Source organism: Bidens hawaiensis, unplaced genomic scaffold (assembly GCF_021521415.1).
Source record: "Bidens hawaiensis isolate Kalapana, Puna unplaced genomic scaffold, B.hawaiensis_p1.1 tig00036348_1, whole genome shotgun sequence".
Lineage (NCBI taxonomy): Eukaryota > Viridiplantae > Streptophyta > Magnoliopsida > Asterales > Asteraceae > Bidens > Bidens hawaiensis.
Window position 1 is genome coordinate 44,734 of NW_027496338.1, and position 72,089 is coordinate 116,822.

The window sequence follows — 72,089 nt, forward strand, 5'->3', positions numbered from 1 at the left end:
AAATCGCATCTAACAAAGCTGAATGTCTCCCGAAAATGTATAGTTATAAATTTAAGATGAATAGTTCATCTACGAGAACCAGATCACTTACGGCCAGTAGTATTTACATCATTCGTGAGTGTGGCTAACGATAATTGTACGAGTTTTCAAGGTAAAATTATAAAAGTGCGCCCAACCAAATTGAAATTATGGTTCTACAAAACGTTCCATTTCGGTTTCTCACTTTTTGTTTTTCGTACGTTTCAGTTCGATCACGGGTTGATTTTTTGTGTTACGTTTAAGCTTAAAATGTTTAAGCCCGAAATAAGTTACTCAAATAAATGATCTCTCGGGCCTTGGCCCAAAAATAATGAATTTCCATAATAACTACTACAACAAATACTTTCAGTGCGGCTTGTTTTGAAGCATACATAAACTCGGTGTTGTAAAAATTCCGTCTTTATGGCGATTGATCATTGATTAGACTATATGGTATGGATGCCATTTTGATTCTTGCTTTACAGTGCCACGTTAGCGTCACATCCAGGGACGGCCCTCGGGGGTGGCTTGGTGGTCGACGGCCACAAGCCCGACACCTCGTTAGGCCAGAATTTTTTTTTTTGAAAAAAACTATATGTATTTTTATTAAAAACAATATGTATATATAATGTTTAAACACAATTACATAACCACTAGCTTGGTCTGGTGACATATAGGTATTACTTACAACCAAGAGGAAGAGGTTGTGGGTTCTAACCTCACTTGAGACATGTTTAATTCTTCTTTTATTCAAAAGTTTTTTACACAACCCAAATTATAACCAACCAAAGCCCATATAAAAATTAAACCGTTTAAACCCAACAAAATACTCCTTTTACTTAAGGTCCAAAAATTTTTTTGCCTTCGGCCCAAAAGTTTTTTTGCTTTCTCGAAGCCGGCCCTGGTCACATCATACCCTACTTTATTTCATTTTCTTCTACAATATCATGGAAATTGACACCAATTTACCAATTCATCACTTTCCAAATAAAATAATAATATTTCTACTACTAATAAAATAATAATATTTATATTACTAAAATTAATTTAATATAACTAAAATTAAAAATAAATCACATTTATCAGTTAAACACAATGTCTTTCATAACCGAATTTTAGTGGTTAATGGTTGAAACTAATAACCGGATATAAGCCCAATTCTGAAAAAAAAAGAAGCCCAATTATGAAAAAAAAAAAACAAAAAAAAAGGTTTAATCATCATCCCCTTCATAAACGCAGCCATCATCTATTCATCTCCATACCTGTTTATTTGAAAAAAAATAATAACCTAATATTATATACTGCCCGTCCCTATATTCTTCTTCCTCTATTATTTTTCTAAAAATTTCAACAAAAAACTATTGAATAATTGTGTAAGACTGCAAGGAAGAATCCTAGCGACATTTTGGGGTGGTGAATTTTCCATAAAATTCTCATCGCCGGGCGGCACCAACTAGCCCGGGGCGGTGTTTGCCGCCGGCACCGGTCGCCAGGCCAGCTCCTTAGCGGCAATCCGGCATCAATACCTGATAGCCTTAATCCTGATCAAATGTGGATTAATCCTGGTTGATCCCGATTAGTCCTGATAAATACCGATTAATCGTCAATCTCCACCCAATTGCCAGACTAGCGACTAGCGATTTTTACAAAACCGTATAAGCTGAACCGAACAAAACCGTAATTTACGATTTTCAGTTAAAAGAAAACTCAACCGTTCCATTATTACGACAACGACAACAACAACAGTAATTTTCTCGCTACGTCTATTCCATTTCATCCGGTGAACCCTTACTTAATTCCAGCTTCCGTGAACACTCGTTCGAATGCACGACAATGCAATGAGTTAAAACTTGTTCAATTTAATGATCTAATTAGTAAACACTACCTACTCATCCAACATCTCACCATCACCCTAGTGAATCCCATCTAATTACATACAACTCTTACTGAACTTTCCCAACCAATGCCTTTATAACTGGCAGTTACGCGACAGTGATTGACACTGATCAAAAAATAGCCTATAGTAAACGAAAGTTCTAATATATATCTCAGGTCTAACGATAAATGAGTGTACCAATACTAAACTGGAACCCTGAAACTAAATGTTTGAGGCATGAATTAAACATGGGCCATTGATTCCTTACCACTCCACCGCACGCTCGTTGTTATGGTTTTCTCCATACGTTTATTCCATTTCATTTCGTTCTGTCACCATATCTTTCCGTTACAATTTCCGTTAAATCAGTTTATATCACATCATATCACACCTCATATATCAACTGGTCCCACCACCATTAGTCAGTTACACCTACACACCAAAGCAGTTAGTCAGTCAGTTAGTTACTAACCGTTTACACGTAACTCGAAACCGAACGCCATGGAAGGTCAAGGATCAACGTCAACACCGGGCGGCTGCTCCGGTGACGATAACAACAACAACAACAGCAATAGCAACAACCACCAGCTCGGTGGCAGTCCCGGTGACGACAACAACAACAGCAACAGCCGCCAGCTCTGCGACAGCGGCGGCGGCGGCGGCAGGAGGCCTGCACGTAAGTCATCTCGCCGGCCACGTAGGACTATCGTTCCGGATCCACGGTTTGTAGTCGCACCGCCGCCTCGTGTCGATTATGAGAGCGCTTACTTTCACTCGTACGCGCACGTTGGAACTCATGAAGACATGATCAAGGTACCTACTCTTATTATTATTATTATTATGTTATTGTTGTGGTTTATTGTAAGTTAGTGTATCTAGAATGTGTAACAATGTGTGTAATAATAATAATGAGTAGAAGTATATGTTCTAGTAAGAGTATCAAAATATTATTGGTGTACAGTGAGTAGAAGTTTTTTCTGTGATTTATCTGCCTGCATTATTGATTTCTTTTATGATTAATCGGTGTTCTTTCTGTTGCTTCACATAGCGGTCAAAGTTCGTGTTTTGGGTTCATAAAATTTCTGCTATGTGGAGGATTTGTGATTTTAGATAACAGCTTGTTGTCACTGAAATCATGATGAATGTATTGGTGCAATTTAGTGTCCTGTAAAAATAAAAAAATGTATGCATCTAACAGTTAAGGATCCTTGTAACGGCTCTTTATTCTGCCAAGTATAACCTCAACTGTTAGATAATTTGTATTACATGTTCATAGTTTTGTTGTCATTATAATAATGAATGTAATTAGGATGTGTAACCATGTATGCACTATCAAATTATCAATAATAAGTATATGATCTTAGATTCTTGTTTTGTACATGAAGAGATGATCAAGGTACTTCTGCAATTCGTTGTTAATCTTATGCTTTTGGTATCCCTATCTCGTTTCTCGCCACATAGCAGTCAAAGTTCGTGTTTAGGGTTCATAAAATGTTCTGGTAATTGATTTGTGATTTCAGATAACAACTTGTTGGCATTGAAACCATAGTGTCCAGTAAAAAATTATGTTTCTAAAAATTTGTATCACATGTTCATAGTTTTGTTGTCATATAAATAATGGGTATATTATCAATAATGAGTAAAATTATATGATCTATTAAGAGTATCAACAAGTTTCTTTGATTAAATTTGGTTATGCATAGCTGTAGACTGTACAATTTCAGGTATGACTTTTCAAGCAATATATAATTTTCTCCAGTGTTTTTGTCATAGTGTTGGTTTCTTGGCACTGAATTTGTAACCATGTGTGTATTAACAAAGATGCATAGAACTATATAGTTTTGGTTCTGCTTCTTGCATTAGGTATGAAGATTTCAGCATGTTGTGACTTGTGACAGTTGCTTGATCAAATCTGGCTATGTATAATTGTAGAGGATATACTTTGAGTTATGACTTTTTAACCAATAAATAATTCTAGATTACACAATTTCTGCATTTTGTACTTGTAGTTGTGGCAGTTTGGCATAATGTTGGATTCTTTACACTGCATTCTGCATGTCTAATTAATTTCATTCTGCAGGATCATGTGAGGACAGAAGCTTACAGGAATGCTATTATACATCATCAGAGTCTTATTGAAGGCAAAGTAAGAAAATACTCAAGTTTTTATAGTTTTAGAGCCTTGATCAGTTTTAATATTGAATTTCTATTAATAGTTTGAAATATTTAATTAAAGAACTTATCAGATTGTAGGATAACATGATGCTCTCTTGTGCTCATGTTACATTGAAGAAAGCACATGCATAATATAATTATTTAACATTTTGGTAAACCATAATATTATGGATGTGAGAGCAGTCTTGACTATTGTTTGCATTTTAACAGTGATATTAAGGTCATTTCAGCTTCTTTTGTTTGCCCATTTTAATATATTATGTTTATTTTAATTGCTTGTATTATAGGTTGTTTTAGATGTTGGCTGTGGTACAGGCATCCTCTCAATATTTTGTGCTCAAGCAGGAGCAAGACGAGTAAGTTTTTTGACGAGTGATTATATTTGAAATGATTAAATTCTTCAGGAGCTTTTATAAATTTTATGGCAAGAAATATTGTAACTTATAAACTTTTTTCTGCATTGACTATATTTTTACCAGGTTTATGCAGTGGATGCCAGTGATATAGCGAATCATGTATGTCTTGCCACTTCTAGCAGTTTGTATCATGCTGTTAATGACGTTTCCATCATATTTTAGTCTTATCTATATTCAAATATTGAAATAGGCAAAGGAAATTGTCAAGGCAAATAATCTCTCTGACATAATCGTTGTTTTACAAGAACGTATGGAGGCACATAAATTGTGATTATAAGTTTTTAAATTTTTTTGTCATCCAAATTTTGATATCATATTCTCTTAATGCAGCACGTTCAAATTGATGAAAAGGTTGATGTTATGGTTTCTGAGTGGATGGGTTATATGCTTTTCTATGAGGTGATTGTTTATTTATTATTCATTTCCCAAGTTATTAATCATATTTTTTTATCTATTATTTCTTTTATACTTTCCATTTTTTGTATTGTAGAGCATGCTTAGGAGTGTTATTGTTGCCAGAGACCGCTGGTTAAAACCTGGCGGCCTTATTCTTCCTTCAAATGCAATTGTATAGTTCACCTAATTTCTACATTATTGTCAACATTTATAGCTTTTAAACAATATGATTAAGCTGATCTTTTATAAATTTTAATACTTTTTACTTGCATTTCTGCAGCTATACATGGCCCCTGTTACAAATCCCGATCGATATGCAGAAAGTGTTGATTTCTGGCGGAATGTCTATGGGATTGACAGTGAGTTAAAAAGATAAATCTGAGTTTAACTTACCAACCTCATGTATGTGTAATATTAATAATTTCATATATATTGCAGTGTCTCCAATAATGCAAGTAGCAAAACGTTGTGCGTTCGAGGTGCCATCTGTAGAGACAATCAGTGGAGAAAATGTTCTTACATGGCCTCATTTGGTACCTATTTTCAATTCTAGAAACTAATATTATTTTCATATATTATAAATTTTGATTTTGGTGGAACCAGGTAAAGCATGTGGATTGTTATACAGTCACAGAAAAAGAAGCAGAATCAGTGACATCAAACTTTAAGTTTCAATCTATGATTGGAGGTAAAGTCCTTTGTTTATATTGTGATAACTTAATTTGGCAGTTGTTTGAATATTAATATTATTTTATTTCAGCTCCTTTCCATGGGTTTGCATTTCGGTTTGATGTTAAGTTTGGTGGACCCGAGCGCTTATAACTGTTGAGGAGTCAGCCGAAACAAAGCCCTCTGGTAGTTATCGGAGGAAACAAGCCAATCCTGATGATGTACTTGTACTTTCTACTGCACCCGAGGATCCTCCTACGCATTGGCAACAGGTGTATGCGACAAATCGGCCCATTCATAAGTAAACGGGCCAAAATGGCCACTTGGTTTATTCACTGTTTTTTGTACTGATTACTAATTTTTTTTTTTAAATTTTGACAGACGATGGTGTACTCCTATGATCCGATAGATGTGGAGCAGGATCATGTTATTGACAGCGGTGTTACAATAACACAATGCTTAGATAACTTTCGGTGCATTAATATTCATCTTGAATACAAGTGAGTTACTCATTCTAAATAGTTTATAGAACCTTATTCTTTGCTAATATAACCGATAATACTTGTTTCGACATTTTCTGTTGCAGTGTGGATGGTCGTTCGTTTGTAAAGGAATCTGTGTTGCGGTGAGCATGTTAGAATCGACATTTTTGTCTGACTTTTGACAATGAAGAATAGTCTGTGCTTGTAGGTAAGTAGAAATGTGGTGAGTATTAACATTTTGTAACGGATTAATCGGTAGATAAAGATTTTGTTGTTTGTAAAACATAAAAGGAGACTCGCTGTCTCTTTGGGCGGCCGGATGTAAAGTTCAACACTTCAACTGATCATTCTGTTTCTGGGCCAGTAACTTTTCTTATGAAATCAAATCGATGTCTTTCTTATGAGTCAAACAAAGGAACAAAAGTATTAGTCTCGACCGGGAGAAGTGGTGTCAGTTTCATTTCGCTAATTTCTTTTTATAATCTTTGTTGTTTAGCTTTTCCCTTTTTCAGGCTACCTGCCTTTTGTAATTGGTTACTCTTTGTTTTTTTTTAATATATATGGCTTTTTAAAAAATAAAAATAAAATAAAATATATATATATAGTTATCAATACATTTTTGTAATTATTTATTAAATTACACAATGTTTTTTTTTTCTTTTTATATTTTTTCAAATTTACCTATATTAAGGCGGGAACTCCAACTGCACACACACACTCACTTGTTTTAAATAAAGCCTGAACATATTCATGCTCATAATAATAATAATAATAATAATAATATCATCTTCTTCTTCAACCAACACATTCTGCATATAATCACACACACTCAATCACTGCAAACAACCAACACATATACATTCAATTCAATTCATTCTCTCTTCATTCCACCACACACACACACCAGTTCTTGACTCAAGATCTTCACAATTTTACGGTAACGCTTCGATCAAACCCTAATTACTTCGTTTATTATGATCTGTAATGCATAACTTATATTATTTGATCGGTTATTAAGTCTTGTTTCTGTTAATTTCAAGTAATTTGTGGTTAGAATGTTTGGAATTGAATGTAATTACTAATTAGGGTTTATGATCACGGATAATTAGGGTTTCACTGCTTCAAACTCTAAATTAGCAAAAGAATTGATACAAGAAACGATTCAACTCATAAATTAGAGATTAACCAATGGTCAACCAGTTCGGTTAGATACGTTTATTAGCCGGTTAACTGGTAATAACCCATTGAAATTAGCCTTATTAACATTACTTGTATAGACTTTTTATGTTCGGTTAACTGGTTTCGGTTTTTAATCGGTTACTAACTGGTTTCTACTGTACCGGCTAATACTGGTTTCTGTTTAGTTAACCGATTGTTGGTCAAGCGGTCAACCAGTTCGCTTCGGTTATTAACCTGTTAACCAGTAATAAGCTATTGAATTTAACCTTAACTTATTAAAATTTGCCTTATTGACATTAACTGCATTGGCTTATAATTGGTTAACCCGTTACAAATCGGTTCCTGTCTCAAAAGTCCAAACTGGATCCTAGAAACTGGTTTGAATCGGTTACTAACCGATTTCTACTGTAGCGGTTAATACTGGTTTCTGTTTGGTTAACCGGTTATTGGTCAAACGGTCAACTGGTTCGGTTCGGTTATTAACCTGTTAACCAGTAATAAGCTATTGAATTTAACCTTAACTTATTAAAATTAGCCTTATTAGCATTAACCGTATTGACTTATAATCGGTTAACCTGTTACAAATAGGTTCCTGTCTCAAAAGTCCAAACCGGATCCTAAAAATGGGTTTCAGTCAGCTACTAACCGGTTTCTACTGTACCGGTTGAATAATTGGTTTCGGTTTCCTGTCTTGGTTCGGTTAACTGGTTAAGATTTGCATCTCTATATTGGACTATATCTTTGACAAGGCAACATAATAATGAATAATGTAATAATGAACTTGTCTTTTGATGCAGTAAATTTGATTAAACTGTTTGTATAATGGAGAATAACGGATTGAATATTAACCGGCCACTTCTGTCGGTGAGGCGATTCTCGTCGATCTCATCCTCCCGGAAGATTGAAAACAGAAAGAATGAAAGTCAGATTCCGGTTAGATCTCCGATAGAATCTTGTAAAAGTGGATCAACATCAAAGACTAAGGTGAAGTCAGGAAGTGTTCCTTTCGGGTGGGAACACAGTCCAGGAAGGCCCAAGAGTGAAAACAATAAGCAGATTCAGATCGTTGGAAGCCCGAAGGTTCCTGCAGCGAGGTTGTTTAAGCGTAGGAATAAGATAAGTAAACCAGAATGTTCAAAATCAACCAAGGAACAAAGTTCTGGTTCTCCGAATGATGCTGAAGAAGATAATAATGATAGTGGTGAAGCGTGTATAGATGCACTTGATACGCCTTCATCGGGCGGAACATCGTTCAATAATTGTAGTTCAAGTGGTTTAGGTGGAACTGGGTCGGATGTGAAGCCGTCTGGGCTCATTCGGGCCGACCTGAAAGTGAAGGATTTCATGTTGAGTCGGTTTCTTCCTGCTGCAAGAGCAATGGCTTCTGATGCACCTCAACTTACTCCCAAGAAAATAGCTGTTAAAGAGAAGAAATCAGTGAATATGGATAATAATCATAATGGTGAAGAAGATGATTATGACAGTGATTATGAGTACCGTGAACATGGACCTAAATCATCTAAGTTTTGTGGATTAATTCCACGTTTTCGCTCTGCTAATGGAGCGTGTATTAAGGCCAAATTACCGATTTTTTCTGCATGTAGAACTCAAGCAAGCTGTTCTTCGAGTTGTTCTTTCAGAGAAACTGTTAGTGAGGTATCTTAGAATCTTTTCTTACATAATCGGTTATTTAACTATTAATTTAACTAATAGATACTAATCAAATGTTTTTAATCTATTTATCTTAGCCTGCAAGGAGTGGTGAATATAAGCATAGATCATGGAGTAATGTTTTGAAGATAGAATCCAGTGAACCTGCAAACTTAGAAGGATCAAAGCTCTACAACCGTCTGCAAGGACCGTTGATTTCAGTTGATCACAGCGGGTCGATTCAATCTACTGTTTCGGAACAGAGTGATTCAAGCTCAAAGAAAAAGGGTACAAGCTTTAGAGAACTACTAGCTGATAAGAAGAAGATAAGTGAAATTACAGAAACAGACAGTCAAGATTCTATATTTGAGAAGACACTTTATGTCGATACTGTTTATGTAGCCGAATCTCCAAAAGAAAACTCAATGCCATCGTGTACAAAACCTCAATCCAGCTTCAGTGAACCTTTGGAGTCTGATGAATCAAAACATGATATGAAAACCAGTAAGTGCAAAGGTTTTGATTATGAATCAGAATGGTTTGATGATGATGTTAAAGGTAACCTGAAACTGAAAGGTTATGATACTAAGTCTTTCGAGAACCCTGCTCCACCGCCACTGCCAAAAAAACCATCAGACTCATGGTTGTGTCGCACACTGCCTTCTGTGTCTTCAAAAAAGGCGAATACTTTGTGGATCCCGATATAACCGTCTTTCGATACGGTTGCTAATGACCCAATAACCGAGGAAAACGACCAATTACCAAGTCCTCAAGAACAGGTGAATCCTGTGCCAGAGAGTTAAAGTTGTGTTTTTTTTAGCGTGCATACCATTTTTTAACCTTTTGAAAGTAAAAGGTGAAGAAATAAAGAAAAATGTACATTGTAGAGTTTGTTTCTAAACAAATGTGAGTTCTTGACATGTTATGTTGTTTTGTTCGTAAATCGTTTGTAAGCAAAGATATATAGTGATTTTATAGCTTTTATGTCTTTGTCCAGTTACATGTTTAGTTTAAAAAATCAGTAGATGTGACCCATTTGCTGGTAAATATTGCAATCAATATACAGACTACAATATATAGCCTTTGTAAGCAATACTAATATGGCCATAAATATAAAAATGCATCCAGCAGGTTCACTCTGTTGTACTACAAATATAGCTGTTGTGATTATAGTATCATTGCTAGAGCCTAGAAGATATAACAATTAAGTGTGACGTGCTGTTGCAAAACCGCCTACCCGCTATCTCATTAAATCATTAATGCATAAGTATTTTGAAAATATTGAACAATTCTCGTATATGGCTCTTGCATTCACCTAGCGCAGACTTAAGTGTTTTGAAGCGTCTTACACCTTTTAAAACCAAGACTGTGGTAAACAAACCTAGACATACCATAGCCCAACCATGCTGAAACATTGTAAAACGACCCGCCATAGTTTTTTTTTTTTTAATAATTATAATTACCGCTTTTTAATAAGCTAGTTCAAGTGCATTTTTGTCTTACAAAAGGGCGTTTTCGTCTTTTTTTTTAACGGAATTTGGTATAAACAAAACCAGATTCTTGATTTACCATTTGACAATCTTAAAAATTCCGGCAATCATATTGTTTATTTCGCATTGAATATCATAATAGCAACATACTCGATCGAGCTGCTCTTCACCCAAAATAGCTCCTTTGTGGTCAAGGGCTAACATAATAATCATGTGCTGGTGTAACTCTTTTTATTTACATCTTGTCATATTGTTTTAATGTTTTATTATACCGTAAGAATATGAAAACTTTTATCACAACTTGATCCATGATGAAACTAACAATGATGGCTCATTTGGTAAATTTTGCTATATCACTTCCATCATGATCCACATACACACACTTATACGACTATATCACACAACAATGCAACATAGATACTTATGATCTAACAAAAGTTGTTTGTAATGATGGTTAAATAGAGTGGTGATTAAGAAAAGGAGATTCTTGGAGTAGTGAAATGGAAAACAATAACTTACTTTTGTGAACAATAAGGAACTACTTTCAACCAATCTGATATAATTATCAGATTGGTTGAAAGTAGTTCCTTATTGTTCACAAAAGTAAGTTATTGTTTTCCATTTCACTACTCCAAGAATCTCCTTTTCTTAATCACCACTCTATTTATTCTTCCATTCAGTTGTTGTCTTCATTCGCTAAACATCTATCATTCTCTTCTTTTTACAATTTCCATATCCAATTTGTTGATTTAAGGAAGAAGCTTCTTCTGGAATACTACATTGTAGGTATGTCTCTCATTCTTCTAGTTATTATAGTTTTACTAGTTTGATGATTAATATTTAGATAATGGAATTAATTTGGAAATGAAAGAAACATAAGGTGTAGGGAAAGCGGATTGTATATGTATTTTTTGACAATAATGCTTTAAGTCAGTGTGTCGAACCTATATTCAAAATCAACATCATACTAGGATGATTATGGGGTGTAGTGTACCTAGGGCGTTCTTCGGGTTTTTTTGGGCTTTTTGCTAGGAAAAAATGACCCGATAACCGACCAATTTAAAGTTCTGGTTGGTTGGACTCAGATTGTTTGGGTTCGGGTTGGTTTGTTGGTTTTTTGCAATGTTTTAAAAACCGGTACTTTACTCGTATTGGATTTAGTTCAAAATTTGTACAAACGGTTGAACCGGAGTGTACCGGAAGGTTCAACCGGGTTGAATAATTTACCTTTAATTCCATATAAATACAATTTAAACTCAAAAATAACCCAAAAGTACATTAATAAACATCACACTTGAACCAAATATCACACATGAACAATGGTCGAGTAAGATAGAAAGTTTGAACTTTGTATACGAAATTAGTCAATTACAAATAATGTAAATAAACCAACATTAGATTTGCATGAGACAAAATTGATTGATTAACGAATCGTCGTTAACTGTGTTTGCTCGTTTCAATTTTATCCGCTATGCTAAAAGTCATTTTTTAAAATATGGGTCGTAAAAAATATCAAAAATCTCTTGGATTTAAACCAGTTGCCGGTTTAAACCGGTATTTTTTTTAAAAACCGACGGTACGATGTTCTAGCAAACCGCCCAAAAATACCGGGTTCTAAATACCGGTTGTCTTATGAAAATCTGATATAACCGGTTCAACCGGCGGTATGTACCGGCTTTTAAAACATTGGTTTTTTGGGTTTAGACGTAAAATTGAAAAAAAATGTTTTCTACACAGTGTATCATCAAAATTCATTGTGCTCATAAAGAACTATCATTAAAATTCAAACATCTTTGACGATTTGATATGATAATGCTCAAAAGTCTCAAAAATTAATATTTCAAAATACTAATAACTCCAAACCAAAACGCATCTATAAGAAATAGACAATAAATGTTCGGATTGTTCAGTCGGGTCGGGTTGTTTGGTTTTTTTGTTGAAAAAAGCTGACCGGACCAATTTAAGGTTTGGGTTGTCGGGTTCGAGTATTCTCTATTTCGGGTTCGAGTGACTTTAGATTCGGGTCAGGTTTTGGGTTTTGGATAAAAATATCCGCCTAGGCGTACCTAGTGCCTTGGCTCGTAGCCGCATATAGGTGGGACATGTCATAGCACGTATCCTATTGCATGTGGGACATACCTAAACATGGAGTGTGTTGGAATTATGGTTTAAGGTTCATTTTTAACTTACTTTTATATTCTTAACAGCTCATTATCATAACAATATATTCTAGTTGAAGTCAAACATCAAAATTTTTCAATAGAAAAGAATAAATCTGTTTATTATTTATATTTTAGTTGTATGATATTTTAATGGCATTTGATAATTCTAATTCTTCTTTGAAAAAGTTGGAAATTACTTGATTTGTATTCAATTGAAAGATGGAAGAGAACACAACCCTTTATTACAGAACCAACGTTTGACTTCTTTTTCAGAAATGATAATTTATATTCATTTATTTTTTAATTTTATATCCACCAACTATTTTTCTATGAGCATCAAGTTTCATTTGGTTATGGTTAAATGAAAAGTGAAGATGTGTGAGGAAGAGATCTATTCATTTCATATATGTTACTACTCCTGCAAAGAGTGTGACTATTCCCTACACAAATTCTGTGCGCAACTTCCTAAAACCCAACAAAACCACCCATTACATCCTGACCACGATCTTACCTTGGTGAGACATACCGAGTACAATGTAAAATTGAAGTGTGCTATATGCCAACTTGAGAGAGAAAAAGAGTTCTACAAGTACTACTGTTCCATATGTAGATTCTATATGGACATAATCTGTGCTACTATGTCCGAACAAAAGATGGAGCACCCAAGTCACCCTCACCAACTACAACGCTATTCGAGTAGGATGACATTAGGTTGTTGTAACGCTTGTGGTAATGAACATAGTGGAACCTTCTACCATTGTATCACTTGTTTTGGTTTCAGGATCCACTTGGACTGTGCTTTGCTTCCATCCAAATTACTTATCCAACAGTCTACAAATGGAAGTTTTAGTCATTCTCATTTACTTGCCATTGCCTATTCCTTTCCTTTTATTGAAAAGAGAGACAGATTCTTTCCCCAATGCAGAGTTTGTGAGAAAGGTTTCGATCCTCACCTAGTGCTTTGCAGTTCTTACTTGTGGCATTACAGATGCGAAAAATGCCGATATTACGTCCATGTTGATTGTGCGACTTCAAGGAAAGAGGCATTTATGACTTCTATCTTGATGCCTGCGGGTGAGAAATTATGCTTTTCTTTTTAATACTAGATATCGCGCTTGTCAATTTAAGTTTAACTTTTAATATGTGATTCACTAATTAGGTTGGGGCAAAACTCACAAAAATTTCAAAGACGAGGATCATCCTAATCTAATTCGCTGTCCATTTCCTGATGAGAGTGTCAACCTTCTAATGCACCATTTGATCAACAAAGGTGAATTAGTTATTAAAAGGAAGATTGATGGTGAAATGTTTTGTCATCCACACCCGCTGATTCTTTTTGACACGCTCCTTAATGTGCCAGTTCCTCTTCATGATCCCATGAAAAGTGTGGAACTACTATGTAATGGATGCGTGAGACCAATCACCGACGTGCCGTTTTACAAGTGTTCCCAACATCATTGTGATTTTGTTCTTCATGAGTGGTGCACTAGGCTACCCTCTCAAATACAAGACTATCACGGCCATCCAGAGCATACACTAGTTCTACTACCAAAGATCCCAGGACAGTTTTTGGGTGTGTTTACATGTAAAATTTGTTTTTTAGATTGCAACGGTTTCGCATATGGATGCAAGCAATGCGAATATTACGTGGATATAAATTGTGGCTTCATACCTGATGTAATCACACATGACGCTCACCCTAATCATCTCCTAAGATTTAAAGCTTCACCAGATACAAATGATTGTAAGGCATGTCTGTGGTGGATAGATACTACGGGATTCCATTGTCCCACTTGTGATTTCTATCTGCATACGAAGTGTGCTTTGTTATTACCTCGAACGATTAAGCACAAGTACGATAAACATGCATTGAGTCTAAGATACTATCCAGCTGAGAACCATAGTGGCAAAAGGGTTTTAAAAAAAATTCAGAAATCTAAAAGATTTCACTACAAATTAATCAACTCCCTTGTGCAAACCCAAATGTGGATACCTGCTAGATATAATATTCATCATAATCATTAGTTGTCTCCACCTGCAAACATCAAAACCAACTCACTTTCTATTCAAACAGAACCATTTTTATGATGGAAACAACGAAGCAGGTTATAAGTACCTTGACGTATAAACTATCCATACCTAGTTATGTCCTCTATACCTCCTGATAACCCAAGAATGATCAATTTTGTAATACCTAAAGCAATTTTATGTTTCGACAATTTAATTTAATGATAATGAACTTTGCAAACCCGAGAACACGTTAATAACCTACCATATAATAGCCGCTATTGCCAAACTAATATTTACTCATGGTTGTCAACTGCAATACCTCTTCCAATCAGCATTGTTTTGATCTCAATCCATGTTTTGACTACAATTGCTATTGGAAAGTTTTATCCAACCATGTAAATAATAATTTTCTAATTTATGTGCATTTTAAAAAGTTGTTTAAACAATGGTAGCAGTATTGTTTTGATCATAAAACAATTTCAAAACTGAGTTTGTAAAGTAAAGAGTTTGGCTTTAAAAAGTCAACCATTCTAATTGGAGAGTTACTGCCCATGAAAGTAAGTATAATTTAAATTCTAATTTGAATAATAAAAGAAATTATATATGTTTTCATTATAATCGGATTACATTAATATAACTTAAATGGATACAAAAATGAATCTTTCTATTAACAAATGATAAGCTCACCTTAAAATAAACATAGAGGTAGGGTTCCATGAGAAACCGAGAATGCTGCTCGAAATTCTGAGTAGGTTCTGACTGGAAGCTTTAGTCCAATAAAATATTCAATATAAATGAATCTATCAGCGAGCAACCTCTGTCCTTGAACTTTGAAAACAATGAGAATAGTTAGTATTCATATACATTCCTGATCAATTTACCTAATTGAATCTAATGACATTTGACATGCATATGGCCGTAAGTGATCTCTCTAATGACATTTGACATGCATCTCAATGTAAAATCGCATCTAACAAAGCTGAATGTCTCCCGAAAATGTATAGTTATAAATTTAAGATGAATAGTTCATCTACGACAACGAGATCACTTACGGCCAGTAGTATTTACATCATTCGTGAGTGTGGCTAACGATAATTGTACGAGTTTTCAAGGTAAAATTATAAAAGTGCGCCCAACCAAATTGAAATTATGGTTCTACAAAACGTTCCATTTCGGTTTCTCACTTTTTGTTTTTCGTACGTTTCAGTTCGATCACGGGTTGATTTTTTGTGTTACGTTTAAGCTCAAAATGTTTAAGCCGAAGTAAGTTACTCAAAATAATGATCTCTCGGGCCTTGGCCCAAAAATAATGAATTTCCATAACAACTACTACAACAAAAACTTTCAGTGCGGCTTGTTTTGAAGCATACATAAACTCAGTGTTGTAAAAATTCCGTCTTTATGGCGATTGATCATTGATTAGACTATATGGTATGGATGCCATTTTGATTCTTGCTTTACAGTGCCACGTTAGCGTCACATCCAGGGACGGCCCTCGGGGGTGGCTTGGTGGTCGACGGCCACAAGCCCGACACCTCGTTAGGCCCGAATTTTTTTTTTTTGAAAAAAACTATATGTATTTTTATTAAAAACAATATGTATATATAATGTTTAAACACAATTACATAACCACTAGCTTGGTCTGGTGACAAATAGGTATTACTTACAACCAAGAGGAAGAGGTTGTGGGTTCTAAACTCACTTGAGACATGTTTAATTCTTCTTTTATTCAAAAGTTTTTTACACAACCCAAATTATAACCAACCAAAGCCCATATAAAAATTAAACCGTTTAAACCCAACAAAATACTCCTTTTACTTAAGGTACAAAAATTTTTTTTCCTTCGGCCCAAAAGTTTTTTTGCTTTCTCGAAGCCGGCCCTGGTCACATCATACCCTACTTTATTTCATTTTCTTCTACAATATCATGGAAATTGACACCAATTTACCAATTCATCACTTTCCAAATAAAATAATAATATTTCTACTACTAATAAAATAATAATATTTATATTACTAAAATTAATTTAATATAACTAAAATTAAAAATAAATCACATTTATCAGTTAAACACAATGTCTTTCATAACCGAATTTTAGTGGTTAATGGTTGAAACTAATAACTGGATATAAGCCCAATTCTGAAAAAAAAAGAAGCCCAATTATGAAAAAAAAAACAAAAAAAAAAAGTTTAATCATCATCCCCTTCATAAACGCAGCCATCATCTATTCATCTCCATACCTGTTTATTTGAAAAAAAATAATAACCTAAAATTATATACTGCCCGTCTCTATATTCTTCTTCCTCTATTATTTTTCTAAAAATTTCAACAAAAAACTATTGAATAATTGTGTAAGACTGCAAGGAAGAATCCTAGCGACATTTTGGGGTGGTGAATTTTCCATAAAATTCTCATCGCCGGGCGGCACCAACTAGCCCGGGGCGGTGTTTGCTGCCGGCACCGGTCGCCAGGCCAGCTCCTTAGCGGCAATCCGGCATCAATACATGATAGCCTTAATCCTGATCAAATGTGGATTAATCCTGGTTGATCCCGATTAGTCCTGATAAATACCGATTAATCGTCAATCTCCACCCAATTGCCAGACTAGCGACTAGCGATTTTTACAAAACCGTATAAGCTGAACCGAACAGAACCGTAATTTACGATTTTCAGTTAAAAGAAAACTCAACCGTTCCATTATTACGACAACGACAACAACAACAGTAATTTTCTCGGTACGTCTATTCCATTTCATCCGGTGAACCCTTACTTAATTCCAGCTTCCGTGAACACTCATTCGAATGCACGACAATGCAATGAGTTAAAACTTGTTCAATTTAATGATCTAATTAGTAAACACTACCTACTCATCCAACATCTCACCATCACCCTAGTGAATCCCATCTAATTACATACAACTCTTACTGAACTTCAGATTATTCCCAACCAATGCCTTTATAACTGGCAGTTACGCGACAGTGATTGACACTGATCAAAAAATAGCCTATAGTAAACGAAAGTTCTAATATATATCTCAGGTCTAACGATAAATGAGTGTACCAATACTAAACTGGAACCCTGAAACTAAATGTTTGAGGCATGAATTAAACATGGGCCATTGACTCCTTACCACTCCACCGCACGCTCGTTGTTATGGTTTTCTCCATACGTTTATTCCATTTCATTTCGTTCTGTCACCATATCTTTCCGTTACAATTTCCGTTAAATCAGTTTATATCACATCATATCACACCTCATATATCAACTGGTCCCACCACCATTAGTCAGTTACACCTACACACCAAAGCAGTTAGTCAGTCAGTTAGTTACTAACCGTTTACACGTAACTCGAAACCGAACGCCATGGAAGGTCAAGGATCAACGTCAACACCGGGCGGCAGCTCCGGTGACGATAACAACAACAACAACAGCAATAGCAACAACCACCAGCTCGGTGGCTGTCCCGGTGACGACAACAACAACAGCAACAGCCGCCAGCTCTGCGACAGCGGCGGCGGCGGCAGGAGGCCTGCACGTAAGTCATCTCGCCGGCCACGTAGGACTATCGTTCCGGATCCACGGTTTGTAGTCGCACCGCCGCCTCGTGTCGATTATGAGAGCGCTTACTTTCACTCGTACGCGCACGTTGGAACTCATGAAGACATGATCAAGGTACGTACTCTTATTATTATTATTATTATTATTATTATTATTATTATTATTATGTTATTGTTGTGGTTTATTGTAAGTTAGTGTATCTAGAATGTGTAACAATGTGTGTAATAATAATAATGAGTAGAAGTATATGTTCTAGTAAGAGTATCAAAATATTATTGGTGTACAGTGAGTAGAAGTTTTTTCTGTGATTTATCTGCCTGCATTATTGATTTCTTTTATGATTAATCGGTGTTCTTTCTGTTGCTTCACATAGCGGTCAAAGTTCGTGTTTTGGGTTCATAAAATTTCTGCTATGTGGAGGATTTGTGATTTTAGATAACAGCTTGTTGTCACTGAAATCATGATGAATGTATTGGTGCAATTTAGTGTCCTGTAAAAATAAAAAAATGTATGCATCTAACAGTTAAGGATCCTTGTAACGGCTCTTTATTCTGCCAAGTATAACCTCAACTGTTAGATAATTTGTATTACATGTTCATAGTTTTGTTGTCATTATAATAATGAATGTAATTAGGATGTGTAACCATGTATGCACTATCAAATTATCAATAATAAGTATATGATCTTAGATTCTTGTTTTGTACATGGAGAGATGATCAAGGTACTTCTGCAATTCGTTGTTAATCTTATGCTTTTGGTATCCCTATCTCGTTTCTCGCCACATAGCAGTCAAAGTTCGTGTTTAGGGTTCATAAAATGTTCTGGTAATTGATTTGTGATTTCAGATAACAACTTGTTGGCATTGAAACCATAGTGTCCAGTAAAAAATTATGTTTCTAAAAATTTGTATCACATGTTCATAGTTTTGTTGTCATATAAATAATGGGTATATTATCAATAATGAGTAAAATTATATGATCTATTAAGAGTATCAACAAGTTTCTTTGATTAAATTTGGTTATGCATAGCTGTAGACTGTACAATTTCAGGTATGACTTTTCAAGCAATATATAATTTTCTCCAGTGTTTTTGTCATAGTGTTGGTTTCTTGGCACTGAATTTGTAACCATGTGTGTATTAACAAAGATGCATAGAACTATATAGTTTTGGTTCTGCTTCTTGCATTAGGTATGAAGATTTCAGCATGTTGTGACTTGTGACAGTTGCTTGATCAAATCTGGCTATGTATAATTGTAGAGGATATACTTTGAGTTATGACTTTTTAACCAATAAATAATTCTAGATTACACAATTTCTGCATTTTGTACTTGTAGTTGTAGCAGTTTGGCATAATGTTGGATTCTTTACACTGCATTCTGCATGTCTAATTAATTTCATTCTGCAGGATCATGTGAGGACAGAAGCTTACAGGAATGCTATTATACATCATCAGAGTCTTATTGAAGGCAAAGTAAGAAAATACTCAAGTTTTTATAGTTTTAGAGCCTTGATCAGTTTTAATATTGAATTTCTATTAATAGTTTGAAATATTTAATTAAAGAACTTATCAGATTGTAGGATAACATGATGCTCTCTTGTGCTCATGTTACATTGAAGAAAGCACATGCATAATATAATTATTTAACATTTTGGTAAACCATAATATTATGGATGTGAGAGCAGTCTTGACTATTGTTTGCATTTTAACAGTGATATTTAGGTCATTTCAGCTTCTTTTGTTTGCCCATTTTAATATATTATGTTTATTTTAATTGCTTGTATTATAGGTTGTTTTAGATGTTGGCTGTGGTACAGGCATCCTCTCAATATTTTGTGCTCAAGCAGGAGCAAGACGAGTAAGTTTTTTGACGAGTGATTATATTTGAAATGATTAAATTCTTCAGGAGCTTTTATAAATTTTATGGCAAGAAATATTGTAACTTATAAACTTTTTTCTGCATTGACTATATTTTTACCAGGTTTATGCAGTGGATGCCAGTGATATAGCGAATCATGTATGTCTTGCCACTTCTAGCAGTTTGTATCATGCTGTTAATGACGTTTCCATCATATTTTAGTCTTATCTATATTCAAATATTGAAATAGGCAAAGGAAATTGTCAAGGCAAATAATCTCTCTGACATAATCGTTGTTTTACAAGAACGTATGGAGGCACATAAATTGTGATTATAAGTTTTTAAATTTTTTTGTCATCCAAATTTTGATATCATATTCTCTTAATGCAGCACGTTCAAATTGATGAAAAGGTTGATGTTATGGTTTCTGAGTGGATGGGTTATATGCTTTTCTATGAGGTGATTGTTTATTTATTATTCATTTCCCAAGTTATTAATCATATTTTTTTATCTATTATTTCTTTTATACTTTCCATTTTTTGTATTGTAGAGCATGCTTAGGAGTGTTATTGTTGCCAGAGACCGCTGGTTAAAACCTGGCGGCCTTATTCTTCCTTCAAATGCAATTGTATAGTTCACCTAATTTCTACATTATTGTCAACATTTATAGCTTTTAAACAATATGATTAAGCTGATCTTTTATAAATTTTAATACTTTTTACTTGCATTTCTGCAGCTATACATGGCCCCTGTTACAAATCCCGATCGATATGCAGAAAGTGTTGATTTCTGGCGGAATGTCTATGGGATTGACAGTGAGTTAAAAAGATAAATCTGAGTTTAACTTACCAACCTCATGTATGTGTAATATTAATAATTTCATATATATTGCAGTGTCTCCAATAATGCAAGTAGCAAAACGTTGTGCGTTCGAGGTGCCATCTGTAGAGACAATCAGTGGAGAAAATGTTCTTACATGGCCTCATTTGGTACCTATTTTCAATTCTAGAAACTAATATTATTTTCATATATTATAAATTTTGATTTTGGTGGAACCAGGTAAAGCATGTGGATTGTTATACAGTCACAGAAAAAGAAGCAGAATCAGTGACATCAAACTTTAAGTTTCAATCTATGATTGGAGGTAAAGTCCTTTGTTTATATTGTGATAACTTAATTTGGCAGTTGTTTGAATATTAATATTATTTTATTTCAGCTCCTTTCCATGGGTTTGCATTTCGGTTTGACGTTAAGTTTGGTGGACCCGAGCGCTTATAACTGTTGAGGAGTCAGCCGAAACAAAGCCTTCTGGTAGTTATCGGAGGAAACAAGCCAATCCTGATGATGTACTTGTACTTTCTACTGCACCCGAGGATCCTCCTACGCATTGGCAACAGGTGTATGCGACAAATCGGCCCATTCATAAGTAAACGGGCCAAAATGGCCACTTGGTTTATTCACTGTTTTTTGTACTGATTACTAATTTTTTTTTTTAAATTTTGACAGACGATGGTGTACTCCTATGATCCGATAGATGTGGAGCAGGATCATGTTATTGACAGCGGTGTTACAATAACACAATGCTTAGATAACTTTCGGTGCATTAATATTCATCTTGAATACAAGTGAGTTACTCATTCTAAATAGTTTATAGAACCTTATTCTTTGCTAATATAACCGATAATACTTGTTTCGACATTTTCTGTTGCAGTGTGGATGGTCGTTCGTTTGTAAAGGAATCTGTGTTGCGGTGAGCATGTTAGAATCGACATTTTTGTCTGACTTTTGACAATGAAGAATAGTCTGTGCTTGTAGGTAAGTAGAAATGTGGTGAGTATTAACATTTTGTAACGGATTAATCGGTAGATAAAGATTTTGTTGTTTGTAAAACATAAAAGGAGACTCGCTGTCTCTTTGGGCGGCCGGATGTAAAGTTCAACACTGCAACTGATCATTCTGTTTCTGGGCCAGTAACTTTTCTTATGAAATCAAATCGATGTCTTTCTTATGAGTCAAACAAAGGAACAAAAGTATTAGTCTCGACCGGGAGAAGTGGTGTCAGTTTCATTTCGCTAATTTCTTTTTATAATCTTTGTTGTTTAGCTTTTCCCTTTTTCAGGCTACCTGCCTTTTGTAATTGGTTACTCTTTGTTTTTTTTAATATATATGGCTTTTTAAAAAATAAAAATAAAATAAAAAATATATATATAGTTATCAATACATTTTTGTAATTATTTATTAAATTACACAATGTTTTTTTTTTCTTTTTATATTTTTTCAAATTTACCTATATTAAGGCGGGAACTCCAACTGCACACACACACTCACTTGTTTTAAATAAAGCCTGAACATATTCATGCTCATAATAATAATAATAATAATAATATCATCTTCTTCTTCAACCAACACATTCTGCATATAATCACACACACTCAATCACTGCAAACAACCAACACATATACATTCAATTCAATTCAATTCATTCTCTCTTCATTCCACCACACACACACACCAGTTCTTGACTCAAGATCTTCACAATTTTACGGTAACGCTTCGATCAAACCCTAATTACTTCGTTTATTATGATCTGTAATGCATAACTTATATTATTTGATCGGTTATTAAGTCTTGTTTCTGTTAATTTCAAGTAATTTGTGGTTAGAATGTTTGGAATTGAATGTAATTACTAATTAGGGTTTATGATCACGGATAATTAGGGTTTCACTGCTTCAAACTCTAAATTAGCAAAAGAATTGATACAAGAAACGATTCAACTCATAAATTAGAGATTAACCAATGGTCAACCAGTTCGGTTAGATACGTTTATTAGCCGGTTAACTGGTAATAACCCATTGAAATTAGCCTTATTAACATTACTTGTATAGACTTTTTATGTTCGGTTAACTGGTTTCGGTTTTTAATCGGTTACTAACTGGTTTCTACTGTACCGGCTAATACTGGTTTCTGTTTAGTTAACCGATTGTTGGTCAAGCGGTCAACCAGTTCGCTTCGGTTATTAACCTGTTAACCAGTAATAAGCTATTGAATTTAACCTTAACTTATTAAAATTTGCCTTATTGACATTAACTGCATTGGCTTATAATTGGTTAACCCGTTACAAATCGGTTCCTGTCTCAAAAGTCCAAACTGGATCCTAGAAACTGGTTTGAATCGGTTACTAACCGATTTCTACTGTAGCGGTTAATACTGGTTTCTGTTTGGTTAACCGGTTATTGGTCAAACGGTCAACTGGTTCGGTTCGGTTATTAACCTGTTAACCAGTAATAAGCTATTGAATTTAACCTTAACTTATTAAAATTAGCCTTATTAGCATTAACCGTATTGACTTATAATCGGTTAACCTGTTACAAATAGGTTCCTGTCTCAAAAGTCCAAACCGGATCCTAAAAATGGGTTTCAGTCAGCTACTAACCGGTTTCTACTGTACCGGTTGAATAATTGGTTTCGGTTTCCTGTCTTGGTTCGGTTAACTGGTTAAGATTTGCATCTCTATATTGGACTATATCTTTGACAAGGCAACATAATAATGAATAATGTAATAATGAACTTGTCTTTTGATGCAGTAAATTTGATTAAACTGTTTGTATAATGGAGAATAACGGATTGAATATTAACCGGCCACTTCTGTCGGTGAGGCGATTCTCGTCGATCTCATCCTCCCGGAAGATTGAAAACAGAAAGAATGAAAGTCAGATTCCGGTTAGATCTCCGATAGAATCTTGTAAAAGTGGATCAACATCAAAGACTAAGGTGAAGTCAGGAAGTGTTCCTTTCGGGTGGGAACACAGTCCAGGAAGGCCCAAGAGTGAAAACAATAAGCAGATTCAGATCGTTGGAAGCCCGAAGGTTCCTGCAGCGAGGTTGTTTAAGCGTAGGAATAAGATAAGTAAACCAGAATGTTCAAAATCAACCAAGGAACAAAGTTCTGGTTCTCCGAATGATGCTGAAGAAGATAATAATGATAGTGGTGAAGCGTGTATAGATGCACTTGATACGCCTTCATCGGGCGGAACATCGTTCAATAATTGTAGTTCAAGTGGTTTAGGTGGAACTGGGTCGGATGTGAAGCCGTCTGGGCTCATTCGGGCCGACCTGAAAGTGAAGGATTTCATGTTGAGTCGGTTTCTTCCTGCTGCAAGAGCAATGGCTTCTGATGCACCTCAACTTACTCCCAAGAAAATAGCTGTTAAAGAGAAGAAATCAGTGAATATGGATAATAATCATAATGGTGAAGAAGATGATTATGACAGTGATTATGAGTACCGTGAACATGGACCTAAATCATCTAAGTTTTGTGGATTAATTCCACGTTTTCGCTCTGCTAATGGAGCGTGTATTAAGGCCAAATTACCGATTTTTTCTGCATGTAGAACTCAAGCAAGCTGTTCTTCGAGTTGTTCTTTCAGAGAAACTGTTAGTGAGGTATCTTAGAATCTTTTCTTACATAATCGGTTATTTAACTATTAATTTAACTAATAGATACTAATCAAATGTTTTTAATCTATTTATCTTAGCCTGCAAGGAGTGGTGAATATAAGCATAGATCATGGAGTAATGTTTTGAAGATAGAATCCAGTGAACCTGCAAACTTAGAAGGATCAAAGCTCTACAACCGTCTGCAAGGACCGTTGATTTCAGTTGATCACAGCGGGTCGATTCAATCTACTGTTTCGGAACAGAGTGATTCAAGCTCAAAGAAAAAGGGTACAAGCTTTAGAGAACTACTAGCTGATAAGAAGAAGATAAGTGAAATTACAGAAACAGACAGTCAAGATTCTATATTTGAGAAGACACTTTATGTCGATACTGTTTATGTAGCCGAATCTCCAAAAGAAAACTCAATGCCATCGTGTACAAAACCTCAATCCAGCTTCAGTGAACCTTTGGAGTCTGATGAATCAAAACATGATATGAAAACCAGTAAGTGCAAAGGTTTTGATTATGAATCAGAATGGTTTGATGATGATGTTAAAGGTAACCTGAAACTGAAAGGTTATGATACTAAGTCTTTCGAGAACCCTGCTCCACCGCCACTGCCAAAAAAACCATCAGACTCATGGTTGTGTCGCACACTGCCTTCTGTGTCTTCAAAAAAGGCGAATACTTTGTGGATCCCGATATAACCGTCTTTCGATACGGTTGCTAATGACCCAATAACCGAGGAAAACGACCAATTACCAAGTCCTCAAGAACAGGTGAATCCTGTGCCAGAGAGTTAAAGTTGTGTTTTTTTTAGCGTGCATACCATTTTTTAACCTTTTGAAAGTAAAAGGTGAAGAAATAAAGAAAAATGTACATTGTAGAGTTTGTTTCTAAACAAATGTGAGTTCTTGACATGTTATGTTGTTTTGTTCGTAAATCGTTTGTAAGCAAAGATATATAGTGATTTTATAGCTTTTATGTCTTTGTCCAGTTACATGTTTAGTTTAAAAAATCAGTAGATGTGACCCATTTGCTGGTAAATATTGCAATCAATATACAGACTACAATATATAGCCTTTGTAAGCAATACTAATATGGCCATAAATATAAAAATGCATCCAGCAGGTTCACTCTGTTGTACTACAAATATAGCTGTTGTGATTATAGTATCATTGCTAGAGCCTAGAAGATATAACAATTAAGTGTGACGTGCTGTTGCAAAACCGCCTACCCGCTATCTCATTAAATCATTAATGCATAAGTATTTTGAAAATATTGAACAATTCTCGTATATGGCTCTTGCATTCACCTAGCGCAGACTTAAGTGTTTTGAAGCGTCTTACACCTTTTAAAACCAAGACTGTGGTAAACAAACCTAGACATACCATAGCCCAACCATGCTGAAACATTGTAAAACGACCCGCCATAGTTTTTTTTTTTAATAATTATAATTACCGCTTTTTAATAAGCTAGTTCAAGTGCATTTTTGTCTTACAAAAGGGCGTTTTCGTCTTTTTTTTTAACGGAATTTGGTATAAACAAAACCAGATTCTTGATTTACCATTTGACAATCTTAAAAATTCCGGCAATCATATTGTTTATTTCGCATTGAATATCATAATAGCAACATACTCGATCGAGCTGCTCTTCACCCAAAATAGCTCCTTTGTGGTCAAGGGCTAACATAATAATCATGTGCTGGTGTAACTCTTTTTATTTACATCTTGTCATATTGTTTTAATGTTTTATTATACCGTAAGAATATGAAAACTTTTATCACAACTTGATCCATGATGAAACTAACAATGATGGCTCATTTGGTAAATTTTGCTATATCACTTCCATCATGATCCACATACACACACTTATACGACTATATCACACAACAATGCAACATAGATACTTATGATCTAACAAAAGTTGTTTGTAATGATGGTTAAATAGAGTGGTGATTAAGAAAAGGAGATTCTTGGAGTAGTGAAATGGAAAACAATAACTTACTTTTGTGAACAATAAGGAACTACTTTCAACCAATCTGATATAATTATCAGATTGGTTGAAAGTAGTTCCTTATTGTTCACAAAAGTAAGTTATTGTTTTCCATTTCACTACTCCAAGAATCTCCTTTTCTTAATCACCACTCTATTTATTCTTCCATTCAGTTGTTGTCTTCATTCGCTAAACATCTATCATTCTCTTCTTTTTACAATTTCCATATCCAATTTGTTGATTTAAGGAAGAAGCTTCTTCTGGAATACTACATTGTAGGTATGTCTCTCATTCTTCTAGTTATTATAGTTTTACTAGTTTGATGATTAATATTTAGATAATGGAATTAATTTGGAAATGAAAGAAACATAAGGTGTAGGGAAAGCGGATTGTATATGTATTTTTTGACAATAATGCTTTAAGTCAGTGTGTCGAACCTATATTCAAAATCAACATCATACTAGGATGATTATGGGGTGTAGTGTACCTAGGGCGTTCTTCGGGTTTTTTTGGGCTTTTTGCTAGGAAAAAATGACCCGATAACAGACCAATTTAAAGTTCTGGTTGGTTGGACTCAGATTGTTCGGGTTCGGGTTGGTTTGTTGGTTTTTTGCAATGTTTTAAAAACCGGTACTTTACTCGTATTGGATTTAGTTCAAAATTTGTACAAACGGTTGAACCGGAATGTACCGGAAGGTTCAACCGGGTTGAATAATTTACCTTTAATTCCATATAAATACAATTTAAACTCAAAAATAACCCAAAAGTACATTAATAAACATCACACTTGAACCAAATATCACACATGAACAATGGTCGAGTAAGATAGAAAGTTTGAACTTTGTATACGAAATTAGTCAATTACAAATAATGTAAATAAACCAACATTAGATTTGCATGAGACAAAATTGATTGATTAACGAATCGTCGTTAACTGTGTTTGCTCGTTTCAATTTTATCCGCTATGCTAAAAGTCATTTTTTAAAATATGGGTCGTAAAAAATATCAAAAATCTCTTGGATTTAAACCAGTTGCCGGTTTAAACCCGGTATTTTTTTTAAAAACCGACGGTACGATGTTCTAGCAAACCGCCCAAAAATACCGGGTTCTAAATACCGGTTGTCTTATGAAAATCTGATATAACCGGTTCAACCGGCGGTATGTACCGGCTTTTAAAACATTGGTTTTTTGGGTTTAGACGTAAAATTGAAAAAAAATGTTTTCTACACAGTGTATCATCAAAATTCATTGTGCTCATAAAGAACTATCATTAAAATTCAAACATCTTTGACGATTTGATATGATAATGCTCAAAAGTCTCAAAAATTAATATTTCAAAATACTAATAACTCCAAACCAAAACGCATCTATAAGAAATAGACAATAAATGTTCGGATTGTTCAGTCGGGTCGGGTTGTTTGGTTTTTTTGTTGAAAAAAGCTGACCGGACCAATTTAAGGTTTGGGTTGTCGGGTTCGAGTATTCTCTATTTCGGGTTCGAGTGACTTTAGATTCGGGTCAGGTTTTGGGTTTTGGATAAAAATATCCGCCTAGGCGTACCTAGTGCCTTGGCTCGTAGCCGCATATAGGTGGGACATGTCATAGCACGTATCCTATTGCATGTGGGACATACCTAAACATGGAGTGTGTTGGAATTATGGTTTAAGGTTCATTTTTAACTTACTTTTATATTCTTAACAGCTCATTATCATAACAATATATTCTAGTTGAAGTCAAACATCAAAATTTTTCAATAGAAAAGAATAAATCTGTTTATTATTTATATTTTAGTTGTATGATATTTTAATGGCATTTGATAATTCTAATTCTTCTTTGAAAAAGTTGGAAATTACTTGATTTGTATTCAATTGAAAGATGGAAGAGAACACCACCCTTTATTACAGAACCAACGTTTGACTTCTTTTTCAGAAATGATAATTTATATTCATTTATTTTTTAATTTTATATCCACCAACTATTTTTCTATGAGCATCAAGTTTCATTTGGTTATGGTTAAATGAAAAGTGAAGTGAAAGTTTGTATGGCATATTTAATGTGTATTGATATAAAGCAGTCTTGTTTTCATAGATTTATGCATTACTTGAGAAATATACCTCATTTGGACAACCCAAATACTTGTGTTGAAGCTTGAGATCTTTAAATGTGAAGATATTTGTGGTCATATGATTTTTGTATAACACATAAATTTTATTTTATGTAGTTGTAATGGAGCAGCTTCAACACTTTAGTCATGAGCATTTGTTACACCTGGTCCAATTGCAGCCTGACCACGACAACGAAAACTCTGACAAGGAAGATGAAGATGAAGATGAAGATGAATATAAAGATGATAGCGTGGTGGAAGGACCCCATGTTGTCAAGTGCGAGATGTGTGAGGAAGAGATCTATTCATTTCATATATGTTACTACTCCTGCAAAGAGTGTGACTATTCCCTACACAAATTCTGTGCGCAACTTCCTAAAACCCAACAAAACCACCCATTACATCCTGACCACGATCTTACCTTGGTGAGATATACCGAGTACAATGTAAAATGGAAGTGTGCTATATGCCAACTTGAGAGAGAAAAAGAGTTCTACAAGTACTACTGTTCCATATGTAAATTCTATATGGACATAATCTGTGCTACTATGTCCGAACAAAAGATGGAGCACCCAAGTCACCCTCACCAACTACAACGCTATTCGAGTAGGATGACATTAGGTTGTTGTAACGCTTGTGGTAATGAACATAGTGGAACCTTCTACCATTGTATCACTTGTTTTGGTTTCAGGATCCACTTGGACTGTGCTTTGCTTCCATCCAAATTACTTATCCAACAGTCTACAAATGGAAGTTTTAGTCATTCTCATTTACTTGCCATTGCCTATTCCTTTCCTTTTATTGAAATGAGAGACAGATTCTTTCCCCAATGCAGAGTTTGTGAGAAAGAATTCGATTCTCACGGACTACTTAACAGTTCTTACTTGTGGCATTACAGATGCGAAAAATGCCGATATTACGTCCATGTTGATTGTGCGACTTCAAGGAAAGAGGCATTTATGACTTCTATCTTGATGCCTGCGGGTGAGAAATTATGCTTTTCTTTTTAATACTAGATATCGCGCTTGTCAATTTAAGTTTAACTTTTAATATGTGATTCACTAATTAGGTTGGGGCAAAACTCACAAAAATTTCAAAGACGAGGATCATCCTAATCTAATTCGCTGTCCATTTCCTGATGAGAGTGTCAACCTTCTAATGCACCATTTGATCAACAAAGGTGAATTAGTTATTAAAAGGAAGATTGATGGTGAAATGTTTTGTCATCCACACCCGCTGATTCTTTTTGACACGCTCCTTAATGTGCCAGTTCCTCTTCATGATCCCATGAAAAGTGTGGAACTACTATGTAATGGATGCGTGAGACCAATCACCGACGTGCCGTTTTACAAGTGTTCCCAACATCATTGTGATTTTGTTCTTCATGAGTGGTGCACTAGGCTACCCTCTCAAATACAAGACTATCACGGCCATCCAGAGCATACACTTGTTCTACTACCAAAGATCCCAGGAAAGTTTTTGGGTGTGTTTAGATGTAAAATTTGTTTTTTATATTGCAACGGTTTCGCATATGGATGCAAGCATTGCAAATATTACGTGGATATAAATTGTGGCTTCATACCTGATGAAATCACACATGACGCTCACCCTAATCATCTCCTAAGATTTAAAGCTTCACCACATACAAATGAATGTAAGGCATGTCGGTGGTCGTGGTGGAAAGATACTACGGGATTCCATTGTCCCACTTGTGATTTCTATCTGCATACGAAGTGTGCTTTGTTATTACCTCGAACGATTAAGCACAAGTACGATAAACATGCACTCAATCTGAGATACTATCCAGCTGAGAACCATAGTGGCGATTACTTTTGTGAGATTTGTGAGAAAGAATTAGACCCGAACCGGTGGTTCTATCATTGCAGCATGTGTGCGTCGTCTATGCACACTGCTTGCGCCCCTGTAAAACATCAATGTGAGCGCTCTGCAGATTCCAGGTTCAAGGAATCTATCTTTGAATTTTTCAATGTTAAGTTTGGAGGAAGATATAAGACCGAAGAACACCCGCACCCTGTCACCTTTGTACAAGGGACGAATTATGATGAGCAATGCAATGTTTGTGATAGAGAATTACAAGATATGATCTTTAAGTGCTTCACGTGCAAGTTTGCAAGTCATTATATGTGTGTGGGAAACGCTATTGTCATCCATGAGGCTTAATTAGTTCCTCCTGCCTTTACCTTAATTTGTTCACGTGTCACGTGTAGCAGGTTAAATGTGTTGACCAAAATAGTTGTGGAACATGGGAAGATGGATATGTCGTGAAGATCGTGGGATGTTTGCAGATTTTATGTTTATGCATTAATTTTTGACGTTTGTTACATGTTTCCTCTTTCTTGGTTAGCACTATCTTATTAATTTTATATTGTTATAATACAAATTTATACTATTATCTATTATCTAATAGATATAATTAAGAAGTTTGGTGACGCTAAGTCATCATTGTGTCATTTGGCGACACCTTATTGATTTATTTATTTTGTTGTTTGTTTTTTAGTTTCAGTATCTTAACGAACATAAAGGAAGCTGACCGGATGCTAATTGTGTTTTTTTATTTTTAATTTAAGTGCTGTAGCAAACGTGACGGATTTCCGGCCAAATTCGCGTAAACTCAACGCCTCAATGCAAGGTCCGAAAACGTTCAAGTTTTACCAATGCCGTCTGACGCCATTCCAATGATCTACCTCAATTTTATGTCTTTTTTGGCTCCGGTACCATAACCGAAACCCACCGAATTCGTGTTGAGTTACCACCTAAATGCCCGGGACCAACGACGCTTGGGTTTTACTAGTCCGATCTTACCGACCAAATAATCGTCAATTTAAATATTTTATTTTTTTAATATGTTATTTGAATAACTTATTTTTTGGATTTTATTCCTTAAGTTTTACCAACAATGTCACTACCATAACGAACACAACAACACTGGCCGAATTCACGTCAAATAGTCGTTGTATCGCTCGACTTTTCCCTGGTTACAATGCTGGTGTTTTACGTGCTGCCCTGCGCAACGCGCGGGATACAACACTAGTTTAGTATAAATTACAAGTTTGGTGCTGCATTAGTTACGATTGGGCCGAGTGATGAAATGCTATTGGTTCATGCCATTTTTTTCTTTTTGTTTTCCGTTTCAATATCATAACAAATGTAATGGATACCCACCGAATTTGGGTCGACACTCCATCTAGGACCGACAACACTCGGCTTTTACCAACCGCACGGGTTTACCAACCCTTTTGTTATCGCTTGGTTTTTACCAATCGCACGTGTTTATCGACCCTTTTGTTTTAGTTCCAGTACCGTAATGAAGGTAACCGAAACTGACCGAATTTGCGTTCACTCACCGCCTCAACATCGGGTTTTACCAACATCCCGGTTTTACTGACACATCATCGCAACGCCCGGGTTTTACTAACCTTTTTGCTATAGTTTCGGTATCGTAACAAATAAGAGTTTTGCTGCCGCAAGGGCCCATTGGGCCACTTGACGGCACCTTATTGGTGCTAGACGTGTGTGTGTATATATATATATATTGTATTGTATTGTTTTGTTTTTGTTTTGGTTTTTGTTTCGGTCTACAACAAATGTAACAAAAACCAACCAAATGCCCATTCTGTTTTGTTTTTGTTTTTTTTTTAAGTTCTGGTACCGTAAAGTCCCTGGCGGAAATAGATTGAATTCACGTAGACTCACTGTGTTTTGTTTTAGTTCTAGTATTGTAACGTACGTAACGAAAACCGACCGATGCTCATTTTTTTGTTCAAGTTCTGGTACCATAATGAACGTGACTAAAATTGACCGAATTTGCGTAGGCTCACCTCCTAAACCCCAGGGATCGTCAACATGGGGTTTTACCCATGCTCGAGTTTTCCCGACCGATGCCAACCCATTGGTCCACCTCAATTTCTATAATTTTTTTTGTTTTAGTCATTGTATAGTGACGCACGTAACGAAACTGGCTGAATTTTTATTGACATATTGCCTCAACGCTTAGGTTTTACCACGGTCTTTATCGACCTGCCCGAGCGCAACGCGCCAGGTACATAGAACACTATTTTATATAATCAAACATGTGATTGTACACATTTGCATGTCGTTTTACACTAACAATAGAAGAAAGATATTAAATATTTTTTATTAACTTCTTTTAACATATATTTTGCACAATTTAAAGATTTTAATACATTGAAATCAGATGAAGGTAGAATAATAGGGTATTATTCCGTTTTTTAATAATCAACTAGTAGGTAGAATCCCCGCTCCCAAAACTCTTAAAAAAGAATTAAGGAGACAATCAAACAACCATAAATATCTACGACACATGACCATATATTAGTAAAATACCCCGCGCATTGCAGCTAGAATTTGGATTACGTTATGATATCGATACCATACTGTGTGACCCGTTAACCAAACAACCCAGCCATTTTACCACCTCTAGAGAATATTGAACATATGTGCAAGCTTCAATTTGTGTCCCCTTTCTAGATTCTAATTTAATTTTGAATTCTTGGATGGCTCTGCTTTCCTGGAGCTAAAAGCTTCTCTTAACCCTTATTTCTAGCTTTCTTCTATCCTTTTTATCTTTTGAATTCTGCAACCGCAAAACTCAATTTATTAAAAAACTTGGTACAAAACAGATGTAATTAATATAAGCCATTGCAGCTAAAATATGGTAATTTATGGCAATTGTGGTGTGGGGTATAGAATAGCAGTAGAGTTTGAATCCATTGCAACTTAAGAATGGTGGGGATTATCTATTTTTATAAGGATAATGATTGCTCCATCTAAGATCAATGGCCTCATGATGTGAAGAGTTACAATACAGTCTTGGATTCCTTTACTCTGATATATACAGTTAAATGGTTGCTCATGGATGGTATTAGGGCTGTCAAGTGACACGACACAAAAGCCCAACACGAAATTAACGGGTTTGGGTTTAGTCTAAACAGTTTTGAGTCAGTTTGGGTTGAACCTGCAAATTCGTTTAGCTAAACGGGGTCGAATTCAGTCAAGATGGCGAGTTCGCTGGTTGACTGGTTAAAACTTAGTTTCTATTTATTTTTTATAATATTTTTTACAATGAGTTTTATGTAATAGATTAAATTAGTTTGGCATTTTATGTCAATATTTAAAACTAAAAAGAAAAGTAACATAATATTTTATAACTAAAATGAAAGAGTTTTATATGAATTTGTATGTTGTGTTGTAAAATGTAAAATGTAAAACGGGTCATGTTCGGGTTCACGTGTATTTCATGATTTTCGGGTTTGGGTCGTGTTCAGGTTCAGGTTCATATCAAATTTTCAGGCTTGTGTCGGGTTGGATCTGCAAACCCGCGAACACGACCCGTTTAGCCACCCTAGATTGTATAGAGTTGTTAAAAATGACCGCTAATTGTGTGTGGGAATCCATGTTAGTCATTGGTTGCATAATGACTGTTGTTGTTAGGATAAAACGGGTCAAAACCACGTTGAAATTTATACAGCCACCACTTAGCAAGAACCAACTACTAATCAGATCATTTTGAAACTACATATTGGTGAACCAAGGACTCATTTTGAAGTGGACTCAGGCAGAAAGATTTTATTATAAAGTAAAAAATGAAAATGCACCTTCACATGTGGTCCTTTAAAAATCCAGTATGTTGCTAGACCTGTTGTTTTATCAGCTTCTTTGCTGTCTCCGATCACCACCTGAATGTCAAAAATGATATATTATTGATGGTGTTGCCCAATATTCAAATGAATGAAACATACATGAAAATTATTAACTCCATCTACCTGACTTCATGTTTGTATCAAGGTAAGAAGAAACAGCTATACTGATGTGCTCATTCTAATTCCATCCTACCATCAAACCCATACCCTTAAGCAATAGCCCAAAACCCAATCAGCATGTTAATGAGTAAATGGGTAAAATTAAAAAAAGATGAAATGATAATTTACCTGCTAAAAATATCACTGATGTTTTTCTTAACTTTACAAAGGAGAACGTTTTTTTCATGTACCTGAAGCAAATATAGAAAAAGTAAAAATAAACAAAATTCAAGTTCTTTAATTTGACCAGTTTCACACACATATATATATTCAACCGTATAGGTTTCATTGCATTCATGTTCTTATTTTATTGATAAAGAAAGCATCAAATGGGGCAAAAACAAAGGAATATACATACTAAATTCAAAAGGGGCACAAAAGTTATGGAAACTCTAAACAGTAGGTAATGACCGGCGATCGGCAAGGGATGAACCGATCGCTACAGGCTCTGGTGGATCACATAATAATTTTCTAATTTATGTGCATTTTAAAAAGTTGTTTAAACAATGGTAGCAGTATTGTTTTGATCATAAAACAATTTCAAAACTGAGTTTGTAAAGTAAAGAGTTTGGCTTTAAAAAGTCAACCATTCTAATTGGAGAGTTACTGCCCATGAAAGTAAGTATAATTTAAATTCTAATTTGAATAATAAAAGAAATTATATATGTTTTCATTATAATCGGATTACATTAATATAACTTAAATGGATACAAAAATGAATCTTTCTATTAACAAATGATAAGCTCACCTTAAAATAAACATAGAGGTAGGGTTCCATGAGAAACCGAGAATGCTGCTCGAAATTCTGAGTAGGTTCTGACTGGAAGCTTTAGTCCAATAAAATATTCAATATAAATGAATCTATCAGCGAGCAACCTCTGTCCTTGAACTTTGAAAACAATGAGAATAGTTAGTATTCATATACATTCCTGATCAATTTACCTAATTGAATCTAATGACATTTGACATGCATATGGCCGTAAGTGATCTCTCTAATGACATTTGACATGCATCTCAATGTAAAATCGCATCTAACAAAGCTGAATGTCTCCCGAAAATGTATAGTTATAAATTTAAGATGAATAGTTCATCTACGAGAACCAGATCACTTACGGCCAGTAGTATTTACATCATTCGTGAGTGTGGCTAACGATAATTGTACAAGTTTTCAAGGTAAAATTATAAAAGTGCGCCCAACCAAATTGAAATTATGGTTCTACAAAACGTTCCATTTCGGTTTCTCACTTTTTGTTTTTCGTACGTTTCAGTTCGATCACGGGTTGATTTTTTGTGTTACGTTTAAGCTCAAAATGTTTAAGCCCGAAATAAGTTACTCAAAATAATGATCTCTCGGGCCTTGGCCCAAAAATAATGAATTTCCATAATAACTACTACAACAAATACTTTCAGTGCGGCTTGTTTTGAAGCATACATAAACTCAGTGTTGTAAAAATTCCGTCTTTATGGCGATTGATCATTGATTAGACTATATGGTATGGATGCCATTTTGATTCTTGCTTTACAGTGCCACGTTAGCGTCACATCCAGGGACGGCCCTCGGGGGTGGCTTGGTGGTCGACGGCCACAAGCCCGACACCTCGTTAGGCCCGAATTTTTTTTTTTTGAAAAAAACTATATGTATTTTTATTAAAAACAATATGTATATATAATGTTTAAACACAATTACATAACCACTAGCTTGGTCTGGTGACATATAGGTATTACTTACAACCAAGAGGAAGAGGTTGTGGGTTCTAACCTCACTTGAGACATGTTTAATTCTTCTTTTATTCAAAAGTTTTTTACACAACCCAAATTATAACCAACCAAAGCCCATATAAAAATTAAACCGTTTAAACCCAACAAAATACTCCTTTTACTTAAGGTACAAAAATTTTTTTGCCTTCGGCCCAAAAGTTTTTTTGCTTTCTCGAAGCCGGCCCTGGTCACATCATACCCTACTTTATTTCATTTTCTTCTACAATATCATGGAAATTGACACCAATTTACCAATTCATCACTTTCCAAATAAAATAATAATATTTCTACTACTAATAAAATAATAATATTTATATTACTAAAATTAATTTAATATAACTAAAATTAAAAATAAATCACATTTATCAGTTAAACACAATGTCTTTCATAACCGAATTTTAGTGGTTAATGGTTGAAACTAATAACTGGATATAAGCCCAATTCTGAAAAAAAAAAGAAGCCCAATTATGAAAAAAAAAACAAAAAAAAAAGGTTTAATCATCATCCCCTTCATAAACGCAGCCATCATCTATTCATCTCCATACCTGTTTATTCGAAAAAAAATAATAACCTAAAATTATATACTGCCCGTCTCTATATTCTTCTTCCTCTATTATTTTTCTAAAAATTTCAACAAAAAACTATTGAATAATTGTGTAAGACTGCAAGGAAGAATCCTAGCGACATTTTGGGGTGGTGAATTTTCCATAAAATTCTCATCGCCGGGCGGCACCAACTAGCCCGGGGTGGTGTTTGCCAGGCCAGCTCCTTAGCGGCAATCCGGCATCAATACCTGATAGCCTTAATCCTGATCAAATGTGGATTAATCCTGGTTGATCCCTATTAGTCCTGATAAATACCGATTAATCGTCAATCTCCACCCAATTGCCAGACTAGCGACTAGCGATTTTTACAAAACCGTATAAGCTGAACCGAACAAAACCGTAATTTACGATTTTCAGTTAAAAGAAAACTCAACCGTTCCATTATTACGACAACGACAACAACAACAGTAATTTTCTCGGTACGTCTATTCCATTTCATCCGGTGAACCCTTACTTAATTCCAGCTTCCGTGAACACTCATTCGAATGCACGACAATGCAATGAGTTAAAACTTGTTCAATTTAATGATCTAATTAGTAAACACTACCTACTCATCCAACATCTCACCATCACCCTAGTGAATCCCATCTAATTACATACAACTCTTACTGAACTTCAGATTATTCCCAACCAATGCCTTTATAACTGGCAGTTACGCGACAGTGATTGACACTGATCAAAAAATAGCCTATAGTAAACGAAAGTTCTAATATATATCTCAGGTCTAACGATAAATGAGTGTACCAATACTAAACTGGAACCCTGAAACTAAATGTTTGAGGCATGAATTAAACATGGGCCATTGACTCCTTACCACTCCACCGCACGCTCGTTGTTATGGTTTTCTCCATACGTTTATTCCATTTCATTTCGTTCTGTCACCATATCTTTCCGTTACAATTTCCGTTAAATCAGTTTATATCACATCATATCACACCTCATATATCAACTGGTCCCACCACCATTAGTCAGTTACACCTACACACCAAAGCAGTTAGTCAGTCAGTTAGTTACTAACCGTTTACACGTAACTCGAATCCGAACGCCATGGAAGGTCAAGGATCAACGTCAACACGTAAGTTTATTATTATTATTATTATTATTATAATAAACTGATTTAACGATGTGTGTAATAATAATAATGAGTAGAAGTATATGTTCTAGTAAGAGTATCTAGAATGTGTAACAATAATTATTATTATTATTATTATGTTATTGTTGTGGTTTATTGTAAGTTAGTGTATCTAGAATGTGTAACAATGTGTGTAATAATAATAATGAGTAGAAGTATATGTTCTAGTAAGAGTATCAAAATATTATTGGTGTACAGTGAGTAGAAGTTTTTTCTGTGATTTATCTGCCTGCATTATTGATTTCTTTTATGATTAATCGGTGTTCTTTCTGTTGCTTCACATAGCGGTCAAAGTTCGTGTTTTGGGTTCATAAAATTTCTGCTATGTGGAGGATTTGTGATTTTAGATAACAGCTTGTTGTCACTGAAATCATGATGAATGTATTGGTGCAATTTAGTGTCCTGTAAAAATAAAAAAATGTATGCATCTAACAGTTAAGGATCCTTGTAACGGCTCTTTATTCTGCCAAGTATAACCTCAACTGTTAGATAATTTGTATTACATGTTCATAGTTTTGTTGTCATTATAATAATGAATGTAATTAGGATGTGTAACCATGTATGCACTATCAAATTATCAATAATAAGTATATGATCTTAGATTCTTGTTTTGTACATGAAGAGATGATCAAGGTACTTCTGCAATTCGTTGTTAATCTTATGCTTTTGGTATCCCTATCTCGTTTCTCGCCACATAGCAGTCAAAGTTCGTGTTTAGGGTTCATAAAATGTTCTGGTAATTGATTTGTGATTTCAGATAACAACTTGTTGGCATTGAAACCATAGTGTCCAGTAAAAAATTATGTTTCTAAAAATTTGTATCACATGTTCATAGTTTTGTTGTCATATAAATAATGGGTATATTATCAATAATGAGTAAAATTATATGATCTATTAAGAGTATCAACAAGTTTCTTTGATTAAATTTGGTTATGCATAGCTGTAGACTGTACAATTTCAGGTATGACTTTTCAAGCAATATATAATTTTCTCCAGTGTTTTTGTCATAGTGTTGGTTTCTTGGCACTGAATTTGTAACCATGTGTGTATTAACAAAGATGCATAGAACTATATAGTTTTGGTTCTGCTTCTTGCATTAGGTATGAAGATTTCAGCATGTTGTGACTTGTGACAGTTGCTTGATCAAATCTGGCTATGTATAATTGTAGAGGATATACTTTGAGTTATGACTTTTTAACCAATAAATAATTCTAGATTACACAATTTCTGCATTTTGTACTTGTAGTTGTAGCAGTTTGGCATAATGTTGGATTCTTTACACTGCATTCTGCATGTCTAATTAATTTCATTCTGCAGGATCATGTGAGGACAGAAGCTTACAGGAATGCTATTATACATCATCAGAGTCTTATTGAAGGCAAAGTAAGAAAATACTCAAGTTTTTATAGTTTTAGAGCCTTGATCAGTTTTAATATTGAATTTCTATTAATAGTTTGAAATATTTAATTAAAGAACTTATCAGATTGTAGGATAACATGATGCTCTCTTGTGCTCATGTTACATTGAAGAAAGCACATGCATAATATAATTATTTAACATTTTGGTAAACCATAATATTATGGATGTGAGAGCAGTCTTGACTATTGTTTGCATTTTAACAGTGATATTAAGGTCATTTCAGCTTCTTTTGTTTGCCCATTTTAATATATTATGTTTATTTTAATTGCTTGTATTATAGGTTGTTTTAGATGTTGGCTGTGGTACAGGCATCCTCTCAATATTTTGTGCTCAAGCAGGAGCAAGACGAGTAAGTTTTTTGACGAGTGATTATATTTGAAATGATTAAATTCTTCAGGAGCTTTTATAAATTTTATGGCAAGAAATATTGTAACTTATAAACTTTTTTCTGCATTGACTATATTTTTACCAGGTTTATGCAGTGGATGCCAGTGATATAGCGAATCATGTATGTCTTGCCACTTCTAGCAGTTTGTATCATGCTGTTAATGACGTTTCCATCATATTTTAGTCTTATCTATATTCAAATATTGAAATAGGCAAAGGAAATTGTCAAGGCAAATAATCTCTCTGACATAATCGTTGTTTTACAAGAACGTATGGAGGCACATAAATTGTGATTATAAGTTTTTAAATTTTTTTGTCATCCAAATTTTGATATCATATTCTCTTAATGCAGCACGTTCAAATTGATGAAAAGGTTGATGTTATGGTTTCTGAGTGGATGGGTTATATGCTTTTCTATGAGGTGATTGTTTATTTATTATTCATTTCCCAAGTTATTAATCATATTTTTTTATCTATTATTTCTTTTATACTTTCCATTTTTTGTATTGTAGAGCATGCTTAGGAGTGTTATTGTTGCCAGAGACCGCTGGTTAAAACCTGGCGGCCTTATTCTTCCTTCAAATGCAATTGTATAGTTCACCTAATTTCTACATTATTGTCAACATTTATAGCTTTTAAACAATATGATTAAGCTGATCTTTTATAAATTTTAATACTTTTTACTTGCATTTCTGCAGCTATACATGGCCCCTGTTACAAATCCCGATCGATATGCAGAAAGTGTTGATTTCTGGCGGAATGTCTATGGGATTGACAGTGAGTTAAAAAGATAAATCTGAGTTTAACTTACCAACCTCATGTATGTGTAATATTAATAATTTCATATATATTGCAGTGTCTCCAATAATGCAAGTAGCAAAACGTTGTGCGTTCGAGGTGCCATCTGTAGAGACAATCAGTGGAGAAAATGTTCTTACATGGCCTCATTTGGTACCTATTTTCAATTCTAGAAACTAATATTATTTTCATATATTATAAATTTTGATTTTGGTGGAACCAGGTAAAGCATGTGGATTGTTATACAGTCACAGAAAAAGAAGCAGAATCAGTGACATCAAACTTTAAGTTTCAATCTATGATTGGAGGTAAAGTCCTTTGTTTATATTGTGATAACTTAATTTGGCAGTTGTTTGAATATTAATATTATTTTATTTCAGCTCCTTTCCATGGGTTTGCATTTCGGTTTGATGTTAAGTTTGGTGGACCCGAGCGCTTATAACTGTTGAGGAGTCAGCCGAAACAAAGCCTTCTGGTAGTTATCGGAGGAAACAAGCCAATCCTGATGATGTACTTGTACTTTCTACTGCACCCGAGGATCCTCCTACGCATTGGCAACAGGTGTATGCGACAAATCGGCCCATTCATAAGTAAACGGGCCAAAATGGCCACTTGGTTTATTCACTGTTTTTTGTACTGATTACTAATTTTTTTTTTTTAAATTTTGACAGACGATGGTGTACTCCTATGATCCGATAGATGTGGAGCAGGATCATGTTATTGACAGCGGTGTTACAATAACACAATGCTTAGATAACTTTCGGTGCATTAATATTCATCTTGAATACAAGTGAGTTACTCATTCTAAATAGTTTATAGAACCTTATTCTTTGCTAATATAACCGATAATACTTGTTTCGACATTTTCTGTTGCAGTGTGGATGGTCGTTCGTTTGTAAAGGAATCTGTGTTGCGGTGAGCATGTTAGAATCGACATTTTTGTCTGACTTTTGACAATGAAGAATAGTCTGTGCTTGTAGGTAAGTAGAAATGTGGTGAGTATTAACATTTTGTAACGGATTAATCGGTAGATAAAGATTTTGTTGTTTGTAAAACATAAAAGGAGACTCGCTGTCTCTTTGGGCGGCCGGATGTAAAGTTCAACACTTCAACTGATCATTCTGTTTCTGGGCCAGTAACTTTTCTTATGAAATCAAATCGATGTCTTTCTTATGAGTCAAACAAAGGAACAAAAGTATTAGTCTCGACCGGGAGAAGTGGTGTCAGTTTCATTTCGCTAATTTCTTTTTATAATCTTTGTTGTTTAGCTTTTCCCTTTTTCAGGCTACCTGCCTTTTGTAATTGGTTACTCTTTGTTTTTTTTAATATATATGGCTTTTTAAAAAATAAAAATAAAATAAAAAATATATATATAGTTATCAATACATTTTTGTAATTATTTATTAAATTACACAATGTTTTTTTTTTCTTTTTATATTTTTTCAAATTTACCTATATTAAGGCGGGAACTCCAACTGCACACACACACTCACTTGTTTTAAATAAAGCCTGAACATATTCATGCTCATAATAATAATAATAATAATAATAATATCATCTTCTTCTTCAACCAACACATTCTGCATATAATCACACACACTCAATCACTGCAAACAACCAACACATATACATTCAATTCAATTCAATTCATTCTCTCTTCATTCCACCACACACACACACCAGTTCTTGACTCAAGATCTTCACAATTTTACGGTAACGCTTCGATCAAACCCTAATTACTTCGTTTATTATGATCTGTAATGCATAACTTATATTATTTGATCGGTTATTAAGTCTTGTTTCTGTTAATTTCAAGTAATTTGTGGTTAGAATGTTTGGAATTGAATGTAATTACTAATTAGGGTTTATGATCACGGATAATTAGGGTTTCACTGCTTCAAACTCTAAATTAGCAAAAGAATTGATACAAGAAACGATTCAACTCATAAATTAGAGATTAACCAATGGTCAACCAGTTCGGTTAGATACGTTTATTAGCCGGTTAACTGGTAATAACCTATTGAAATTAGCCTTATTAACATTACTTGTATAGATTTTTTATGTTCGGTTAACTGGTTTCGGTTTTTAATCGGTTACTAACTGGTTTCTACTGTACCGGCTAATACTGTTTAGTTAACCGATTGTTGGTCAAGCGGTCAACCAGTTCGCTTCGGTTATTAACCTGTTAACCAGTAATAAGCTATTGAATTTAACCTTAACTTATTAAAATTTGCCTTATTGACATTAACTGCATTGGCTTATAATTGGTTAACCCGTTACAAATCGGTTCCTGTCTCAAAAGTCCAAACTGGATCCTAGAAACTGGTTTGAATCGGTTACTAACCGATTTCTACTGTAGCGGTTAATACTGGTTTCTGTTTGGTTAACCGGTTATTGGTCAAACGGTCAACTGGTTCGGTTCGGTTATTAACCTGTTAACCAGTAATAAGCTATTGAATTTAACCTTAACTTATTAAAATTAGCCTTATTAGCATTAACCGTATTGACTTATAATCGGTTAACCTGTTACAAATAGGTTCCTGTCTCAAAAGTCCAAACCGGATCCTAAAAATGGGTTTCAGTCAGCTACTAACCGGTTTCTACTGTACCGGTTGAATAATTGGTTTCGGTTTCCTGTCTTGGTTCGGTTAACTGGTTAAGATTTGCATCTCTATATTGGACTATATCTTTGACAAGGCAACATAATAATGAATAATGTAATAATGAACTTGTCTTTTGATGCAGTAAATTTGATTAAACTGTTTGTATAATGGAGAATAACGGATTGAATATTAACCGGCCACTTCTGTCGGTGAGGCGATTCTCGTCGATCTCATCCTCCCGGAAGATTGAAAACAGAAAGAATGAAAGTCAGATTCCGGTTAGATCTCCGATAGAATCTTGTAAAAGTGGATCAACATCAAAGACTAAGGTGAAGTCAGGAAGTGTTCCTTTCGGGTGGGAACACAGTCCAGGAAGGCCCAAGAGTGAAAACAATAAGCAGATTCAGATCGTTGGAAGCCCGAAGGTTCCTGCAGCGAGGTTGTTTAAGCGTAGGAATAAGATAAGTAAACCAGAATGTTCAAAATCAACCAAGAAACAAAGTTCTGGTTCTCCGAATGATGCTGAAGAAGATAATAATGATAGTGGTGAAGCGTATATAGATGCACTTGATACGCCTTCATCAGGCGGAACATCGTTCAATAATTGTAGTTCAAGTGGTTTAGGTGGAACTGGGTCGGATGTGAAGCCGTCTGGGCTCATTCGGGCCGACCTGAAAGTGAAGGATTTCATGTTGAGTCGGTTTCTTCCTGCTGCAAGAGCAATGGCTTCTGATGCACCTCAACTTACTCCCAAGAAAATAGCTGTTAAAGAGAAGAAATCAGTGAATATGGATAATAATCATAATGGTGAAGAAGATGATTATGACAGTGATTATGAGTACCGTGAACATGGACCTAAATCATCTAAGTTTTGTGGATTAATTCCACGTTTTCGCTCTGCTAATGGAGCGTGTATTAAGGCCAAATTACCGATTTTTTCTGCATGTAGAACTCAAGCAAGCTGTTCTTCGAGTTGTTCTTTCAGAGAAACTGTTAGTGAGGTATCTTAGAATCTTTTCTTACATAATCGGTTATTTAACTATTAATTTAACTAATAGATACTAATCAAATGTTTTTAATCTATTTATCTTAGCCTGCAAGGAGTGGTGAATATAAGCATAGATCATGGAGTAATGTTTTGAAGATAGAATCCAGTGAACCTGCAAACTTAGAAGGATCAAAGCTCTACAACCGTCTGCAAGGACCGTTGATTTCAGTTGATCACAGCGGGTCGATTCAATCTACTGTTTCGGAACAGAGTGATTCAAGCTCAAAGAAAAAGGGTACAAGCTTTAGAGAACTACTAGCTGATAAGAAGAAGATAAGTGAAATTACAGAAACAGACAGTCAAGATTCTATATTTGAGAAGACACTTTATGTCGATACTGTTTATGTAGCCGAATCTCCAAAAGAAAACTCAATGCCATCGTGTACAAAACCTCAATCCAGCTTCAGTGAACCTTTGGAGTCTGATGAATCAAAACATGATATGAAAACCAGTAAGTGCAAAGGTTTTGATTATGAATCAGAATGGTTTGATGATGATGTTAAAGGTAACCTGAAACTGAAAGGTTATGATACTAAGTCTTTCGAGAACCCTGCTCCACCGCCACTGCCAAAAAAACCATCAGACTCATGGTTGTGTCGCACACTGCCTTCTGTGTCTTCAAAAAAGGCGAATACTTTGTGGATCCCGATATAACCGTCTTTCGATACGGTTGCTAATGACCCAATAACCGAGGAAAACGACCAATTACCAAGTCCTCAAGAACAGGTGAATCCTGTGCCAGAGAGTTAAAGTTGTGTTTTTTTTAGCGTGCATACCATTTTTTAACCTTTTGAAAGTAAAAGGTGAAGAAATAAAGAAAAATGTACATTGTAGAGTTTGTTTCTAAACAAATGTGAGTTCTTGACATGTTATGTTGTTTTGTTCGTAAATCGTTTGTAAGCAAAGATATATAGTGATTTTATAGCTTTTATGTCTTTGTCCAGTTACATGTTTAGTTTAAAAAATCAGTAGATGTGACCCATTTGCTGGTAAATATTGCAATCAATATACAGACTACAATATATAGCCTTTGTAAGCAATACTAATATGGCCATAAATATAAAAATGCATCCAGCAGGTTCACTCTGTTGTACTACAAATATAGCTGTTGTGATTATAGTATCATTGCTAGAGCCTAGAAGATATAACAATTAAGTGTGACGTGCTGTTGCAAAACCGCCTACCCGCTATCTCATTAAATCATTAATGCATAAGTATTTTGAAAATATTGAACAATTCTCGTATATGGCTCTTGCATTCACCTAGCGCAGACTTAAGTGTTTTGAAGCGTCTTACACCTTTTAAAACCAAGACTGTGGTAAACAAACCTAGACATACCATAGCCCAACCATGCTGAAACATTGTAAAACGACCCGCCATAGTTTTTTTTTTTTTAATAATTATAATTACCGCTTTTTAATAAGCTAGTTCAAGTGCATTTTTGTCTTACAAAAGGGCGTTTTCGTCTTTTTTTTTAACGGAATTTGGTATAAACAAAACCAGATTCTTGATTTACCATTTGACAATCTTAAAAATTCCGGCAATCATATTGTTTATTTCGCATTGAATATCATAATAGCAACATACTCGATCGACCTGCTCTTCACCCAAAATAGCTCCTTTGTGGTCAAGGGCTAACATAATAATCATGTGCTGGTGTAACTCTTTTTATTTACATCTTGTCATATTGTTTTAATGTTTTATTATACCGTAAGAATATGAAAACTTTTATCACAACTTGATCCATGATGAAACTAACAATGATGGCTCATTTGGTAAATTTTGCTATATCACTTCCATCATGATCCACATACACACACTTATACGACTATATCACACAACAATGCAACATAGATACTTATGATCTAACAAAAGTTGTTTGTAATGATGGTTAAATAGAGTGGTGATTAAGAAAAGGAGATTCTTGGAGTAGTGAAATGGAAAACACTTTAGTCATGAGCATTTGTTACACCTGGTCCAATTGCAGCCTGACCACGACAACGAAAACTCTGACAATGAAGATGAAGATGAATATAAAGATGATAGCGTGGTGGAAGGACCCCATGTTGTCAAGTGCGAGATGTGTGAGGAAGAGATCTATTCATTTCATATATGTTACTACTCCTGCAAAGAGTGTGACTATTCCCTACACAAATTCTGTGCGCAACTTCCTAAAACCCAACAAAACCACCCATTACATCCTGACCACGATCTTACCTTGTCCAAGAACCTAGCGAGAAAATGGAAGTGTGCTATATGCCAACTTGAGAGAGAAAAAGAGTTCTACAAGTACTACTGTTCCATATGTGATTTCTATATGGACATAATCTGTGCTACTATGTCCGAACAAAAGATGGAGCACCCAAGTCACCCTCACCAACTACAACGCTATTCGAGTAGGATGACATTAGGTTGTTGTAACGCTTGTGGTAATGAACATAGTGGAACCTTCTACCATTGTATCACTTGTTTTGGTTTCAGGATCCACTTGGACTGTGCTTTGCTTCCATCCAAATTACTTATCCAACAGTCTACAAATGGAAGTTTTAGTCATTCTCATTTACTTGCCATTGCCTATTCCTTTCCCAAATGCAGAGTTTGTGAGAAAGATTTCGATCCTCACCTACTACAACACAGTTCTTACTTGTGGCATTACAGATGCGAAAAATGCCGATATTACGTCCATGTTGATTGTGCGACTTCAAGGAAAGAGGCATTTATGACTTCTATCTTGATGCCTGCGGGTGAGAAATTATGCTTTTCTTTTTAATACTAGATATCGCGCTTGTCAATTTAAGTTTAACTTTTAATATGTGATTCACTAATTAGGTTGGGGCAAAACTCACAAAAATTTCAAAGACGAGGGTCATCCTAATCTAATTCGCTGTCCATTTCCTGATGAGAGTGTCAACCTTCTAATGCACCATTTGATCAACAAAGGTGAATTAGTTATTAAAAGGAAGATTGATGGTGAAATGTTTTGTCATCCACACCCGCTGATTCTTTTTGACACGCTCCTTAATGTGCCAGTTCCTCTTCATGATCCCATGAAAAGTGTGGAACTACTATGTAATGGATGCGTGAGACCAATCACCGACGTGCCGTTTTACAAGTGTTCCCAACATCATTGTGATTTTGTTCTTCATGAGTGGTGCACTAGGCTACCCTCTCAAATACAAGACTATCACGGCCATCCAGAGCATACACTTGTTCTACTACCAAAGATCCCAGGAAAGTTTTTGGGTGTGTTTAGATGTAAAATTTGTTTTATATATTGCAACGGTTTCGCATATGGATGCAAGCATTGCAAATATTACGTGGATATAAATTGTGGCTTCATACCTGATGTAATCACACATGACGCTCACCCTAATCATCTCCTCCTAAGATTTAAAGCTTCACCACATACAGATTGTAAGGCATGTCCGTGGTCGATAGATTCTACGGGATTCCATTGTCCCACTTGTGATTTCTATCTGCATACGAAGTGTGCTTTGTTATTACCTCGAACGATTAAGCACAAGTACGATAAACATGCACTCAATCTGAGATACTATCCAGCTGAGAACCATAGTGGCGAATACTTTTGTGAGATTTGTGAGGATGAATTAAACCCGAACTGGTGGTTCTATCATTGCAGCATGTGTGCGTCGTCTATGCACACTGCTTGCGCCCCTGTAAAACATCAATGTGATCGCTCTGCATATTTGTGGTTCGAGGAATCTATCTTTAGATATTTCAATGTTAAGTTTGGAGGAAGATATAAGACCGAAGAACACCCGCACCCTGTCACCTTTGTACAAGGGACGAATTATGATGGGCAATGCAATGTTTGTGATAGAGAATTACAATATGATATGATCTTTAAGTGCTTCACGTGCAAGTTTGCAAGTCATTATTGGTGTGTGAGAAACGCTATTGTCATCCATGAGGCTTAATTAGTTCCTCCTGCCTTTACCTTAATTTGTTCACGTGTCACGTGTAGCAGGTTAAATGTGTTGACCAAAATAGTTGTGGAACATGGGAAGATGGATATGTCGTGAAGATCGTGGGATGTTTGCAGATTTTATGTTTATGCATTAGTTTTTGACGTTTGTTACATGTTTCCTCTTTCTTGGTTAGCACTATCTTATTAATTTTATATTGTTATAATACAAATTTATACTATTATCTATTATCTAATAGATATAATTAAGAAGTTTGGTGACGCTAAGTCATCATTGTGTCATTTGGCGACACCTTATTGATTTATTTATTTTGTTGTTTGTTTTTTAGTTTCAGTATCTTAACGAACATAAAGGAAGCTGACCGGATGCTAATTGTGTTTTTTTATTTTTAATTTAAGTGCTGTAGCAAACGTGACGGATTTCTGGCCAAATTCGCGTAAACTCAACGTCTCAATGCAAGGTCCGAAAACGTTCAAGTTTTACCAATGCCGTCTGACGCCATTCCAATGATCTACCTCAATTTTATGTCTTTTTTGGCACCGGTACCATAACCGAAACCCACCGAATTCGTGTTGAGTTACCACCTAAATGCCCGGGACCAACGACGCTTGGGTTTTACTAGTCCGATCTTACCGATCAAATAATCGTCAATTTAAATATTTTATTTTTTAATATGTTATTTGAATAACTTATTTTTTGGATTTTATTCCTTAAGTTTTACCAACAATGTCACTACCATAACGAACATAACAACACTGGCCGAATTCACGTCAAATAGTCGTTGTATCGCTCAAATTTTCCCTGGTTACAATGCTGGTGTTTTACGTGCTGCCCTGCGCAACGCGCGGGATACAACACTAGTTTAGTATAAATTACAAGTTTGGTGCTGCATTAGTTACGATTGGGCCGAGTGATGAAATGCTATTGGTTCATGCCATTTTTCTCTTTTTGTTTTCCGTTTCAATATCATAACAAATGTAATGGATACCCACCGAATTTGGGTCGACACTCCATCTAGGACCGACAACACTCGGCTTTTACCAACCGCACGGGTTTACCAACCCTTTTGTTATCGCTTGGTTTTTACCAATCGCACGTGTTTATCGACCCTTTTGTTTTAGTTCCAGTACCGTAATGAAGGTAACCGAAACTGACCGAATTTGCGTTCACTCACCGCCTCAACATCGGGTTTTACCAACATCCCGGTTTTACTGACACATCATCGCAACGCCCGGGTTTTACTAACCTTTTTGCTATAGTTTCGGTATCGTAACAAATAAGAGTTTTGCTGCCGCAAGGGCCCATTGGGCCGCTTGGCGGCACCTTATTGGTGCTAGACGTGTGTGTGTATATATATATATATTGTCACACCCTCAAAATCCACTAACGGAGTTTTACCGTCAGAGGGTGTGAACTGGCAGGATCGGAATCATTAGTTATAATCAAACCAAAGAAAAACGTTTAAATGTAAATAAGTGCGGAAGCGTAAAACCTTAATTCAAAAGTTGCGTCACGCAGGACGACTTAAAACCAAATGTAACGGTTAAAAATTAAGTTTGCAGAATAAAGATGGTTTCAATTAATGCATGCTCCTAAACCGCGCGCCCGCCTCGGCTACCTGAGAATAACATACTAAAAGTGTCAACACAAGGTTGGTGAGTTCACAAGTTAAATAAGATAAATCGTTTAGCGTTTTGCGTAACCTCGTTACGACGATTCAGTGTTTTGCGTAACCACGTTACGACGTTTAAGTGTTGCGTAACCTCGTTACGACGTTTAAGTGTTGCGTAACCCCGTTACGACGTTTAAGTGTTGTGTAACCACGTTACAACGTTTAAGTGTTTTGCATTACCAGATAGTGTTATGTCAAATTATATATCGATAGGTAGCTAATCTATACAACAAGTATCGCTAAGTGGTTCGCGACCGAAGCTGACTGTTTATCAAGTGCCCGTCACCAGGTCAACCCAGACCATGGTAAGTGTTAGCCAAAATTACACCCACTCAACCTCCAGTTGAGCTTAGCGTCGGGTGGGGTTTGTCAAACCCAGTAGTACTACTCAACAGTGACTCGCTATTCCAAATATTAACCGGTTCGATGTGTGGGACTTCAAATGTTACGTTTGCCGCTTAGCCTTTACAAGTGATATATAATTTATAACAAAATCTTAAATATGCGTTTATCTCAGAAAATGCGTTTATCGGAGTATGTTATCTCCCCCAAGTGAAAAACGTTTGAAAACAGTTCAAAAGAGCGGGGTAAGTGAAACTCACTGTTTGCGAAGAATATTCCAAATTAGATCACCGAGTGATGCGCGTCGTAGAAAACTCTCTAGCGTTCTAAAATAACAAAGAGATTTTCTAAGTATCGGAACGTTTAACGAGTCTCTAGACTCGGCACATAATACCTATGCACGTATCATGTTTCGTGTTTCGTTTGTGAACCGTGTGTGATTTAAACAAGTACAATTGTGATACGATACACGAGTGAGCAATTACTTTCGTGTCATGTATTAATAACATACTTACAAGCAATTATTCCCGTAAGGGCATTTTGGTCAACAAACAAAGACTAACTAACCATTATTCCCCATAAGGGCAATTTGGTCAATTCATGGCAATCAAACTAGCAACTATTCCCCGCAAGGGTATTTTGGTCAAAATACAACAATTATATAAAAACTATCATATTTCATGCATTCCTACACAACTCAGCAGCTAGTTTCGTTATGACAGAATTTCTACTTGAAAGATTGCACTAGTTCACCAATCATAACGTCTCAATTAATTCACCAAAAATCACCACAGAAGCATACATATCTTAGGTTTCCAGAACATATTTTATCTTATTTTTATTCCACATATTTTTCTTATAATGACCAAAACATTACAGCAAACTCATATCAGTCAGATTCATGTGCAACAGAATGTTATTTGCAATTCCCATTAAACGAAAAATCCAATAAATGCAAGACCACTTGGGTTTGGTTCCTAACTCAATGAGTCAACTTCCAGAAGTGGAACCAACCCAATTGGTCTCGTAGTTCATGAGATATAACATTTACAACATAACCTAACAGCAGGTCTAACAGCTCAGCTTTGCATCACGTTTTTGTAAAATCATAAAAGTATACTTCCACTTATCCAAAAATTACGAATTTATACTTTATAGAAACTAGACTCAACCTAGTTTACTGAAGTACCCACAATCTCAATCAATTTTCACGTTTACACTTCGTTACAGTCACTTAAACATCGTATATACATTCTGTCCAGAATCTGTTCACATCAAAACTCAACATAATAACAATCTATGAACTATCATGCATCCATATAACCCTCTAGACACTATAACTACTATCCATGCATATCAATTACACCATACATACAAGATTAGGGTTTGTGTTTTAACTCAAATCAAAGACAACAATGAATCATGCAACAACATCAATCTAGTTAGCAATTCATTATCCAAATAACAACAATCATATTACTCATATACATGGACAAAATCGGCTGCCTTAGGGTTTATACTTAACCCATTAAACATCAAAATTAAACAACAAAGAGGTAAGAGGTGATCAAGTATACCTTCCTAGCACCTAGTTCTTGGATTAAACACTTGATTAAGGCTTGAATGTGTGTATGGAAGTGACGGCAGCCAAGGGTGGGGTGGGAGCTTGTTCCGATCGGGTTTTTGAAGAAAGAATAATAATAGGTTAGGGTTTAGTTAAGGATATATTTATAATAATACAAGTTACACTCTAGTCCCTAATCTTTCAAGTGTTACATCTCTAGCCTAAACTAGTTGGTTCTTGTTTAACATTCCACATAACAATCAAGTAACACACATATATCTAACACATAATACTCACATAATTAGTGTTTTGACGTTTGTCGTTTATTTATCAATCGTTCGCGTCAACTCGTTTGCGTTTCGGTGCAAATCCCGAAAGACTACACATGTAGTAAGTGTTAAGCGTCATTTAAACCCTAGTTTAAATGTAATGAAGTATGCGTTATAGATTCAACGATCTTAAAGTTTGAATTGACGGAGTTGAGTTAACGGGGTTAACCTGAAATTGACGATTGTCACATCATTCCCATGTTAAAGAATTTTCGTCCCGAAAATTTGAGTCAAGTCGTGATGAGTGTCTGAAAAAAAATAAGAAAATTTTCAGTTTGTCATATCATCCCCTAGTAGAAAGAAATTTCGTCCCGAAATTTAGTTCATACCTCCGGTGATGTTTGACGGTTTGCCGGGTTTCGCGGTTTTCGGTGTTTGGTTAGCCCTTCAAAAAGGTGAGGATACTTTTTCATCATGCGATCCTCGCGTTCCCATGTGAACTCCGGTCCACGTCTCGAGTTCCAACGAACCTTAACGATTGGAATTTTGCTGTGCTTGAGCGTTTTGGTTTCCCAATCCAAAACCTCGACTGGTTCCTCAATGAACCGTAACTGTTCATCAACTTGTAGTTCCTCCAAAGGGACTACTTGGGTTTCATCAGACAGGCATTTCTTCAAATTTGATACGTGGAATACATCGTGTACGCCACTGAGTTCTGTTGGTAGGTCCAGTCGGTACGCCACCGGACCAATGCGCTCAGTTATCCGGTACGGACCAACATATCGTGGGTTGAGTTTGTTTCGCTTACCAAAGCGAACCACACCTTTCCAAGGTGAGACTTTGAGTAACACTCGATCGTTCACTTGAAATTCGAGAGGTTTTCGGCGCTTGTCGGCGTAACTCTTTTGGCGATCTCGTGTTGCTGCCATGCGATTTCGGATTTGAACAATCTTTTCCGAGGTTTCGAGTACCAGTTCCGGACCAGTGATTTGGCTATCACCCACCTCTGCCCAGCAGAGTGGTGATCGACACTTCCGTCCGTACAGCGCTTCAAACGGCGCTGCCTTAATACTTGCGTGGTAGCTGTTATTATACGAAAACTCTACCAAGGGTAAGTGGGGTTCCCAACTTTTTCCGAAATCTAAGACGCATGCACGCAACATATCCTCCAGGGTCTGAATAGTCCGTTCACTTTGCCCATCCGTCTGAGGATGGTATGCAGTACTCATATCGAGACGTGTGCCCAGTGCGCTTTGCAGCGACTTCCAAAAGTGTGAGGTAAAACGAGAATCTCGATCGGAAATGATCGAGACAGGCACTCCGTGTCTCGACACTACTTCCTTCATGTAGACACGAGTCAGTCTTTCCATTTTGTCTGTTTCCTTAATCGCTAGGAAGTGCGCCGATTTAGTCAACCGGTCAACGATCACCCAGATGGTATCGCATCCCGTCGGTGTTTTAGGCAAACCCGTAATAAGGTCCATTGAGATGTGTTCCCATTTCCACATTGGGAGTTCCGGTTGTTGCAGTAGACCAGATGGTTTCTGGTATTCTATCTTGACTCTGGCACAAGTCAAACATTTGCTCACGTAGGTGGCAATGTCGGCTTTCATGTTCGGCCACCAGTAAAGTGCCTTTAAATCATGATACATTTTATCTGAGCCAGGGTGGATAGAATATCGGGACTTGTGAGCTTCGTCCATCACTAGAGTTCTCAACTCTCCGTATCGTGGAACCCAAATCCGGTTCTCAAAATATCGGACCCCGTCCGATCTGGTTTCAAGTTGCTTGCTCATGCCCTGCATGAGTTCCGATGGAAGATTATCATCTTTCAACGCTTCCAGTTGCGCATCGCGAATCTGATCGGGTAAGCTGGCATGAATCGTAAGTTGCAATGCTCTCACCCGTCTGGGTTTATCTGTTTCTTTTCTGCTGAGGGCGTCGGCCACCACATTGGCCTTGCCAGGGTGGTACTTGATGGCACAATCGTAATCTTTAAGCAGCTCGACCCAACGACGCTGTCGCATGTTCAGCTCCTTCTGATCGTAGATATGTTGGAGACTCTTGTGGTCGGTGTAAATGGTAAACTTGGTACCGTACAAGTAATGCCTCCATATCTTAAGAGCAAACACTTCAGCTCCGAGTTCCAAATCGTGGGTCGTGTAGTTCTTCTCGTGAACCCGTAGTTGTCTAGAGGCGTAGGCTATAACCTTCTCGAGTTGCATCAGCACACAACCGAGACCTTGTATAGATGCGTCACAGTGTACCTCAAAGTTTTCCGTTCCCTCGGGGAGAGCTAAAATAGGGGCGCTACAAAGCTTGGTTTTCAACAGTTGAAAAGCGGATTCTTGCGCGTCACCCCAGTTGTACTTAGTGCCCTTGTGAGTCAAAGCGGTGAGGGGTTGAACAATCTTTGAAAATCCCTCGATGAAACGCCAGTAGTAGCCGGCCAGTCCTAGGAATTGTCGCACCTCAGTCGGAGTCTTAGGTGCTTCCCAGTTTTTGATGGCCTCTACTTTACCGGGATCGACGTGGATACCATTCTCGTTGATCACATGTCCTAAAAAGTGAACCTCGCGAAGCCAAAATTCACATTTCGAGAGTTTAGCATACAGTTGTTCCTTCTTCAGTAGTTCCAGAATTATCCTTAAGTGCTCTTCGTGGTCAGTCTCGTTCTTGGAGTAGACGAGAATATCATCAATGAAAACAATCACAAACTTGTCGAGGTACGCCTTGCATACTCGATTCATGAGATCCATAAATACGGCTGGTGCGTTGGTTAGGCCAAAAGGCATAACCGAAAACTCGTAGTGACCATACCGTGTTCTGAAAGCCGTCTTTGAAATATCTTCTTCGCGCACTCTCAGCTGGTGGTAACCGGATCGTAGATCGATCTTCGAGTAGTAACTCGATCCCTGAAGCTGGTCAAACAAATCATCAATTCGGGGTAATGGATAACGGTTCTTGACCGTCACCTTGTTCAACTCCCGGTAGTCGATGCACATTCGGAAAGTCCCGTCTTTCTTTCGGACAAACAAGACAGGGGCTCCCCATGGCGATGAGCTAGGTCGGATAAAACCTTTATCCAACAAATCTTGCAACTGGGTGGACAACTCCTGAAGTTCCACCGGTGCGAGTCGATACGGGGCTCGTGCTATGGGTGCTGCACCGGGTGTCAACTCGATTTGAAATTCGACTTGACGAATAGGAGGGAGTCCGGGCAAATCCTCCGGGAAAACTTCCGGAAAGTCTCGCACAACCGGTATGTCCTCAATTCGTTTCTCCTCCGCGGGTTTCTCAACAATCTGCGCCAAAATTGCCGGATGGCCCTTTCGTAAATACTTCTGTGCCTTCAAAAGGGTAATAACGCTGGTGGTCATGCCGCTTCTCTCGCCTTGGACCGAAATGATCTCGCCGGAAGGGGTGGTAATATGGACTATCTTATCATGGCATATAATCTCCGCTCGGTTCTCGGATAACCAGTCCATGCCGACAACGACATCGAAACTACTAAGCGTAAAAGGAATAAGGTCGATGTCAAAGACATGACCTGACGGTTTCAACTTACATCCCGCAAGTATATGAGTTGTTATTACAGTTTTACCGTTAGCTAATTCAACAGGAAACTTAGCGTCTAACGGGGTTGGAGTAAGGTTTAAAAGTTGACTAAAAGCTTTTGACACAAAACTCCTATCAGCTCAAGTGTCGAACAAAATAGAAGCAAAACAATCGTTTACAGGGAACTTACCAGACACCACATGCGGATCATTGCGGGCTTGACCCGATCCAATCACAAACGCTCTTCCTTTGCCATTTCCTCCACCATTACTGCCACTTCCATTACCCCCATTATTGTCATTCTGTTTCAGCTTGGGGCAATCCTTCCGGAAATGACCTTCCTGTCCACATTCAAAACATCCCTTAGTCGTCATCGGTGGCTTAGGAGCACCCTTCGCCGCAAGGTCAACTCTATCTTTCCGCATCTTTGACACTTGACACAGTCACACTGACCAACATGATGAAAGTTGCACCTGTTGCACTTTGGATATTTCCCAGCATATCCGCTCGAAACCTGCCCGCTACCGTTGTTGTTGTTGTTGTTGTTGTGATTCTGAGTGTTGAAACTCCGAGTAAATTCGGGCTTACGGTAATGGTGTTGCGGTGGGAGGTTTGAGGATGAAGATCTGGTGTTGTCAAACTTTCTCTTCCCGCTGTTCGGGTTGCTGTTGTTGTTACTGTTGCTGACGTGGTCATTTCTCGGGTTGTCACGGGCTTTAACAGTCGAACCCCTCGGTGGTAACGCACCCTGGGTCACAGCCTGATCCGTCAGTTTGTGAGCCAAACGGATCGCTTGCTGGATCGTGGCTGGTCTGGAAGACGTCACCATACCCTGAATCTGTGGTGCTAACCCATCAATGTACATCTCTATCCTCTTGCTCGGCGGATCCACCATCCGCGGACACATCACAGCCAACTCGTGCGAACGAGTAGTGTAGGCTTCAATCTCCGAACCCACCATCTTCAACGACCAAAACTCCGACTCTAACTTCGAAATTTCCTCCCTCGGACAGTACTCCTCCCGCATCATGTTTTTGAACTCCTCCCAGTTCATCGCGTTAGCCAGTTCCAATCCAAGGATCTGGACGTTCGAATTCCACCAAGTGAGGGCGGAATCCTCAAGTGTCCCAGCAGCGAATTTGACCCTACTGGCAGGGGGACAGTTACACATCTCAAAGGCCGACTCGGCCTTCTCAGCCCAACGCAGGAAGCCTATAGCTCCCTCAGTGCCCTTAAACGTACTGGGCTTGCAGTCAAGGTAGTTCTTGAAGGTACACGTTCCACTCGGACCTCCAGTTTGATTCTGAACGTGTGCGGCTAAAGCGGCCGCCACATGGTCATTCAGCAGAGTTTGGAGTTCAGCTGCAGTCATGCTGATGTTACCACGTCCTCGTCCAGCGTTTCTTCCGGCCATTTCCTAGAATCACAGTATAAAATGTTAAACATGAATTTTTCTTTCATATACAACACATCATACATGTAATAAAAGATAGGTAAGAAAGAAAAAAAAAACATCACATCACAACCACATATTAGTCTAAATAAAAATTCATGATTAAAACCAATGTATTCGCTACAAAGTATTTCCAATCAATCCTTAAAATCATAGAAAAATAATAGTTAGGATGGAGACAACCCCTCCATCTAAGTATCATCATCACTAGATGTCGTCATCTGAGGACACTTCCGAATGTGCCTCCTCCTCAGCCGGTTCTTCCTCCGGTTCTTCTTCGGGTTCCTCCTCGGGATCTTCCTCGGGATCCTCCTCAGGCTCCTCTTCGGGATCTTCTTCAGGTTCTACTTCAGGCTCTGCCTCGGGCTCGGCCTCAGGCTCTGCCTCAGGTTCTGCTGCGTTCTGAGCAAGTTGCATTTGTAGGTCATCGCAACGCTCGAGTGCTATCTCGGTTCGGGTTCTTGCTTCTTGGAGTTGCTCTTGCAAGTCTATCATCTCGGCTTGCATCTTCATCATAACCTTCGTTTGTTGCTTACTAGTCTCCTGCATTTCTTTCATTGCCGCTGCCATGCGGGCAATCTCCTCCTGAGTCTCGGTTCCATCTTTAAACAGTCTGGAAACATTCTCTCTCGTGTAGCGCATGTAACCCACATCACGCTCCAAACAAGAAACGACAGCTGCGAGAACTCGCTCCACAGGTTCGGTTATGGGTGGTAGAGTGTTAGGGTAAGCAGGGTGGCTCGGGTGAGGCAATGGGGGAACTTGTTCACGGTAGACCATACGTCTGATCATGTTGGGGTACCAATCCCAGCTAACGTCGTTTTCATACAGGCCTCCGGATAGGCGGTACCTCTTCGGTGCAGGAGCTTCGAGTTCCGGGACTACATGGGGTGGCGAGGCAGTAGGTAACTGCGGTTCCTTCCCGTGAGCATGCGTCATCGAATCGGATGATGATGAGGGTGGCGTCGACATTCCTACAGGTAAGCCGTGTATATGCGCGCGTATGAGTGAAGGAGGTAAAGAAATAAGATTTCAAGACTACACAAACCTATGCAGTGCGTATCATTATAACTAATGGGTCGTCGCGGTTATAGTCTAGTATGCATGCAGCTTCTAGTTCGCTATAACCAATGGCTCTGATACCAATCTGTCACACCCTCAAAATCCACTAACGGAGTTTTACCGTCAGAGGGTGTGAACTGGCAGGATCGGAATCATTAGTTATAATCAAACCAAAGAAAAACGTTTAAATGTAAATAAGTGCGGAAGCGTAAAACCTTAATTCAAAAGTTGCGTCACGCAGGACGACTTAAAACCAAATGTAACGGTTAAAAATTAAGTTTGCAGAATAAAGATGGTTTCAATTAATGCATGCTCCTAAACCGCGCGCCCGCCTCGGCTACCTGAGAATAACATACTAAAAGTGTCAACACAAGGTTGGTGAGTTCACAAGTTAAATAAGATAAATCGTTTAGCGTTTTGCGTAACCTCGTTACGACGATTCAGTGTTTTGCGTAACCACGTTACGACGTTTAAGTGTTGCGTAACCTCGTTACGACGTTTAAGTGTTGCGTAACCCCGTTACGACGTTTAAGTGTTGTGTAACCACGTTACAACGTTTAAGTGTTTTGCATTACCAGATAGTGTTATGTCAAATTATATATCGATAGGTAGCTAATCTATACAACAAGTATCGCTAAGTGGTTCGCGACCGAAGCTGACTGTTTATCAAGTGCCCGTCACCAGGTCAACCCAGACCATGGTAAGTGTTAGCCAAAATTACACCCACTCAACCTCCAGTTGAGCTTAGCGTCGGGTGGGGTTTGTCAAACCCAGTAGTACTACTCAACAGTGACTCGCTATTCCAAATATTAACCGGTTCGATGTGTGGGACTTCAAATGTTACGTTTGCCGCTTAGCCTTTACAAGTGATATATAATTTATAACAAAATCTTAAATATGCGTTTATCTCAGAAAATGCGTTTATCGGAGTATGTTATCTCCCCCAAGTGAAAAACGTTTGAAAACAGTTCAAAAGAGCGGGGTAAGTGAAACTCACTGTTTGCGAAGAATATTCCAAATTAGATCACCGAGTGATGCGCGTCGTAGAAAACTCTCTAGCGTTCTAAAATAACAAAGAGATTTTCTAAGTATCGGAACGTTTAACGAGTCTCTAGACTCGGCACATAATACCTATGCACGTATCATGTTTCGTGTTTCGTTTGTGAACCGTGTGTGATTTAAACAAGTACAATTGTGATACGATACACGAGTGAGCAATTACTTTCGTGTCATGTATTAATAACATACTTACAAGCAATTATTCCCGTAAGGGCATTTTGGTCAACAAACAAAGACTAACTAACCATTATTCCCCATAAGGGCAATTTGGTCAATTCATGGCAATCAAACTAGCAACTATTCCCCGCAAGGGTATTTTGGTCAAAATACAACAATTATATAAAAACTATCATATTTCATGCATTCCTACACAACTCAGCAGCTAGTTTCGTTATGACAGAATTTCTACTTGAAAGATTGCACTAGTTCACCAATCATAACGTCTCAATTAATTCACCAAAAATCACCACAGAAGCATACATATCTTAGGTTTCCAGAACATATTTTATCTTATTTTTATTTCACATATTTTTCTTATAATGACCAAAACATTACAGCAAACTCATATCAGTCAGATTCATGTGCAACAGAATGTTATTTGCAATTCCCATTAAACGAAAAATCCAATAAATGCAAGACCACTTGGGTTTGGTTCCTAACTCAATGAGTCAACTTCCAGAAGTGGAACCAACCCAATTGGTCTCGTAGTTCATGAGATATAACATTTACAACATAACCTAACAGCAGGTCTAACAGCTCAGCTTTGCATCACGTTTTTGTAAAATCATAAAAGTATACTTCCACTTATCCAAAAATTACGAATTTATACTTTATAGAAACTAGACTCAACCTAGTTTACTGAAGTACCCACAATCTCAATCAATTTTCACGTTTACACTTCGTTACAGTCACTTAAACATCGTATATACATTCTGTCCAGAATCTGTTCACATCAAAACTCAACATAATAACAATCTATGAACTATCATGCATCCATATAACCCTCTAGACACTATAACTACTATCCATGCATATCAATTACACCATACATACAAGATTAGGGTTTGTGTTTTAACTCAAATCAAAGACAACAATGAATCATGCAACAACATCAATCTAGTTAGCAATTCATTATCCAAATAACAACAATCATATTACTCATATACATGGACAAAATCGGCTGCCTTAGGGTTTATACTTAACCCATTAAACATCAAAATTAAACAACAAAGAGGTAAGAGGTGATCAAGTATACCTTCCTAGCACCTAGTTCTTGGATTAAACACTTGATTAAGGCTTGAATGTGTGTATGGAAGTGACGGCAGCCAAGGGTGGGGTGGGAGCTTGTTCCGATCGGGTTTTTGAAGAAAGAATAATAATAGGTTAGGGTTTAGTTAAGGATATATTTATAATAATACAAGTTACACTCTAGTCCCTAATCTTTCAAGTGTTACATCTCTAGCCTAAACTAGTTGGTTCTTGTTTAACATTCCACATAACAATCAAGTAACACACATATATCTAACACATAATACTCACATAATTAGTGTTTTGACGTTTGTCGTTTATTTATCAATCGTTCGCGTCAACTCGTTTGCGTTTCGGTGCAAATCCCGAAAGACTACACATGTAGTAAGTGTTAAGCGTCATTTAAACCCTAGTTTAAATGTAATGAAGTATGCGTTATAGATTCAACGATCTTAAAGTTTGAATTGACGGAGTTGAGTTAACGGGGTTAACCTGAAATTGACGATTGTCACATATATTGTATTGTATTGTTTTGTTTTTGTTTTGGTTTTTGTTTCGGTCTACAACAAATGTAACAAAAACCAACCAAATGCCCATTCTGTTTTGTTTTTGTTTTTTTTTTAAGTTCTGATACCGTAAAGTCCCTGGCGGAAATAGATTGAATTCACGTAGACTCACTGTGTTTTGTTTTAGTTCTAGTATTGTAACGTACGTAACGAAAACCGACCGATGCTCATTTTTTTGTTCAAGTTCTGGTACCATAATGAACGTGATTAAAATTGACCGAATTTGCGTAGGCTCACCTCCTAAACCCCAGGGATTGTCAACATGGGGTTTTACCCATGCTCGAGTTTTCCCGACCGATGCCAACCCATTGGTCCACCTCAATTTCTATAATTTTTTTTGTTTTAGTCCTTGTATAGTGACGCACGTAACGAAACTGGCCGAATTTTTATTGACATATTGCCTCAACGCTTAGGTTTTACCACGGTCTTTATCGACCTGCCCGAGCGCAACGCGCCAGGTACATAGAACAATAATCAAACATGTGATTGTACACATTTGCATGTCGTTTTACACTAACAATAGAAGAAAGATATTAAATATTTTTTATTAACTTCTTTTAACATATATTTTGCACAATTTAAAGATTTTAATACATTGAAATCAGATGAAGGTAGAATAATAGGGTATTATTCCGTTTTTTAATAATCAACTAGTAGGTAGAATCCCCGCGTTGCGGGGGGGCGTATCCCAAAACTCTTAAAAAAGAATTAAGGAGACAATCAAACCACCATAAATATCTACAACACATGACCATATATTAGTAAAATACCCCGCGCATTGCAGCTAGAATTTGGATTACGTTATGATATCGATACCATACTGTGTGACCCGTTAACCAAACAACCCAGCCATTTTACCACCTCTAGAGAATATTGAACATATGTGCAAGCTTCAATTTGTGTCCCCTTTCTAGATTCTAATTTAATTTTGAATTCTTGGATGGCTCTGCTTTCCTGGAGCTAAAAGCTTCTCTTAACCCTTATTTCTAGCTTTCTTCTATCCTTTTTATCTTTTGAATTCTGCAACCGCAAAACTCAATTTATTAAAAAACTTGGTACAAAACAGATGTAATTAATATAAGCCATTGCAGCTAAAATATGGTAATTTATGGCAATTGTGGTGTGGGGTATAGAATAGCAGTAGAGTTTGAATCCATTGCAACTTAAGAATGGTGGGGATTATCTATTTTTATAAGGATAATGATTGCTCCATCTAAGATCAATGGCCTCATGATGTGAAGAGTTACAATACAGTCTTGGATTCCTTTACTCTGATATATACAGTTAAATGGTTGCTCATGGATGGTATTAGGGCTGTCAAGTGACACGACACAAAAGCCCAACACGAAATTAACGGGTTTGGGTTTAGTCTAAACAGTTTTGAGTCAGTTTGGGTTGAACCTGCAAATTCGTTTAGCTAAACGGGGTCGAATTCAGTCAAGATGGCGAGTTCGCTGGTTGACCGGTTAAAACTTAGTTTCTATTTATTTTTTATAATATTTTTTACAATGAGTTTTATGTAATAGATTAAATTAGTTTGGCATTTTATGCCAATATTTGAAACTAAAAAGAAAAGTAACATAATATTTTATAACTAAAATGAAAGAGTTTTATATGAATTTGTATGTTGTGTTGTAAAATGTAAAACGGGTCATGTTCGGGTTCACGTGTATTTCATGATTTTCGGGTTTGGGTCGTGTTCAGGTTCAGGTTCATATCAAATTTTCAGGCTTGTGTCGGGTTGGATCTGCAAACCCGCGAACACGACACGTTTAGCCACCCTAGATCGTATAGAGTTGTTAAAAATGACCGCTAATTGTGTGTGGGAATCCATGTTAGTCATTGGCAGGGGCGGACCTACATAGGTCCCAATTATGAAAAAAAAAACAAAAAAAAAAGGTTTAATCATCATCCCCTTCATAAACGCAGCCATCATCTATTCATCTCCATACCTGTTTATTCGAAAAAAAATAATAACCTAAAATTATATACTGCCCGTCTCTATATTCTTCTTCCTCTATTATTTTTCTAAAAATTTCAACAAAAAACTATTGAATAATTGTGTAAGACTGCAAGGAAGAATCCTAGCGACATTTTGGGGTGGTGAATTTTCCATAAAATTCTCATCGCCGGGCGGCACCAACTAGCCCGGGGCGGTGTTTGCCGCCGGCACCGGTCGCCAGGCCAGCTCCTTAGCGGCAATCCGGCATTAATACCTGATAGCCTTAATCCTGTTCAAATGTGGATTAATCCTGGTTGATCCCGATTAGTCCTGATAAATACCGATTAATCGTCAATCTCCACCCAATTGCCAGACTAGCGACTAGCGATTTTTACAAAACCGTATAAGCTGAACCGAACAAAACCGTAATTTACGATTTTCAGTTAAAAGAAAACTCAACCGTTCCATTATTACGACAACGACAACAACAACAGTAATTTTCTCGGTACGTCTATTCCATTTCATCCGGTGAACCCTTACTTAATTCCAGCTTCCGTGAACACTCATTCGAATGCACGACAATGCAATGAGTTAAAACTTGTTCAATTTAATGATCTAATTAGTAAACACTACCTACTCATCCAACATCTCACCATCACCCTAGTGAATCCCATCTAATTACATACAACTCTTACTGAACTTTCCCAACCAATGCCTTTATAACTGGCAGTTACGCGACAGTGATTGACACTGATCAAAAAATAGCCTATAGTAAACGAAAGTTCTAATATATATCTCAGGTCTAACGATAAATGAGTGTACCAATACTAAACTGGAACCCTGAAACTAAATGTTTGAGGCATGAATTAAACATGGGCCATTGACTCCTTACCACTCCACCGCACGCTCGTTGTTATGGTTTTCTCCATACGTTTATTCCATTTCATTTCGTTCTGTCACCATATCTTTCCGTTACAATTTCCGTTAAATCAGTTTATATCACATCATATCACACCTCATATATCAACTGGTCCCACCACCATTAGTCAGTTACACCTACACACCAAAGCAGTTAGTCAGTCAGTTAGTTACTAACCGTTTACACGTAACTCGAAACCGAACGCCATGGAAGGTCAAGGATCAACGTCAACACCGGGCGGCAGCTCCGGTGACGATAACAACAACAACAACAGCAATAGCAACAACCACCAGCTCGGTGGCAGTCCCGGTGACGACAACAACAACAGCAACAGCCGCCAGCTCTGCGACAGCGGCGGCGGCGGCAGGAGGCCTGCACGTAAGTTTATTATTATTATTATTATTATTATTATGTTATTGTTGTGGTTTATTGTAAGTTAGTGTATCTAGAATGTGTAACAATGTGTGTAATAATAATAATGAGTAGAAGTATATGTTCTAGTAAGAGTATCAAAATATTATTGGTGTACAGTGAGTAGAAGTTTTTTCTGTGATTTATCTGCCTGCATTATTGATTTCTTTTATGATTAATCGGTGTTCTTTCTGTTGCTTCACATAGCGGTCAAAGTTCGTGTTTTGGGTTCATAAAATTTCTGCTATGTGGAGGATTTGTGATTTTAGATAACAGCTTGTTGTCACTGAAATCATGATGAATGTATTGGTGCAATTTAGTGTCCTGTAAAAATAAAAAAATGTATGCATCTAACAGTTAAGGATCCTTGTAACGGCTCTTTATTCTGCCAAGTATAACCTCAACTGTTAGATAATTTGTATTACATGTTCATAGTTTTGTTGTCATTATAATAATGAATGTAATTAGGATGTGTAACCATGTATGCACTATCAAATTATCAATAATAAGTATATGATCTTAGATTCTTGTTTTGTACATGAAGAGATGATCAAGGTACTTCTGCAATTCGTTGTTAATCTTATGCTTTTGGTATCCCTATCTCGTTTCTCGCCACATAGCAGTCAAAGTTCGTGTTTAGGGTTCATAAAATGTTCTGGTAATTGATTTGTGATTTCAGATAACAACTTGTTGGCATTGAAACCATAGTGTCCAGTAAAAAATTATGTTTCTAAAAATTTGTATCACATGTTCATAGTTTTGTTGTCATATAAATAATGGGTATATTATCAATAATGAGTAAAATTATATGATCTATTAAGAGTATCAACAAGTTTCTTTGATTAAAATTTGGTTATGCATAGCTGTAGACTGTACAATTTCAGGTATGACTTTTCAAGCAATATATAATTTTCTCCAGTGTTTTTGTCATAGTGTTGGTTTCTTGGCACTGAATTTGTAACCATGTGTGTATTAACAAAGATGCATAGAACTATATAGTTTTGGTTCTGCTTCTTGCATTAGGTATGAAGATTTCAGCATGTTGTGACTTGTGACAGTTGCTTGATCAAATCTGGCTATGTATAATTGTAGAGGATATACTTTGAGTTATGACTTTTTAACCAATAAATAATTCTAGATTACACAATTTCTGCATTTTGTACTTGTAGTTGTAGCAGTTTGGCATAATGTTGGATTCTTTACACTGCATTCTGCATGTCTAATTAATTTCATTCTGCAGGATCATGTGAGGACAGAAGCTTACAGGAATGCTATTATACATCATCAGAGTCTTATTGAAGGCAAAGTAAGAAAATACTCAAGTTTTTATAGTTTTAGAGCCTTGATCAGTTTTAATATTGAATTTCTATTAATAGTTTGAAATATTTAATTAAAGAACTTATCAGATTGTAGGATAACATGACGCTCTCTTGTGCTCATGTTACATTGAAGAAAGCACATGCATAATATAATTATTTAACATTTTGGTAAACCATAATATTATGGATGTGAGAGCAGTCTTGACTATTGTTTGCATTTTAACAGTGATATTAAGGTCATTTCAGCTTCTTTTGTTTGCCCATTTTAATATATTATGTTTATTTTAATTGCTTGTATTATAGGTTGTTTTAGATGTTGGCTGTGGTACAGGCATCCTCTCAATATTTTGTGCTCAAGCAGGAGCAAGACGAGTAAGTTTTTTGACGAGTGATTATATTTGAAATGATTAAATTCTTCAGGAGCTTTTATAAATTTTATGGCAAGAAATATTGTAACTTATAAACTTTTTTCTGCATTGACTATATTTTTACCAGGTTTATGCAGTGGATGCCAGTGATATAGCGAATCATGTATGTCTTGCCACTTCTAGCAGTTTGTATCATGCTGTTAATGACGTTTCCATCATATTTTAGTCTTATCTATATTCAAATATTGAAATAGGCAAAGGAAATTGTCAAGGCAAATAATCTCTCTGACATAATCGTTGTTTTACAAGAACGTATGGAGGCACATAAATTGTGATTATAAGTTTTTAAATTTTTTTGTCATCCAAATTTTGATATCATATTCTCTTAATGCAGCACGTTCAAATTGATGAAAAGGTTGATGTTATGGTTTCTGAGTGGATGGGTTATATGCTTTTCTATGAGGTGATTGTTTATTTATTATTCATTTCCCAAGTTATTAATCATATTTTTTTATCTATTATTTCTTTTATACTTTCCATTTTTTGTATTGTAGAGCATGCTTAGGAGTGTTATTGTTGCCAGAGACCGCTGGTTAAAACCTGGCGGCCTTATTCTTCCTTCAAATGCAATTGTATAGTTCACCAAATTTCTACATTATTGTCAACATTTATAGCTTTTAAACAATATGATTAAGCTGATCTTTTATAAATTTTAATACTTTTTACTTGCATTTCTGCAGCTATACATGGCCCCTGTTACAAATCCCGATCGATATGCAGAAAGTGTTGATTTCTGGCGGAATGTCTATGGGATTGACAGTGAGTTAAAAAGATAAATCTGAGTTTAACTTACCAACCTCATGTATGTGTAATATTAATAATTTCATATATATTGCAGTGTCTCCAATAATGCAAGTAGCAAAACGTTGTGCGTTCGAGGTGCCATCTGTAGAGACAATCAGTGGAGAAAATGTTCTTACATGGCCTCATTTGGTACCTATTTTCAATTCTAGAAACTAATATTATTTTCATATATTATAAATTTTGATTTTGGTGGAACCAGGTAAAGCATGTGGATTGTTATACAGTCACAGAAAAAGAAGCAGAATCAGTGACATCAAACTTTAAGTTTCAATCTATGATTGGAGGTAAAGTCCTTTGTTTATATTGTGATAACTTAATTTGGCAGTTGTTTGAATATTAATATTATTTTATTGCAGCTCCTTTCCATGGGTTTGCATTTCGGTTTGATGTTAAGTTTGGTGGACCCGAGCGCTTATAACTGTTGAGGAGTCAGCCGAAACAAAGCCTTCTGGTAGTTATCGGAGGAAACAAGCCAATCCTGATGATGTACTTGTACTTTCTACTGCACCCGAGGATCCTCCTACGCATTGGCAACAGGTGTATGCGACAAATCGGCCCATTCATAAGTAAACGGGCCAAAATGGCCACTTGGTTTATTCACTGTTTTTTGTACTGATTACTAATTTTTTTTTTAAATTTTGACAGACGATGGTGTACTCCTATGATCCGATAGATGTGGAGCAGGATCATGTTATTGACAGCGGTGTTACAATAACACAATGCTTAGATAACTTTCGGTGCATTAATATTCATCTTGAATACAAGTGAGTTACTCATTCTAAATAGTTTATAGAACCTTATTCTTTGCTAATATAACCGATAATACTTGTTTCGACATTTTCTGTTGCAGTGTGGATGGTCGTTCGTTTGTAAAGGAATCTGTGTTGCGGTGAGCATGTTAGAATCGACATTTTTGTCTGACTTTTGACAATGAAGAATAGTCTGTGCTTGTAGGTAAGTAGAAATGTGGTGAGTATTAACATTTTGTAACGGATTAATCGGTAGATAAAGATTTTGTTGTTTGTAAAACATAAAAGGAGACTCGCTGTCTCTTTGGGCGGCCGGATGTAAAGTTCAACACTTCAACTGATCATTCTGTTTCTGGGCCAGTAACTTTTCTTATGAAATCAAATCGATGTCTTTCTTATGAGTCAAACAAAGGAACAAAAGTATTAGTCTCGACCGGGAGAAGTGGTGTCAGTTTCATTTCGCTAATTTCTTTTTATAATCTTTGTTGTTTAGCTTTTCCCTTTTTCAGGCTACCTGCCTTTTGTAATTGGTTACTCTTTGTTTTTTTTTAATATATATGGCTTTTTAAAAAATAAAAATAAAATAAAAAATATATATATAGTTATCAATACATTTTTGTAATTATTTATTAAATTACACAATGTTTTTTTTTTCTTTTTATATTTTTTCAAATTTACCTATATTAAGGCGGGAACTCCAACTGCACACACACACTCACTTGTTTTAAATAAAGCCTGAACATATTCATGCTCATAATAATAATAATAATAATAATAATATCATCTTCTTCTTCAACCAACACATTCTGCATATAATCACACACACTCAATCACTGCAAACAACCAACACATATACATTCAATTCAATTCAATTCATTCTCTCTTCATTCCACCACACACACACACCAGTTCTTGACTCAAGATCTTCACAATTTTACGGTAACGCTTCGATCAAACCCTAATTACTTCGTTTATTATGATCTGTAATGCATAACTTATATTATTTGATCGGTTATTAAGTCTTGTTTCTGTTAATTTCAAGTAATTTGTGGTTAGAATGTTTGGAATTGAATGTAATTACTAATTAGGGTTTATGATCACGGATAATTAGGGTTTCACTGCTTCAAACTCTAAATTAGCAAAAGAATTGATACAAGAAACGATTCAACTCATAAATTAGAGATTAACCAATGGTCAACCAGTTCGGTTAGATACGTTTATTAGCCGGTTAACTGGTAATAACCTATTGAAATTAGCCTTATTAACATTACTTGTATAGATTTTTTATGTTCGGTTAACTGGTTTCGGTTTTTAATCGGTTACTAACTGGTTTCTACTGTACCGGCTAATACTGTTTAGTTAACCGATTGTTGGTCAAGCGGTCAACCAGTTCGCTTCGGTTATTAACCTGTTAACCAGTAATAAGCTATTGAATTTAACCTTAACTTATTAAAATTTGCCTTATTGACATTAACTGCATTGGCTTATAATTGGTTAACCCGTTACAAATCGGTTCCTGTCTCAAAAGTCCAAACTGGATCCTAGAAACTGGTTTGAATCGGTTACTAACCGATTTCTACTGTAGCGGTTAATACTGGTTTCTGTTTGGTTAACCGGTTATTGGTCAAACGGTCAACTGGTTCGGTTCGGTTATTAACCTGTTAACCAGTAATAAGCTATTGAATTTAACCTTAACTTATTAAAATTAGCCTTATTAGCATTAACCGTATTGACTTATAATCGGTTAACCTGTTACAAATAGGTTCCTGTCTCAAAAGTCCAAACCGGATCCTAAAAATGGGTTTCAGTCAGCTACTAACCGGTTTCTACTGTACCGGTTGAATAATTGGTTTCGGTTTCCTGTCTTGGTTCGGTTAACTGGTTAAGATTTGCATCTCTATATTGGACTATATCTTTGACAAGGCAACATAATAATGAATAATGTAATAATGAACTTGTCTTTTGATGCAGTAAATTTGATTAAACTGTTTGTATAATGGAGAATAACGGATTGAATATTAACCGGCCACTTCTGTCGGTGAGGCGATTCTCGTCGATCTCATCCTCCCGGAAGATTGAAAACAGAAAGAATGAAAGTCAGATTCCGGTTAGATCTCCGATAGAATCTTGTAAAAGTGGATCAACATCAAAGACTAAGGTGAAGTCAGGAAGTGTTCCTTTCGGGTGGGAACACAGTCCAGGAAGGCCCAAGAGTGAAAACAATAAGCAGATTCAGATCGTTGGAAGCCCGAAGGTTCCTGCAGCGAGGTTGTTTAAGCGTAGGAATAAGATAAGTAAACCAGAATGTTCAAAATCAACCAAGAAACAAAGTTCTGGTTCTCCGAATGATGCTGAAGAAGATAATAATGATAGTGGTGAAGCGTATATAGATGCACTTGATACGCCTTCATCAGGCGGAACATCGTTCAATAATTGTAGTTCAAGTGGTTTAGGTGGAACTGGGTCGGATGTGAAGCCGTCTGGGCTCATTCGGGCCGACCTGAAAGTGAAGGATTTCATGTTGAGTCGGTTTCTTCCTGCTGCAAGAGCAATGGCTTCTGATGCACCTCAACTTACTCCCAAGAAAATAGCTGTTAAAGAGAAGAAATCAGTGAATATGGATAATAATCATAATGGTGAAGAAGATGATTATGACAGTGATTATGAGTACCGTGAACATGGACCTAAATCATCTAAGTTTTGTGGATTAATTCCACGTTTTCGCTCTGCTAATGGAGCGTGTATTAAGGCCAAATTACCGATTTTTTCTGCATGTAGAACTCAAGCAAGCTGTTCTTCGAGTTGTTCTTTCAGAGAAACTGTTAGTGAGGTATCTTAGAATCTTTTCTTACATAATCGGTTATTTAACTATTAATTTAACTAATAGATACTAATCAAATGTTTTTAATCTATTTATCTTAGCCTGCAAGGAGTGGTGAATATAAGCATAGATCATGGAGTAATGTTTTGAAGATAGAATCCAGTGAACCTGCAAACTTAGAAGGATCAAAGCTCTACAACCGTCTGCAAGGACCGTTGATTTCAGTTGATCACAGCGGGTCGATTCAATCTACTGTTTCTGAACAGAGTGATTCAAGCTCAAAGAAAAAGGGTACAAGCTTTAGAGAACTACTAGCTGATAAGAAGAAGATAAGTGAAATTACAGAAACAGACAGTCAAGATTCTATATTTGAGAAGACACTTTATGTCGATACTGTTTATGTAGCCGAATCTCCAAAAGAAAACTCAATGCCATCGTGTACAAAACCTCAATCCAGCTTCAGTAAACCTTTGGAGTCTGATGAATCAAAACATGAAATGAAAACCAGTAAGTGCAAAGGTTTTGATTATGAATCAGAATGGTTTGATGATGATGTTAAAGGTAACCTGAAACTGAAAGGTTATGATACTAAGTCTTTCGAGAACCCTGCTCCACCGCCACTGCCAAAAAAACCATCAGACTCATGGTTGTGTCGCACACTGCCTTCTGTGTCTTCAAAAAAGGCGAATACTTTGTGGATCCCGATATAACCGTCTTTCGATACGGTTGCTAATGACCCAATAACCGAGGAAAACGACCAATTACCAAGTCCTCAAGAACAGGTGAATCCTGTGCCAGAGAGTTAAAGTTGTGTTTTTTTTAGCGTGCATACCATTTTTTAACCTTTTGAAAGTAAAAGGTGAAGAAATAAAGAAAAATGTACATTGTAGAGTTTGTTTCTAAACAAATGTGAGTTCTTGACATGTTATGTTGTTTTGTTCGTAAATCGTTTGTAAGCAAAGATATATAGTGATTTTATAGCTTTTATGTCTTTGTCCAGTTACATGTTTAGTTTAAAAAATCAGTAGATGTGACCCATTTGCTGGTAAATATTGCAATCAATATACAGACTACAATATATAGCCTTTGTAAGCAATACTAATATGGCCATAAATATAAAAATGCATCCAGCAGGTTCACTCTGTTGTACTACAAATATAGCTGTTGTGATTATAGTATCATTGCTAGAGCCTAGAAGATATAACAATTAAGTGTGACGTGCTGTTGCAAAACCGCCTACCCGCTATCTCATTAAATCATTAATGCATAAGTATTTTGAAAATATTGAACAATTCTCGTATATGGCTCTTGCATTCACCTAGCGCAGACTTAAGTGTTTTGAAGCGTCTTACACCTTTTAAAACCAAGACTGTGGTAAACAAACCTAGACATACCATAGCCCAACCATGCTGAAACATTGTAAAACGACCCGCCATAGTTTTTTTTTTTTTAATAATTATAATTACCGCTTTTTAATAAGCTAGTTCAAGTGCATTTTTGTCTTACAAAAGGGCGTTTTCGTCTTTTTTTTTTTAACGGAATTTGGTATAAACAAAACCAGATTCTTGATTTACCATTTGACAATCTTAAAAATTCCGGCAATCATATTGTTTATTTCGCATTGAATATCATAATAGCAACATACTCGATCGAGCTGCTCTTCACCCAAAATAGCTCCTTTGTGGTCAAGGGCTAACATAATAATCATGTGCTGGTGTAACTCTTTTTATTTACATCTTGTCATATTGTTTTAATGTTTTATTATACCGTAAGAATATGAAAACTTTTATCACAACTTGATCCATGATGAAACTAACAATGATGGCTCATTTGGTAAATTTTGCTATATCACTTCCATCATGATCCACATACACACACTTATACGACTATATC

At 36.2% G+C, this 72,089-nt stretch overlaps 3 protein-coding genes and 4 pseudogenes across 3 annotated transcripts; all 7 read left to right on the forward strand.

Moving 5' to 3' along the window:
- The first annotated feature begins 2,395 nt into the window (after positions 1-2,395).
- On the forward strand, positions 2,396-6,179 carry LOC143588373 (putative protein arginine N-methyltransferase 6; annotated as a pseudogene).
- Positions 6,180-12,887: 6,708 nt separating this feature from the next.
- On the forward strand, positions 12,888-14,538 carry LOC143588374 (uncharacterized). Its single transcript, XM_077069394.1, has 2 exons — positions 12,888-13,587; positions 13,673-14,538. The coding sequence occupies exons 1-2, from the start codon at positions 12,888-12,890 to the stop codon at positions 14,536-14,538; spliced, it is 1,566 nt and encodes a 521-aa protein (XP_076925509.1).
- Positions 14,539-17,886: 3,348 nt separating this feature from the next.
- Positions 17,887-21,691, forward strand: LOC143588375 (putative protein arginine N-methyltransferase 6; annotated as a pseudogene).
- A 16,708-nt stretch (positions 21,692-38,399) lies between these two features.
- Positions 38,400-41,331, forward strand: LOC143588376 (putative protein arginine N-methyltransferase 6; annotated as a pseudogene).
- Positions 41,332-46,782: 5,451 nt separating this feature from the next.
- On the forward strand, positions 46,783-48,001 carry LOC143588377 (uncharacterized). The gene is made up of 2 exons (XM_077069396.1): positions 46,783-46,807; positions 46,893-48,001. The coding sequence occupies exons 1-2, from the start codon at positions 46,783-46,785 to the stop codon at positions 47,999-48,001; spliced, it is 1,134 nt and encodes a 377-aa protein (XP_076925511.1).
- Positions 48,002-63,870: 15,869 nt separating this feature from the next.
- On the forward strand, positions 63,871-67,519 carry LOC143588378 (putative protein arginine N-methyltransferase 6; annotated as a pseudogene).
- Positions 67,520-69,325: 1,806 nt separating this feature from the next.
- Positions 69,326-70,906, forward strand: LOC143588380 (uncharacterized). Its single transcript, XM_077069397.1, has 2 exons — positions 69,326-70,205; positions 70,298-70,906. Exons 1-2 carry the CDS (start codon positions 69,372-69,374, stop codon positions 70,904-70,906), a joined length of 1,443 nt encoding a protein of 480 aa, XP_076925512.1. The 5' UTR covers positions 69,326-69,371.
- Positions 70,907-72,089: the final 1,183 nt, after the last annotated feature.

What these genes read in the sequence shown, in the direction of transcription:
- LOC143588374 (XM_077069394.1), top strand. Translation starts at nt 12,888, where the DNA reads ATGTGTGAGGAAGAGATCTATTCATTTCATATATGTTACTACTCCTGC. An exon ending in TTCTATCTTGATGCCTGCGG is followed by an intron (nt 13,588 to 13,672) that starts GTGAGAAATTAT and finishes TTCACTAATTAG; the next exon opens with GTTGGGGCAAAACTCACAAA.
- LOC143588377 (XM_077069396.1), top strand. Translation starts at nt 46,783, where the DNA reads ATGACTTCTATCTTGATGCCTGCGG. An exon ending in TTCTATCTTGATGCCTGCGG is followed by an intron (nt 46,808 to 46,892) that starts GTGAGAAATTAT and finishes TTCACTAATTAG; the next exon opens with GTTGGGGCAAAACTCACAAA.
- LOC143588380 (XM_077069397.1), top strand. Translation starts at nt 69,372, where the DNA reads ATGGAGAATAACGGATTGAATATTAACCGGCCACTTCTGTCGGTGAGG. An exon ending in TCAGAGAAACTGTTAGTGAG is followed by an intron (nt 70,206 to 70,297) that starts GTATCTTAGAAT and finishes TATTTATCTTAG; the next exon opens with CCTGCAAGGAGTGGTGAATA.